Source organism: Momordica charantia (assembly GCF_013281855.1).
Source record: "Momordica charantia cultivar OHB3-1 chromosome 4 unlocalized genomic scaffold, Mcharantia_2.0 BLBB01000004.1, whole genome shotgun sequence".
NCBI lineage: Eukaryota > Viridiplantae > Streptophyta > Magnoliopsida > Cucurbitales > Cucurbitaceae > Momordica > Momordica charantia.
The window spans coordinates 12218342-12290430 of NW_028275162.1; the positions used below are offsets into that span (position 1 = coordinate 12218342).

Sequence of the window (72089 nt, forward strand, 5' to 3'; positions counted from 1 at the left end):
AGTTGCTGGAATTTATAGCTGTGCAGAATTGGTTAGGTAGGTCCTAAAACGATGGTGAATCACCCATTTCCAACTCTTTTGACTGACCAAATCGTGCTCAAACTGATAGTGGAACACTTCTTCTACACGTATGCATCGGTTGGAACCACCAAAACGCATTGGAAGACGCGTTTCATTAAGGGCAAAGTTGGAAGAAAACCAGTTTTTCTGCAGGCTTCCCAGGCGCCTGGCGCCTCCCATGATACTTTTTCGTCTTTTTGCTTCTTTTGATTAATTTGCACTCCCAAATGGTCCTAAAATGTCATAAATACAATATAAGCCATCCACAAACCATAGTATATGAATTTTGCATGAATTGGAACTCAAACGATCGAGAAAAATCCGAAACAAAGCTGAAACATAGTAAAAACAGCATCTAAAACCTTCTTTTTACGCATGTAAACAAGCATAATCACACCCCCAAACATAACTTTTTGCTTGTCCTCAAGCAAAACTTAGCAACTTTAATCAGCTTTCTAACACATGGACAATGAAAAGCAAAAGCAACCGAGATGTTCAATCATAAATTGTCTCAAGGAAAAGATGTCAAAGCCTACCATTCTATTGCCTTTGTAAACTTAGTCACTATAAACCAAGTTTGAAATGATAAAAACTTTTTCTTTCAAAATCTTTTTTTCTCTTTCAAAACAGAAAACGTTTTCAAATACCCCTAAGGAATCTGCACACTCCCTTCTTACACTAAGACTTTTACATCTGAAAGACCGGCTACTAGCCCCTGAGGTTTCCACACACTAACATCGGTTTCAACCACAGCTACTCGTAGAAAGACTTTGAAACTAACAGCTAGGTCATAAAACGACGACAATGAGAAACACGAAGTCACTTATCACCATCCTTACTGCTATTTTCAAAGTCAACACCCAACCTAAAACTAAATGGGTGTCTATAGTAGGACTCGGAAATCATAACTACATTTTCTTTAACTCTCATTGTTTTTACCACTCTTTTCTTTCTAACACAAGTCTTTTCCCCACTCTTATTTTCTCTCAACAAGACTCTTTTTACTCTTTTGCAAAATTTTTTTTTTTGTTTTGTGTTTTTTTTTTTCCTTTTCAACACTTTCTTTTTTTTAATAGCATTTGTTTTTCCAACTGACTCTTTTTCAAAAGAAAATAGCATGATTTTTCAAATATAAATAACACTTTATCTTTCTGAAACAACGACTCACACAACGACTGTCCCCCCCAAACTTAAGAGAGACAGTGTTCTCACTGGGAAAAGACTTTTGCATCGGATGAAAAAGGCTTAACAATAAAAAGGACAAGGACTTCCTATATAGGGGCAAAGAAAAAGCTTAAAGTTTGTAAAGATCAAAAAGACATAAAAGAAAATGAGTTTATCACATAAACAAAGGAAATAGCTCCAAGCTTAGTCAGGCATAGAACAGAAAACTCAACAATCTCTTATAATCATCATCGACATGAAATCACATGCACAGCACAGATGCTTCAAAATAGGCATGTGAAAAGCTAAACTAAGGTTAAGTGAAGGCATACTTTAAGTGATCAGAAGATAAACGATACTAATTTATTCATGCTTCAACTGAGCTCGAAACATAATCAATAAAAAAAAAAAAAAACATGCGTAGTAATGCTAGAATATGCAAACTACGTCATTAACCAAAATAAGAAAACACAAAAAATAGCAAAGAAGGAACCTCCCCTTCATGAAGTCAGAGGTTGTGGACTAGGATCAGTGTCAGTACTGGGAGATGGATGACCAAGGATAGCAGCTAACGCTGGAGGCCATGAAGGTAAAACCGCAAAATCCAATTAAGCCCTTAAGTTGTAGATATGTTGCACGACTTCTCGAACCTGATCTCGCAGCTGGTGGTTCTCCTCTCGAAGACGACGGATCTACGATGTAGGAGACATCCCAGTACCTTCCCTTCTTTGTAACGCATGGGCGATAATACGCCGAATATTCTTCTCTTCCACAATTGGGGCATCTCTCTTAATTTGATCCTCAGGGAGCTGTACACCTTGTCGCAAGCATAAAGAAGTGACCAAACGTGGGTGATAAAGCTTACCACGTGTCCGGTGGGCACACTCATGGATACTGGTATTGATCAATTCTCCATAATTCACATCTATGCCCTTTAGCATGGCATAAACCAGCAATGCCCTATCCTGAGTGACATGCTCATCATGCTCCGTTGGCAGAATTCTGTTTTTAACTATGTATAACCATCCTGCAGCAGCTAGGGAAACATCCTCGGGTTTTAGTCGTACCTTGCCATGAGTAGTCAAATCCCAAGTGGCAGAGGGCTTCCCAACACATTCTAAAGCCTCATCAAGCTGTTCCAGAGTCGGAGTCACTAACATCTTATTGCCCACAGCATCTCTGATATTCTCAATGTTGAAGGTGTAGTTGATCTGAGTGGCATCAAACCGTATTTCCTTCCCGCGCACTATGGCTATGTGTGACTGGGGATGGACTGCAGCATAGAATTCTCTGACTAACTCCAAAGCCTCACATTGTATGGGCTGAATGAGTGGTCTCCATTCTTTGTCTCTGGCGGTCTCCCTCCAATCATCAGGCACATCTCCTAGGGTGAGATCAAATCCCAATTCTGTCATAATCTTACGGGATTTCATTAATGAAGTTCGAGTGGCTAAATTTGCTGCGTTCCATTTCGTCTCGACCTCCTCTCCCTCAGACAAGTCCAGTTCAATTGTATCAACTGGCCCAGGTGCCACTACCTTCTTCTTAGCTTCAGCTGCTTTAGCTTTCGCAGCTCTCGTTTTAGGTTCATTCACGGGCACTGCTGGCTTCTTAGCCTGAACTGCACGACGTTTTGAACTCTTTCTCTCCGCCTCTTGTATTGAAACATTTCCCTTATCGTCTGCGTGTCCTCAGGATCTTCTTCGCTGGTAGGTTCTTGAGTACTATTCTCCGCAACCTTGGATCTACCTGTATCACACCCAAGCGGGTTAACTTTATTAGAAGGAATAGTGTGAGCATCCCTTACCCCTGGTAGAGTGGCCATCGGTGTGACATACTCATCCGTTGCCAACGGAGTAGATCCAGTTGCCCCAGTAGGCAACTCTTGGTGACTACAAAATGCTCCTTCTGTAGGTGTATCCAATGGGGAAGGTTCCTGAGTATCTATTCTCACCACTTCGTTCTCGGTATCCTCTGTTTCTGGCATATTTGAACAATGTCCTCGTGAAACCAGTAGAAAATCATCATTACCATCTTCCGGTGTAATAATCAATGGAGATGAATAAAACTGCTCCTCGTCCCTGTTCTCCATAGATGAATCCTTAGGCGTCAGACGCCTACTACTCCCATCTTCCTCAATTTCTGGGTCTATCATCACCTCCTTGCCCTTCCTCTTTTGCCCTATCGAAACCCCGGGCTCTAGCCTATGGCTGTGGCTCTTCTCTTGCTCTCCTCCATGCTCATCTCCTGCATCCATTGGCATATTGGTTGGGGTTGGCATCCTAGGAGGCTCTAAGGGTTTTAGTTGTCCCATGTTGAAAGTACTCGATATGTTAGGGTTCAATTGGGGTGCTTGAGGTCCTCTTTCTAGGAATGTAAGTTGAGCTGGTGGGGAAACTCTAGGTGAAATCATACCATAATTATGTGGAGGTACCCAATGACCCATTCCATAATAAGGTGGAAGGCTAGGAAATAGAGTAGATGGGTTTGGCATTCCATAAGGATGAACACTAGCTGGAATTTGCATTTGAGACAAGGGAAAATGATAGGAAGGAACCGGGTTAAACATAAACGGTTGGTACATACCCGGATTGATCATTGGAGGAAGTTGTTGAGGATTTTCAGCCCTAAACTCACTGTTTTGAGGTATATTAAAGGTGGGTAGTTGCTGAAAATTAACATAACCATGTGGGCTCATTATAGGATGTTGTGTAGGAGCTTGGGATGGAGGACATTCAAATGTTTGAAGCGGGTTTCCTCCCCTAACAGCAGCTAGCCTAGAATCTGAACCCATGTGGTGTTGGAAGTTCTCCAATGGTGGAAAAGGAATGCTTGTGGCATTTGGAGCTTGAGTGGAAGAGGTAGGAAGTGAAGTATGTTGAGAAGAGGAAGCCATAGATGTAAGCAAATGCTGGAAATTTCTTCTTCTCCTTGGTGGTGGCTGAAAATCGAAAACAAGGGTGATGAAGGGAGTGGGTTTTTGCCGAAAAAACAAGGGGAAGAAGAGAGTTGTGTGGGTTTTGGTGGAGTTGTAAAGCTTAGGCAACGGGTCTATTTAAAGCTTTCCCCAAACAAAATCCTAAATGGAAAGGGATTGACATTTAAGTTCAACCAAGTTTCCTAAACCTAAAAGGAAAAGAAAACAAATTTGAATACAAAATAGGATTAGGGAAACAAAATTTGAGTTTGAAGAGAAGTTCTTAAAGCTAAATCATAGAGGATTAATGTTTGACCCAAAATAAAGCCCATGCTATCGAAAATTAAAACCCAAACCGTGAAGGAAAACGAAATTCGAACTGCTGGAAAACAGGGCAGGCGCCAGGCGCCTGCGTGATTTATTTTCGCAAAGGGCAGGCGCCAGGCGCCTGCGTAAAATTTTTTCAATGTTTTTTTTTTTTTTTTTTTTCATTCTTTCTTTTTGTTTTTCAACGTTTTCCAAAAACATTCTTAATAAGCAAAACTTTTTATAATTAGACAAAAAGAATGTAAGATACAAAAATTTCCTTCCTTTACTTTTGTTCTTTCCAAACGGATAAGAAGGAAAAACATTTTTCGCAAACATTTATTGACCTGAAAGTTGAATAGAGGTTTTTCCTCTATCCACTGGTTCTCCAAAATACGGCTTAAGTCTCTGCCCATTTACTTTAAAAACATTTCCTTTAGAGTCAACTAGATCCACTGCCCCATATGGGTAGACTTTAAAAATTTGAAAGGGACCAGACCATCTAGACTTAAGTTTTCCAGGGAAAAGTTTCAACCTAGAGTTGAATAACAGAACCAGATCACCTTCTTGAAGATTGTTCGGCCGAAGACGCCTATCATGCCATTGTTTAGTTTTTTCCTTAAACAACTTAGCATTCTCATAAGAAATGTGCCTGTGTTCTTCTAATTCCAACAATTGTAACTTCCTCGCTTCACCTGCAGCCAACAAATCAAAATTTAATTTCTTAGTAGCCCAAAATGCTTTATATTCTAGCTCAAGAGGCAAATGACATGCTTTTCCAAAGATTAGCCTATAGGGGGACATGCCGAGGGGAGTCTTAAATGCTGTCCTATATGCCCAAAGTGAATCATCAAGCTTAAAAGACCAATCCATACGGTTAAGATTTACAGTTTTTTCTAAAATGTTTTTTATCTCCCTATTAGATATTTCGGCTAACCCATTCGACTGAGGATGATATGCTGTTGCAACCCTATGACGCACATTGTATTTAGTCAGCAACTTTTGCATAGACCTATTCACAAAATGAGCCCCCCCATCGCTTATCAGACAACGCGGGGTTCCATAACGCGTAAAAATGTGCTTTTGCAGAAAACGAATAACAACTTTGGAATCATTGGTAGCAGTTGCAATGGCTTCTATCCATTTCGAAACATAATCTACTGCTAACAATATATAAAGCTTACCATTAGAAGATGGAAATGGACCCATAAAATCTATACCCCACACATCAAATATTTCAATCTCCAGGATCGGGGTTTGAGGCATTTCGTGGCGTTTAGATATATTACCTGTCCGTTGGCATTTGTCACAAACCTGGGCAAACTTATGTGCATCTTTGAACAGAGTGGGCCAAAAGAACCCACTTTGCAAAACTTTGGCTGCGGTTTTGTGTCCTGCAAAATGTCCTCCATATGGAGACATATGACAAGCGTCTAATATCGTCTCGTGCTCTTCTTCTGCGACACACCTGCGTAAGATATTGTCAGGTCCTAGCTTATATAAAAAAGGCTCATCCCAACGATAACATCGAACTTCATTTAGAAATTTCTTTACCTGTTGCTTGTTGAACTCATAAGGAACTATTCGACTTACCAAATAATTTGCTATATCGGCATACCACGGAACTGAATCAACTCGCAAGAGTTGCTCGTCAATAAACTGTTCACGTATAACAGTTCCATCATCACAGAGCGGGGATTCCAATCTAGACAGGTGATCAGCAACTTGGTTTTCAGTACCCTTCCTGTCCCTAACTTCAATATCAAACTCTTGAAGTAGCAAAATCCACCGTATCAAACGTGGTTTAGCATCTTTTTTAGCAAATAAATATTTTAAAGCAGAATGGTCAGTAAAAACAATGACTTTTGTGCCTATCAAGTAAGACCTAAACTTATCAAAGGCGAACACAACTGCTAACAGTTCCTTTTCAGTAGTAGTGTAATTGAGTTGTGCACCGGTCAGAGTCTTACTAGCATAATACACAGGATGCAAGATCTTGTTTTTACGTTGTTCTAACATAGCTCCTATTGCATAATCACTAGCATCACACATGAGCTCAAAAGGTAAATCCCAATTAGGTTCGATAATTATAGGAGCTGAACTTAGAGCAACTTTCAACATTTCAAATGATTTTAAACAGTCATCATAAAAAACAAATGGTCTATCATGTTCTAACAATTGACACAAGGGTTTAGAAATTTTAGCAAAGTCTTTTATAAAGCGGCGGTAAAATCCCCCATGCCCTAAAAAACTTCTAATCCCTTTGACATTTGTAGGAGGAGATAGCTTTGAAATGATGTCTATCTTAGCGTGGTCTACCTCTATTCCTTGCTTGGAAATTTTGTGACCCAAAACAATACCCTCTTGTACCATGAAATGACACTTCTCCCAATTTAGGACTAGGTTTGTTTGTTCACATCTCTCCAATACTCTCTCCAAATTAACTAAACAAGCGTCGAAAGAATTTCCAAAAACAGAAAAGTCATCCATAAAAACTTCTAGAATATTTTCTACCATGTCAGAGAAGATGGCCATCATACACCTCTGAAAAGTCGCGGGTGCATTGCATAGTCCAAAGGGCATTCGCCTAAAAGCGAACGTACCATACGGACACGTAAATGTTGTCTTCTCTTGGTCTTCTGGAGCAATAGTAATTTGATTATAACCCGAATATCCATCTAAAAAACAATAGAAATCCTTACCTGCCAGACGGTCGAGCATCTGGTCAATAAACGGGAGAGGAAAAAGGTCTTTCTTTGTTACCTTGTTGAGTTTGCGATAGTCAATGCAAACTCTCCACCCACTCACAGTTCGGGTTGAGATGAGCTCATTCTCCTCGTTGGCCACCACGGTTATACCCCCTTTCTTTGGTACACACTGTACTGGGCTTACCCAGCTGCTGTCGGATATTGGGTATATAACACCGGCGTCAAGCCATTTGAGAATTTCTTTCCTTACAACCTCTTTCATCTTCGGGTTCAACCGCCTTTGACTCTCAATAGAGTTCTTAGCATCTTCTTCCAATAGAATTTTGTGCATGCAAAAGGCCGGGCTTATCCCTCGGATATCTGCTATCGTCCATCCAATGGCCTTTTTGTGCTTCTCCAAAATCTGCAATAAAGAATATTCATTAGTAGGTGATAAATTGGAAGCTATAATAACTGGTAAAGTGTCGTTATCCCCTAGATACGCATATTTCAAATGCGACGGCAATGGCTTCTGCTCCAACGTGGGTGGTTCCACTATGGACGGAAGTAACGACTTGCATTCTTCTTTTTGTATTTTTTCAATAGGATTAGCCACATCTTCTGGTCCTTCTGCTATCTTATCAAGCTCTTCTTCAATCTCTGTAACTAATAAGTCATAAAACTCATCAAACATAACAGGATTCAAGCTATTTATAGCAGAGCACTCTTCAAAGTCTCCTGGTAATTTCATGGCATCTAGAACATTAAATTTAACTTCTTCATTATTTACCCTCATTGTAATTTCTCCCTTCCTTACATTAAAAACTGTATCCCCAGTGGCTAGAAATGGTCTTCCCAAAATAATGGGAACGTCTAAGTCTGCCTCGCAATCTAGAATGGTAAAGTCCGCAGGGAAAATGAATTTGTCCACCTGGACTAAAACATCTTCTATCTTTCCCTCAGGTCTTATGATAGATCTATCTGCTAGTTGGAGGGTAACCGTAGTAGGTCTAGCTTCTCCTATGCCTAAAGATTTGAAAACTGATAATGGCATAAGATTAATGCTAGCGCCTAGATCACATAATGCCCTACCTAAGTTTTTTCCTCCTATGGAACATGGAATGGTAAAACTGCCAGGATCATTACATTTCATGGGTAGCGGGCTGCCTACAGCCTCACTACTACATTTTGTCATGGCTACCAGTTCATGCTCTCCTATTTTTTTCTTCCTAGAAATTATATCTTTCAAAAACTTAGCATAATTTGGCATCTGTTCTAGAGCATCTACTAATGGTATATTTATATGCAGTTGTTTTAAAATATCTAAAAATTTTCTAAACTGGGAATCATTATTTTTCTTTACTAATCTTTGTGGAAACGGGGGAGTAGGGGTAAAAGAAGGCTGTACCTGTGGAGGAACACTCGGGGTGTCCTCATTACCTTTTCTAATATTCTCTTTTTCTGGTGTTGTTGGATTTTCTGGTATCTTTACAATTGGTTCAGTGGACGGAATCTGTACATCTGTCGTTGGCATTGTTGGTCCATCATATGCCAGTCCACTCCTGAGGGTGACAGCTTTGCACTGTTCTTTCCCTTCTCGTTTTGGTAATTCAGTATGGCCTGGAAAAGAACCTTGTGGTCTATTCTTCAATTCATTGGCAAGTTGTCCCAATTGGATCTCAAAATTCCTCATTGATGCCGCTTGGGATTGTATCACTGCGTCGGTTCGGGCCATGTACTCCTTCATCATATTCTCAAGATTTGAGTTGTTATTGTGAACTGGTGGAGTCTGTGTTCTCTGATTGTACTGCTGTTGCGGTGGTGGGATGTATTGTTGTGTAGGTGGAACATAGGGCTGCTTGTTCTGTTGGCTCTGCCCTTGATTAAAACCGCTCGAACCTCCTTGACCTCCCCATGAGAAATTAGGGTGGTGCCTCCAACCTGGGTTGTAGGTGTTCGAATATGGGTTAAAGTTCCTATTGTTCCCATGTCCTACATAAAAAACGGAAGCAGGGTTATGTGGACAATTATGATAGATATGGTTTTCACTGCAAAATGAACAAATGAGATCGTTGACTTGGCAAACAGGGGCAGGAGTGCAATAATCCGACTGCACAGGTTGTATCGGCGTGGCTAATGGATTTTTTATTCCCAATGCCATCTCTTTCAGCCTCTGGTTCATTGTAACCATCTCTTTTTGCATCGAGGTCGCAATGTCCAGAGCCAAAACTCCAGCTGGATCTTGCTTCTTTGGTGCTGCCCTAGATCTTTGCGAACACCATAGTTCGTTATGTGAAGCTAAGTCATTTAGGATGTCAACTATCTCGTTGAATGTCTTCTTTGTAAAGGCTCCGTTGGCAGCATTGTTTAGCATCATCTTAGTAGGATGATCTAAGCCTCTAAAGAAATGTTCTATCTTGATGCATGCCGGCAAGCCATGGTTCGGACATTTCCTGATTAGTTCTTTAAATCTCTCCCACGCCTCGTGAACAGGTTCACGATCATACTGTCTAAAGGAGATGATCTCCTCTCTGATATCAGCGTGGCGAGTAGGTGGGAAGAATTTTGTTAAGAACTTCTCCACTAACGACCCCCATGTGGTGATGGATCCCGGTGGAAATGCATTGAGCCATGCTCTAGCTTGGTCCTTCAAAGAAAATGGAAAAAGTGTTAGTCTCAGAGCATCGTCTGTTATACCAGGTAATCGAAATGCATTTGCAATTTGAATGAATGATTTCAGATGATCATGTGGATCCTCATGTTCCTGCCCTCCAAAATGTCCAATTGTCTGCAACATTTGGAACATCATTGGTTTAAGCTCAAAGTTTGCTTGGGCTGGAATAGGGTTGACTATCCCTGAATCAAAGTTCTGAAAAGCCGTGGCGGCATATTCTCGCATTGCCACGTCTCTGTTGTCCGCCATCTAGATATGGTTGAATTCATCATTTCTCGCATGATCCCTCATATTACCGTTAACAGCAGGTGGATCAACCGGATCACGAGGTGGAATATCTGCCATTGATGTGCTCGTACTCTCTACCTCACTTTCAGGACTGATTTCACCTTCTCTCTCTTTTTGCTTTTCTAGTTGTTTTCGAAGTCTTTGCTCCTTTCGAGTTTTTCGAAGGGTCTGCTCAATCTCAGGGTCAAGGGGTAGAAGAAAAGATCTTGTGCTCATGCACTTTAACGTACCCTTGTGAGATAAACGACCAAAAATATAGAACAAAAACGGTGGATGGAGATTACACCCAACAACAATTCTCAAAAATAAAAACTAAAAGAATTTGAAAATAATTTTAAAACTTAAGACTCCCCGGCAACGGCGCCAAAAACTTGACTGGGTGTTTATGCTGAACGCACGCACTAAGCGTGGTAACAATTATATAGATGCAAGCGCACACCTGTCAAAGTAATATAAAATGGATGGAGTATCCAAGTATCGATCCTCAAGGACTTCTAAATAATTTCCAAACTCTGAAGTTTTAAAGAATAGTGAATGTTGAAATGAGTGATTCTTGTAAAATGGGAAGTGGTCACAAATAATGGTTTTGGATTTTGGATTTGGACTTGTAATAATAAAACCTAGCCCGATTTACTTCAAGTTAGCCAACAAAGAATCAAGGACATGATAAGGATAATATGCATTTTACTTTAGAAACTAACGACTACGCTTCTCACTTTACTTATGTCTAAGCAAGTTCAAAGTCCTAAGACATTCCCTAATATGTCTATTATGAGATATATCTTAGTTTTAGGATGGAAATAGTCGCAACCTCGGGTTAAGGTCCTATGTCTAGGCTACTTAAGCGGAACCCTTATGTCTAAGGCGCTCCTCTCCTCGGTTTAACCACTCAACAATGCAAATAAGCAACCTTTTCAGTATTGACTTGTTAAGACTTACAGTGGCCTTCTCTAAATCCTAACTTTTTGGGAAAACATGTTGAGCAATGAATGGAAAGTAAAAACACTACTTCTTAGCAACCCTTTTTAGACATAAAAGGCTAACTATCCATAACCGGGCTAGAGACGGGAATTTAGAAAGACATATTGAAGAAAATACAGCAAGTAAAATGGTTGAATGTGGAATGCATGTGTGAAAAACAAACGTTAACTAACGGAGAGTTTTTATCGGGATTGAGAGCTTCGCCCTTCTCTTTCAAGCAAGGGAGAGTGTCACGTGCTCTTTCCTCCAAAAACACAACTCTCTTAACTAAAAATAAAGTAAAGGCAAAGAGAAGATAAGCAAAGTGCTAGATTTTTATATATTTGAATAAGTAGAAAATAACTAAGTACAAATGGAAACAAAACAAAGCTCAATAAAAGAATGTAAAGTACTCGGGATTTAAAAACCAAAAGCAACTAATGAAAGCAACTCAAAAGTACTTAGAAAGCAACAAAGAAACACTAAAAATGATCAAGAGAAGGAAGCAAGGCTTGATGAATTTGGTGGAGAAGTTGCTGGAATTTATAGCTGTGCAGAATTGGTTAGGTAGGTCCTAAAACGATGGTGAATCACCCATTTCCAACTCTTTTGACTGACCAAATCGTGCTCAAACTGATAGTGGAACACTTCTTCTACACGTATGCATCGGTTGGAACCACCAAAACGCATTGGAAGACGCGTTTCATTAAGGGCAAAGTTGGAAGAAAACCAGTTTTTCTGCAGGCTTCCCAGGCGCCTGGCGCCTCCCATGATACTTTTTCGTCTTTTTGCTTCTTTTGATTAATTTGCACTCCCAAATGGTCCTAAAATGTCATAAATACAATATAAGCCATCCACAAACCATAGTATATGAATTTTGCATGAATTGGAACTCAAACGATCGAGAAAAATCCGAAACAAAGCTGAAACATAGTAAAAACAGCATCTAAAACCTTCTTTTTACGCATGTAAACAAGCGTAATCAGTATCTTGGGGCTAAATGTCAAGAGCCGTCATGCCTCGAGAAGTTAAACGGGGAGTAGCACAGGGGGGTGTGGAGGGAGGTTTAGTACTGTGGTACAAGGGCTAGTGAATCATTGGTTGTAGTCTTGGTAGTTCCGACGCATGGTTGTTGTATGTAAATGCCAAGTTATTGTTCGCTATCTCTCGTTGTCTATTTAATTGCCTTGCTATCGTTTTATTTTATATGCCATAACTGTGAGCATGACTTTTGTGTTAGTTAGGAAGTGCTACTTACGGGGTACCTTACGTACTCACCCCTCTTTTTATCATTATTTGTTTCAGGTGTGAACAGGGTCGACTGCGGTGATGACGTGGTGAGGGCTTGACCGAGGAGGGATCACTAGTCGAGTTAGTGAGGATAGAGGGAAGGGTCGTTTGGTACGAGTAGCGTTGGGATTTATGTTATTGCTAGGTGTGGACCGAGGAGAAATTTTGTATTCTTTAGAACTACTTTATTTTGTTATGGATGTTGCTGCTAAACGCGTCACTGTTGTCGTTGGAGTTTAGGTGTGCGGTTGTTTTATTTATTTAAGAATTTTAGCCACTGAGGCGGATATGAGATGTCTTTGTTTTTAAATTGCCCACGGAGAGCGAAATTTTGACAGTTTATAAATTGATATTTCTGGTGGAACGTGTGGGAGTCGAAGCTTTATTTCATTTGAATTATTTCCCAGGGAGTTGATTATCTCGTGTTTAGAGTTAAGGCTAGCTGGGTGAATTATTTAGCGTTGCCTAGGATGGTATATAACATCTTGGGGCGTTACACATATACTTTTTGTTGTAAACATATCTCTCAAAGCAATTGTTATAACAAACCAAAGTTAGTTGTAAAGATAAAATTAAAGTACCCATAAACATATAATTTCAGTCTATAGCGGAATTATTGAATCGGCATTGAATTTTTGTTCGAAACTAAATTAGTTTAGAGTGGTAAATATCTTTGCAGAACCTCTCTACGAGATCTTCCTTGCTATGCTCGAATAACGAACAAAAGTTAGTGGGAATCTCCTTGAAATAAACAACTGAATTACACAGAATATGAGAGAATTGATATACAATGAGTGTGATTTTGGCTTATCCCAAGTGTTGGGAAATTAGTGGAGCCAAACACTAAAAATGAAAAAGGCATTACAAGTTGTTGGGCCAAGAAATCATAAGTCCAACTATTGTTACTTTACCAAGTTAGTTTCCTATAAGTGTTTTTTCTCTTTTCATTTAACTTAGCCGTGTTGGAACATATTTTGGAGATGGCGACATTTTGGTTATTTGGAAAAAGAGAAATTGTGGTGGCAGTGATGCTTTTGGCAGAGAAGGAAAAAAAAAGAACTTGGGTTGTAGTGCATCGTCGGCAACTGTTCTCGTGAGTATTTGGTAAGGATTTTCATTATTGTATTTCTTAGGATTGTATTTGTTGTAGTTCCTAGAAGCTAGTTGGCTTTTGTCGAGGCCTCTAGATTTGAGAGATTGTATTGCCCATTGTATTTATCTCAATATCATAGTAGAACCCATTGTCACGGAAGACTGGACGTAGCCCATAGTTGGGGTGAACCAGTATAAAATCTGTTGTGTCATTTTATCTTGTGTTTTATAGTTTTTCGTCCTATTTGCATATTTTTGTTGTGTTTGGATATTTCTTTGGAAGGGGAAATTATACAGGACAGTTAATTTCCCAACAAGTGGTATCATAGCGTAGGTTGCAGAGTCATGGGAGACAAATATCAAGCACACCATTACTATGAACGGGTTATAAAGTTCAGTGGATAGAATTTCAGTTTTTGGAAGATGCAAGTAAAGGATCTTCTTACGTGCAACAAGATACACAAAACTTTGGGGGAGAAACCAGCGGATATGACAGATAAAGCTTGGAATGAGTTGGATGAGCAGTCTCGTGGCGAAAGAGACGACTGCAAAAAATAATTGTTGAAGGCCTTGCAAGACAGGTATGAAAAACCTTCTGCCAATACAAAAATACTTCTATCGATGAAGTATTTTAATATCCACATGGAGGAGGGAACCTCGGTGAATTCCTACATTAATGAACTCACCAATATCTTGAACAAATTAGAAGGGATGGATGTCAAGGTTGAGGAGGCGGTGAAAGCTATGAGGCTGACGTCTTTATCTGACAGTTGGGAGACGATGAAGACCGCGGTGTCGAATTCGCTAGGAGAAAATAGCTTGAAATTTTTAGCTATTTGTGATGCCACCTTATGTGAGGAAGCCCCGAGAAAATTAGGAAAAATGTCTGCAATTACTTCAGCGGCAGAAAATGAGGTTGAATCACTTTGGTAGCTCGGTTGAAGGGGAAAGGCAAGATGAAGTACAACAGGAAGCAGCAAAATAGGAATAATAGGGGTAGTGGGAGTTCTAGTGGAGAAATTGAATGTTTTTACTGCCACAAGAAGGGTCACTTCAAGAAACACTGCATGAAGCTTAAGGAGGATCAAGAAAATGAGGACACTTTAAATTACTTGTCAGCGGAGGTGTTAGCTTGTATTGAAGGTAACACAACACCTGTAGACCGATCATCGAGTGGGTAGTGAACAGTGTAGCATCGGTGCATGTATCTTCAAACATGAGTTGGTTCACATCTCTCACTACAGGTAATCATGGCATAGTGAGAAGAGGGAATGAGAGACTCTCCAAGGTCAGAGGAATTAGAGAGGTGCATTTGAGGACTGACAGTGAGACTGAGTTAATACTACATGATGTCAGGTATGTACCCAGTTTCAGGATGAATTTGTTATCAGCGGGGAAGTTGGATGACAAAGGCTATAGAAGTAAGTTTGCAAATAACATATGGAAACCCAAAAGGGGATCCGAGGTAGTGGTTGTTGGCCACAGAAAAGCTTTAGTGTATGTGTCGAGGTTTGGTGTTGCCATAGGATTAGAGAGACGAATTATGCACATGGCTGCAGATAGTTTAGGGGGAGACTTGAAAGAACTAGCAGCATTGACAGTCAGAACAGATAAGAAGAATTTGCCATCAGTTCAAGTACAATAGTTGGGAAGTAGAGGAAAGGGAAAGGGAAATAGCTCATTGAGGCGTTCAACAGACTGTCAGTTTCGAGCACCAGTTGTCAGACGGATTAGCGAGTTGATGAAGTCACGTAGGGGAAAGAGTGCATTGAAAAAGACTACAGTTGGTGCTGAGGTCGAGGGTGGTGTCTCTAGAGTGGTAACGGACTTGAGTAGGAGTGCCAAGTCATTAGTGAAAAAGCTTTCCTTCAAGAGTCGTTGGGTACGAGTAAAGAAGGAAGTGACAGGGACCACTTAGTTCAAGTGGGAGGACGTGGCTCTGTCTCTTACGTCTGCGTGACAAGACCACGTGGGATTGCTCAGTCTTAGAGCAATCATAGATGGAGCCTTGGTTGGTGCTAAGAAGAAGTTTGAAACTGTTGGTGCAGTGGGAGTTGAGCATTGGTTGGTGTCAAGAGAACGTTGCTCAGTTGGGAGTTGTTGATGCATTCAGAATTGAGTTATGATGGATACTGTTGTCACAGTAGGAGACATAATTGTTTTTGTCTCCAAGTTGGAGATTATTGGGAAATTAGTGGAGCCAAACACAAAAAATGAAAAGGGCATTACAAGTTGTTGGGCCTTAGGCCCAACTATTGTTACTTTACAAAGTTAGTTTGCGATAAGTGTTTTTTCTCTTTTCGTTTAACCTAGGCATAAAGTGTTGGAGCATATTTTGGAGGTGGTGGCATTTTGGTTATTTGGAAAAAGAGAAATTGTGGCGGCAGTGATGCTTTTGGCAGAGAAGGGAAAAAAAGAACTTGGGTTGTAGTGCATCGTCGGCAACCGTTCTCGTGAGTATTTGGTAAGGTTTTTCATTATTGTATATCCTAGGATTGTATTGTTGTAGTTCCTAGAAGCTAGTTGGCTTTTGTCGAGACCTCTAGATTTGAGAGATTGTATTACCCATTGTATTTTTACCAATATCATAGTAGAACCCGTTGTCACGGAAGACTGGACGTAGCCCATAGTTGGGATGAACCAGTATAAATTCTCTGTGTCGTTTCTGTGCGTTTCCCTATATTTATCTTATTGTGTGGTTGATTGTATTTTTCATTGACGAATTTTGGAAGGGGAAAATATTATTGGTAAGTAAATTTTCCCAATACCAAGGGTTCTAGGAGTTTGACATAAATTTTTTTTAATATCTTATGTTAAAAATATTTATATTATTTGATTCACATAAATATTTTATCTTAATAAGATATTATTATTTTTCTTTTAATGTATCAAATACATTAATTATGATTGCATTTTTAGCCCAATTAAATATTTTAATATCTCAAATTAAAATTGCATATTATCTTATCCTCATTCAAATAATCATTTTAAGTGTATATCTTATATATTAACAATATATTAATTTTTGTTTAAATGTATCCGTTGATGCAGAAATTTGGCCTTCTAGGTTTCTGCCAAATTCGCACCAATCTTCAAGAATAAAAGGGATCGACGAGACCTGCAAAATAGAAGAGCACTAAAGACTGGTGTCGCTCTTGCCACATAGACTCCGATGTTTAAGTCTGAATCGAAGCAGTCGAGCATGGAGAGTGTGGTAGTTCAACGTAGCAAAGAGTATAGATTTGTAGCCTACTTAAACTATGAATATTTTTCTTCTATTTATAGAGGGAAAAACGTAATATCACTAGGATATCTTATCTGCATCTAGGGAGAATCTTGAGGCCATTAGGATATCTTCTCATTTTGAATATAGGATATCTTATCCTGAATTTTAAGGCCATCAAGATATCTTCCCCTTTTGAATTCCTTAAATATAGGGAATTTGAATTGTAGAAAATATGGATTTTCTCATCCATAACAATTGCCCCCGCTCTCAAAATTGAAAATAATAAGTTTTGGAAAATGTCAGACGTCTACTTTGAGAGTATTTTGTCCTTCATGAGCTGGCCACTTTTATAGAACAGCCCCACACCAGTCTATTGAGCTCTGTCATGCAGTTAATTTTAACTTTTTAGTTTTTTTTGTTGGCCTTGGGATATAATTTTTAGCTGGGCAAGCGGTACCACCTTTGGGTTTCTAACCTATTTAACTTTTGCCCAATACACTAGGATTTACTCTTGGGTTTCTAACCTATTTGACTTTCGCCAATGATTTTATACCCTGAGTTTAGTTGACACACTACAACAAATTTGCCTTTTCATGACGGGCATTACTCGTCATTAACGAGTAACCATGTCGGTCAGTGACCGATATTTATTCGAGTGTCCTTGTTTCTTTTTCAATGACAGACAATTTAAATGTTGGGCATTGCCCGTCATGTAAATCTTCTTTTCCTTGACGGCGTCATCGAAGGATAACAATGATGGGCGATGACAGACATCTTTACGAGGGTTCTTGCTTCATTTGATTTTGCATGGCGGTTTTTGCCCGTCATTATATGTGCGACATTGTTTGTACGTAATTGTATCTACTTCTCGGATATGCATCGTGGAATGGTTATATTTCATGACAGACATTGACGTCATTATTTCGTGAATAATTTAATTAAAAAAAAACAGTTGGATGCCGAGACGTGGCTAGCCAACTATATTTCCTTCAGATGTATCATAATATTTAAATATTGCAATTAAAATTAGCTAATTAATATGCAACTAAAACTTTTAACATGTTCATCAAATGCAATATCTATTCTAAAACTTAACTCTAAAACTAGCCGTAGACTCAAAACACACAAATAATAAAAAGTACAAATTTCAACCTGACCTCTCCACTTTAGAATATATAACTCAAAACTAATCAACCATATATCTCCTTCCAACCTAATCCCACAAAATAATATCTCAATATTATAACAACTCAAAAAATAATATGTAACTAAAACTAACTATTTCAACATCATGATCTATTCGAAAAACTAAACTCGAAAAGTAACCTTTAGATTCAAAACACAAACAATAAAAAAAAAGTACTAATTTCAACATGACCTCCCCCACTTTAAAATAGAACTCAAAACTAACTAACCAATATATCTCATTCCAACTTATTCATACAAAATAATATCTCAATATTATTGAAACTCAAAACATAATATGCAACTAAAACTAATTTCAACACCATGATCTATTCTAAAACATAACTAAAAAACTAACCTTAAACACAAAACACAATTATTTAAGAGTTGATCAAACAAGTACAAATTTGAACATGACCTCTATACTTAGAATAACTCAAAATTAACTTGGAAAGCAATAATATACTACATTCAGCAACAATCAAACAGTTCTATATTAACACCCTTCCACACAGAAATAAATGGGGCCGCCCACCCCTCCAACAAAACTACATTCAGCATAACAATCCAAACTTCTATATGTTATAAACAAGACAAAGTATTTCAAATTTACTAAGTACTACTACAGAAGGTAACCTGAACCAAATACTTACATCAAATAAACAAAAGTAATGAATCCATAGGTACTACAAAAATCGTCCAACAAATGGGGTAAGAATATCCTTTTCTCTCCCACTTTAGGGACCAACTCTGACCTAATATTCAATTCGACCAAATCTAGACGAGCTTGTAATCCATCATTTGTTTTTCGAGGAATATCAAGTAATGTGCAAATAAGATTTGAACATACATTATTCTCAATGTGCGTCACATCTAAATAATGTCGCAATTGAAGATGTTTCGAGTAGTCTAACTAAAAAAAAAAGTAAACTTCTTTTTTCCAATAACTATTTGAAAGATCTCCATCATTTTTTTTCCTTTTTTTCTTCCCTTTTTCCTTTCTTACCAAATGAATATTGGAGTCCACTTGTTTTTCCAAGAATTTCTGCTCCACTTAATGATTCAGGAGCGAGTCCCAATTCTTGTTTACCATTAAATGCTTTCTTCTGCTTCTTATATGGATGATTATGAGGTAAGAATTTTCAATGCCCGAGATACACCATCTTCCTCCCTTTTGGCAAATAAATGGATGGAGTTTTCTCCCCCAAATTGGACATGCATGAAATCCTTTTACCACACAACCATAAAAATTGTCATACGCAGGAAAATCAGTAATTGTCCAAAGTAAAATAGATTTGAGTGTGAAACACCGTTATGATGTGCATCAAAACAGTCAGCTCCATCATTCCAAAGCTTTTTTAAGTCATCAACTAATGAAGCTAAAAAAACATCTACGTCATTTCCTGGTTGCTTGGGGCCAGATATTAATGCAGTCAACATCAGAAATTTTTGCTTCATGTACAACCATTGGGGTGGATTGTACGCCACCAACATAATTGGCCAACAACTATATTTACTATTAGGTTCACCATGTGGATTGACCCCATCTGTTGAAAGAGCAAGACGAAGGGTTCTAGGCTCTATACCAAACTCTGGCCACAATTTGTCTACTTCTTTCCACGAAATTGAGTCCGCTGGATGTCGTATATATTCATCACTTACTCTTTTTTTGGCATGTCAAGTCAACAAACTCGATATTTCCTTGATTTGAAACATTCGTTCAAATCTCGGAATTGGAGAGAAGTACCACATGATTTTTGCTGGAACATTTTTCATTGCTTCCTTTGAATCTTTACGAAGCTTCCATCTTGATGTTCGACAAATGGGGCATTCATCTGCATCCGAGAGTTCTTTTTCTAAACAAGTAACAATCTTTCCGACAAGCATGAATCTTCTCATACTTCATTCTAAGAATACACAAAGTTTTTTTTGCTTGATACATAGAATTTGGAATTTCATTAGGACTTGGTAACATGTCACGAACTAATGCCAACAACTAAGTGAAACTTCTATCGCTCCATCCAAATTTCACTTTCAAGTTATATAACTTCAACAATGCAGATATTTTGGTAAAGTTCTTACAACTTAAATATAATGGTGATCCATCACCCAGTAGCTCCTAAAAATTTTGTGGATTTTCATCAAAGTAATCATATGCAGCCTCAAACATCCCTATTGTGTCATCAAAATCGTCATCCTCAACTTCTTCTTGTGCACTATCAGACATATTTTCAATGTTTCTCTTAATCAGTAGTTGTAGCAGAAATTGCTTACCGCAAGTGTACGGGTCAAGTTTTAATAAAGGTGGTAAGTAATTACTGATATCGTCCACTGGATTGGGTTTCTAGTCACTCAAGTACTACGGATATTAATGTCCAATTTTATCTAGAGAAACAATCAGGAATTTCTTTTGACACACAAGAGATAAAATAACAAAGTGCATAAAAAGACTCTAAGAAAACTCTTATGGAGAACGGGTCCTAGGGAAATGATTTCACCAATTGAACCTACAAGCGAACAAGTTAAACATGCTGAGATTGAATATGCAATTAATCTATAAGTCAAGAAATCAAGAATCATAAAAGTCTCTCCTGAGCACAATTAATTCTCCACTTATTAAGAAACCAATATCCCTATCTAGTTTCATTAACAAGCAGGGCCTTAAGTCTTAATCTTTTAACAACCTCTAAGATAATTCTAAATCTCCCGATCTTAGAACTACCCCAGTCATGCATTCAGGTTCCAACCTAAACCGCTTCTCCCGAGCATAAGATTCAGATTTAGCAACAATTAATCCGTGATCAAGAGATTAAAAGCATTAATCAAATAAATGCATAAATAGATTAAAAACAAATCAATCAAGACAAATGTTAATAAATCCAACTCGTAAATCCAACGGCTACGTCAATCCCTAGAACAAGAAGATGAGCTACTCATGTTCACGAAAATACAATAAAATCCAACAAAGAATTTCATAATAAATTTAGAAAAGATAAGGGAAAGGAGAGAAACTAAAGCCGTAGTGTTGATTGACCGTCCCCGACTCAATCTCCACGATCACGAGCCCTCGAAAATCGTCTCCTCATCCTTCTTGCCTCAAACGTCAAGTGAATCCTCTCCAAAATCCATTACCCCCATGTGAGAATCCCCCAAAAGTGCCTAAAACGGCGCACTCATCTTTCTCTTATGTTAGGGCATCGCTCAGCGCCATGGCGCCATTAGTGAGCGCTATGGCGTCGTCCAAGATTTGTTACAGACGTGTAAGTTCGCAGTGCCATGGCACTGTGTACTAGCACTGTGGCGCTGCTTCTTCGGGATTTTGCTACCAATTCTGACCTGCAGGCGCACCATGACGCTAAATGATGGCGCTGCGGCATTGATGTGGTTTCATCTAGCTCCTTTTTTTCGCTCTAGTTTCCCTCAATTGATTGCTTATGCTTCAATTCCTTCTAATAGCTTGATCCTATAAAAACATCAGTTATGCACGTAAATAAGCCAGAAATGACCGAAAATTTTTAAATAATTTCTACCTGAATATCATGAAATGTGGTGTATAAAGTATACTATCAAAATACCCCCAAACTTAGCTTTTTGCTTGTCCTCAAGCAAACAAAACTAGTTAATGACCACTAAAGCCAAGCAGACAACTGACACCTAAAGCACGCTCACCCCTGAACATTTCGCAACTCAATATGCTGACTCCCTTTTCTAAACGCTTTAAACCTTTCAAGCTCCAAAAAAAAATCAGTAAGTCAATCATACATCCTACGAGATCATTCCAGATGACAATCAAGAGGTTAAGTAGTGAACGAAATATTTTGAAAAAAATAAAACTCAAGCATCTCATCAACTTCTTGAAATCAAAAGCAAAGACTCAACACTTTCATAAGATTTCACTCAAATCTCTCAACATATTTTCAAGGTGTTTTGACTCTCAGAATCAGAACAAAGCACATTATTATCATAAGCTTGCAAGTGAATCAAATCTTCCCTCTCAAATATGAATTGAATGCAAAAAATCAAAGGGACTTTGATAAAGGTTGTAATGGGGCTTAGGTAAAGGTGAGATGAAAGGAATTTTAGAGGCCCAAAGTAAAGACAAAAGAGATATTAGGTTGCATGCTAACTACATGACGTGCTGAAGCCAATGAACCATGAATACAATGCACCATCGAACACTAACACACCTAAGGAAACACAAGAATTATTGCTCCTTGGAAGATAATTCTCCAAATGTTTTTCTCAACATTACTCAACGAAGAAGAGAGAATACGCTTATGAAACTTTTTTTTTTTCATTTTCTTTTCAATCAGACTCTTTTCTCTTTTTCACTGTATATAATTTTTTCTTTTTTTTCTTTTTCCCTTTTTTTCACAAGTTTTTCGCTTACAAAGTTGGCTTGAATCGAGACAAATTGAAACATGCAACTTTTCCTTCCTTGTCTTGACACTGGTAAGGAAAGAAATAGGGAGGATAATATCCGAAACAGACCTCAGGGTTAATAAACGTGTTCAATCCAAGAAAAATAATAGAAAATTAGGCTCAGATATGGCTCGCTAAAGGAAAATATAGCAAGGTAGGCTCTTTAGAAGTCTCAAATTGTGGGTAAACATAAATTGCCCTTATCATCTTAAAACACCAATTCAAACAAGTGGTCACAAAATGCATTCACTAACAAGTTCTAGAATAAATATGCCAAGTTCGATCACACCCAATAATGAAAATTTAGCAACATGTAATGGATTGCTCTAAGGCTAAAAAGCTCACTGGGTATGTAAATAGTGTCAAGTCAATGGCAATTTTCATTCAATAATCCGACGAGAAACCATCATAAAATTTTCAAGAAGGAAAACAACAACATTCACACTTAACTCTTTCATGCATAAGGAAACCACTCAAAAAAATGCATTCGTAACCCACCAAAATTTCAAGGATATTAATCAGAATTCAAGATTTCAACAAGGAGATCAGCATATATGAATCATAGTAAACCTATCATCCAAAAATAATTATTACAGACCAGATTCCACTACCCCCAAACTTAAATGTTACATTGTCCCAATGTAAAGAAAAAACAATGCAATCAAATTAAAAATAACAATCCGAACAAAATATGAGGGAGTAGAAGGAAACTGTCCTGAATGATGACGTAGAGTCACTGGTCCTCGTCCTTAGTGGATGAATCATGAAATTGTGGAAGTGGAGGAAGAGGTTCCGATAATTGTTGAGCCTAAAAGCATTGAACAAGATAGTCAAATTGCAGCCTCTGGTTCACCTGAAAATGATGGAACTGGCATGAAAGATGGCGAACTTCCTCCTCAAGTGGTCGGGGAGCGCGCTGTTGTGGTGGTGGGTCGACATGGACTTCCAGTTGTTCTTCCGCAGGGCCTTCAATCTCCATAAGGGGCTCCCACCCACGGATAGACAAAATGTAATTCTTGTCCATCACACTTTTGGGACCCAGCAATGTCTCCGTGGGGTCGCAAACAACACCAACCTTCTTACAGAGGCCGGTTATCAATATGGGATGGGGAAGGCCACCGGTTGTGGTACCGCGTCTTGCATGCTTAATGCTCTGCTTGATAATCCGCCCAACATCAATAGACTTACCGGTAACAATGGCGTATAGCAATATGGCCCGTTCTTTGGTGACGTCGCTCATGTGGGTCACTAGGAGTAGCTTTGAACAAATAAAATTGTGTCAAACCTTGTGAACACTCAGATCTGCAGATTTGAAGGTAATGGCTTCACCGTGCCGTATTTTCCATTCAGAATTCTGGCGGCATAAACTACGAAGGATCTGATCCATGTCAAGCTCCTTACTAGCATACCGATTATAGTCGTCCTGATCAAAATTGGGAAGCTAAAAAAATTCATTGATAGAGATACGGTCGAAAGCCACGCTCCTTCCCTGGACAAAAGAAATATTAGACCCCTCCTGGATATTAGCATAAACTTCACGAACAAGGGAGACCACGGCGACATTGGGCTGCTCAACAAAATTGACCCACCTTCTAGAAACAATATTCTCATACATGATCTGTTGGTGGACCTCATCAGGTACTAGGCCCCGTTCCTGAATAAGACTTTTATGGGCCGCTACAGTAGAGAACCAAGTGGATGCCTCATTAATAATTTTTTTTTCTATCATATGAGCTAGAAGAGGAGGCACCACGTGCTCGTTTTGGAGCCATAACAGTACAAAGACAACAATACAACAAAAACGCTCTAGGAAAGTACTGACGCTTCAAAACGTTTCAACCCAAGTGCGATAATCTCAATAAATACAAGAATAGCCAAATACCAGTGTATATATCGGCCCAAAACAACAAAATCTTACTTGGTTGGGAAGAACGTGTGGATTTGACAAAAACCCACAACTTGAATGCCCCAAAATCGCTAAAAAAAACACGCAATCCTGAAATAGAAGGTAGAAACCGTGAATCGAGGATGAAATTGGCCTAAGACGGACGAAAATCGAAGAAAAATCGAGAAAAAATGGAAGGAAAGCGGCGGAAGAGCGCTGCGGCGCTTAGGGTTTTCGAAAATGGCTGGAAAGGGTGGGGCGAAATCTGGGTTTAAAAACCCAGAAATCGCTACAGCGCCATGGCGCTCTGCTCTCGGGAAATTCTGTTGGGCCAGATGCTGCAGAGCGCTGTGGCGCCCTTGAATGCGCCATGGCGCTTCCACCCGTCCAGCATGCGTAATATTTTTTTTGTTTTGTTTTGTTTTACTACACAAAGAAAAAAAACAAAAAAAAAAAGAATAAAAGAAGTTAGTAAGAACCTAACAATAGAGAAAAAAACAAAACAAAACAAAATAAAAAAAATAAAATTAAACTCAAAGGGAAGAAATATATGGGTTGCCTCCCAAAGAGCGCTTTATTTAACGTCTGTAGCTAGACGGTGTAATTATCGATCAATTTGGCTCATCCAAAAGAATTTTATAAAAACTTCTCTCTTCCGTACAAAAGTAATGTTTGAGTCGTTGCCCATTGACTTTGAAAGATCTTCCATCACTTGCTCGTAATTCAATGGCACCATGTGGAAAAACAGGCTTTATGGTAAAAGAACCTGATCATCAAGATTTTAGATTGCCAGGAAATAAACGTAATCGAGAATTAAATAAAAAAACCTGTTGCCCGGGTTCAAAAGATCGATGTTGAATCCTCTTATCATGCCACTTTGTTGTTCTTTGTTTGTAAAGCTTGGCATTTTCATAAGCCTGACAACGAAATTCTTCCATCTCATTAAGTTGTAAAAGGCGTTGCTCCCCAGCTTTTTGAAGATCAAAATTTAATTTCTTGATGGCCCAATAAGCTCTGTGTTCCAATTCCACCGGAAGGTGACAAGCTTTCCCAAACACCAACCGATATGGTGACATACCAATTGAAGTTTTGAAAGCTGTTCTGTAAGCCCATAGTGCATCTTCCAACTTCAAATCCCAATCCTTTCTATTTGCTTTGACTGTTTTCTCCAAAATCTGCTTGATTTCCGTGTTAGAAGTTTCAACTTGACCATTAGTTTGAGGATGATAAGCTAAAGAAATTTTATGTTTAACTCCATACCTGGTGAGCATCGAATTAAAAAATTTATTACAGAAATGCGAGCCTTCATCACTAATAAACGCACGTGGAGTGCCAAATCTAGTAAAAATATTCTTATGCAAAAATTGTAACACTACACGTGCATCATTCTTTTTCGTGGCCACAGCTTCAACCCATTTAGAAACATAGTCAACAGCCAATAAAATATAAAGATACCCATGCGAAGAAGGAAAGGGACCCATGAAATCAATACCCCACACATCAAATAATTCTACCTCTAAAATAGCAGTTAAGGGCATTTCGTGACGGCGAGAAATATTACCTGTTCTTTGGCACCTGTCACAAGTCTTTGCAAAAGTATAACAATCCTTAAAGATGGTAGGCCACTAAAAACCTGATTGAAATACCTTAGCAGCAGTACGAGTAGGTCCAAAGTGACTGCCATAAGGTGAGAAGTGACATTCATGCAAAATACTATTGATTTCCTCAGTTGGTACGCACCTTCGAATGATTTCGTCAGAACAAATTTTGAAAAGTAGAGGTTCGTCCCACAGGTAATGTTTTACATCATGCAAGAATTTTTTTCTTTGATGAGAGTTGAGATCTGGTGGTAATACTCCTCCTGCAAGAAAATTAACAAAGTCAGCAAACCAACGAATACTAGACTCTACCTGATACAATTTCTCATCAAGAAAATCTTCTGTGATGAGGAATGTTTTGGGATTGTCCTGTTCAATCCTCGACAGGTGATCAGCTACCACATTTTCACAACCTCTCCTATCCTTAATCTCAAAATCAAACTCCTGCAAAAAAAGAATCCATCGAATCAGGCGAGGTTTTGCATCTTTCTTATTAAATAAATATCGAAGAGCTGAATGGTCAGTATGCACAGTCACTTGAGTGCCTAACAAATATGGCCTAAATTTATCAAAAGCAAAAACTACAGCAAGCATCTCATTTTCTGTGGTTGTGTAATTTTGTTGTGAACTGTCAAAGGTCCTGCTTGCATAATAAATTGCTCTGAAAATTTTATCTCGTCTCTGGCCCAAAACTGCTCCTACTGCAAAGTCACTAGCATCACACATAATCTCAAAAGGTTAACTCCAATCAGGAACTACAATAACAGGTGCAGAAGTCAGTTTCTCTTTTAACATATTAAATGCTAACAAACAATCATCAGTAAAAAGAAAAGGAGCATCTTTTTCAAGAAAATTACATAGAGGTTTTACAACTTTTGAAAAATCTTTAATAAAGCACCTGTAAAATCCTGCATGTCCTAAAAAACTCCTAATTCCTTTTACATTCATTGGGGGATGAAGTTGTTCAATCGCTGAGATTTTAGCCCTTTCAACTTCCAATCCCTTCTCAGAAACCTTACGCCACAAAACTATCCCTTCTGTGACCATAAAATGGCACTTTTCCCAATTCAGAACAAGGTTAGTTTCTTGACAACGCTGCAAAACACGAGAAAGATTATGGAGGCAAGTGTCAAATGAAGATCCAAAAACAGAAAAATCATCCATAAAAACCTCCATGATGTCCTCAACCATATCAGCAAAAAGAGCCATCATGCATCGCTGAAATGTAGTAGGGGCGTTACACAACCCAAATGGCATTCGTCTAAAGGCAAAGGTACCATAAGGACATGTGAATGTCGTCTTCTCTTGGTCCTCAGGAGCAATCGCGATCTGATTAGAACCTGAATAACCATCAAGAAAACAATAGTAAGGATAACCTGCTAATCTATCAAGCATCTGATTGATAAAAGGGAGAGGGAAGTGATATTTTCTGGTGGCCTTATTTAATTTTCTGTAATCAATGCACACGCGCCACCGAGTCACCGTCCTAGTAGGGATGAATTCGTTTTTGTCCTTTTTTATTACCGTCATCCCTCCTTTCTTTGGCATAACCTGCATAGGACTCACCCAAGAACTATCAGATATAGCATAAATAACCCCTGCCTTAAGGAGTTTTAAAACTTCGGCTTTTACCACATCCTTCATAGCTTGGTTTAGTCTCCTTTAATGGTCGACTGATGGTCGAAAAATATCCTCCATTAAAATTTTATGCATAACTATCGAACGACTAATACCTTTTATATCAGCAATAGACCATCCTAAAGCAAATTTATGAGTGCGCAAAATTCTTAACAATTTTTCCTCTTCTACTTGGCTCAAAGAAGCAGATATAATAACAGGGAAAGTAGAAGGCTCACTAAGAAAAGCATATCGAAGATGACCAGGTAATTGTTTCAATTCAAGCACAGGAGCTTTCACAGGTTCATCAATGTTTTCATTAAGCTCCATCACATCAACTTTAATATTTTTATCATGAATAATTGGTAATCAATTAAGAGCATCATGATAAAAAGAAACCTCCTGATCTAATTCCCCTATTTCCTCAATATCAGAACCAAGCATGCATTTTTCAAGGGCATCAACAAATAAAACAAAAGATCTTATTTCAGCCACAGTGGCATCAACAACATCTATCATATCGCATGTACTTACCTCCTTGGGATATTTCATGGCACGAGATATGTCGAACACAACGACCTCCTCATTAACTCTCAAAGTCAACTTACCCAATTGCACGTCTATCATAGCACGTCCAGTCACTAGGAAAGGTCGTCCCAAAATTTTAGGAATCTTTGAATCTTCTTCCATGTCCAAGACCACAAAATCTGTAGGGAAAATGAATTTGTCAACTTTGACGAGAACATCTTCAATGACACCTCAGGGATAAGTGATAGATCGATCAGCTAGCTGCAAGGATATTGTAGTTGGTTGCACCTCTCCAAGACCAAGTTTCCTGAAAATAGACAAAGGCATCAAATTAATACTAGCACCAAGATCACATAAAGCCTTATTAAATGATGAACTACCAATAGTACAAGGAATAGTAAAACTCCCTGGATCTTTCAATTTATGTGGTAGTTTTCGCTGAAGGATTGCACTGCCCTCCTCAGTGAGATTCACCGTTTCATAAGCCTCTAATTTTCTTTTCCCAGTCATAATGTCCTTCATAAATCTCACATAATTTGGCATTTGTTCCAACGCATCTGCAAAAGGAATATTAATGTGAAGTTTCTTAAAAATTTCTAAAAATTTAGCAAATTGAGCATTAATCTTTTTCTTTTGGAAACGCTGAGGATAAGGTAAAGAGTTAGGAAGACTAGAAGCAATAGAACTAGTAGGCTTGTCAGCCTGTAGAGTAGGAGTGGCCTCCTTTACAACTTCCTCCTTATTTTCCCGTTCCTCAGTTGTGATGACTGGTTCTTCCATTTTTTTCTTTTCAGGCTCCTGGAGCTCCTTTCCGCTTCTCAAAGTGACAGCTTTGCAATGTTCTCGTGGGTTAACTTCCGTGTCACTTGGAAACTTCCCTTTCTGCATAATGTTCAATGTGGATGCCATTTGCCCTATCTGCACCTCCATGTTCTTGATGGCAGTTGTGTTTCCTTCCAATTTAACTTCCATCCCTTCTACCTAATTTTCAATCCGACTAGCTCGACTTCTAGACTCATTGATGAAAGCCCCAAGTAGATCCTCAAGGGAGGATTTCTTTTCAACTGACTGCGATGTAAAACCTGGTGGAGGTTGCAAAACATTCCTGTTGTTAGCATAAGAAAAATTTTCATGATTCCTCAACCCTGGATGATAGTGTGTTAGCAGTGAGCTTTGTTGTTGATTTCCCTTGCAGCCAAAATTTCTATTATTGACATATTGAGCTTGCTCGATGGTTGGCTCATAGTAAGAATATGTATCTGCTCCTGCCACCAACTCTTTTGAATGAGAAGTTTCTGGTCCTGAAAGTTTAGAGACAGCATTAGTCAAAGCTTGAACTTGAGCTTTTAGGGAACTTACCTCATCGATCTCATACATTCCAGCAACTCTTTTGGCATTCGATCGCTCACTAGGCCATTGGAAACTATTGGCTGTCATGTCCTCCAATAATATGTAAGCATTCTCAGGTGTTTTGGATAATAAAGTGCCTCCAGCTCTAGCATCCAGTATAGTCGTTGTTTGTCCATTCAATCCATTGTAAAACATCTGAATCTGCAGCCACTCCGGATAACCATGCTGTGACATTTCCATAGAAGCTCCTTATATCTCTCCCAGGCCTCAAACAATTGCTCATAATCATATTGCCTGAATGATTCGATCTCTGTTCTAAGTTGAGCTGTCTTGGCAGGTGGGAAAAATTTTGTGAGAAACACATGAACCATCTCTTGCCAAGAATTAACACTGCCTGGTTGCAAAGATTTCAACCAATCCCTTACCTTATCCTGCAAGGAAAAAGGAAAAAGGCGTAAGCGAATAGCATCATCAGTTACTCCATTCATCTTCACAGTACCACAAACATCTAAAAACATTGTCAAATGATTGTTTGGATCCTCTGTGACACCACCTCTAAATGTATTTTCTTGAACCATCTCGATGAGGCCAGGTTTCAATTCAAAATTGTTGGCATTAATAGGCAAATTGTTTATGCCAACATGATCGGGGAAGTTCGGCCAACAGTAATCTCTAATGGTCCTTTGGTTATTTCGTTCTAATTGGGGTGGTTCTACAGGTTGAACAATCGGTACAGGTGGTGGTGGATCCATCTCTGCAGTCGTCTTCTTTTTCTCCTTTCGATTTCTTTTACAGGTTTTCTCAATTTCAGAATCAAAAGGGACTAAACTGCGTCTTTGTCCTTGCGCATACAAATCAACTCCCTAAAACAAAAAAAAAAACAAATAAAGATACAAAAATTAAAAACAACTCTAAAGTAAGATTAAAAAGATTCTCCATAGTATCAAGTGAAAGTAAATAATTGCCAATCCCCGGCAACGGCGCCAAAAACTTGTAGCATAAATTGCTTACCGCAAGTGTACGGGTAAAGTTTTAATAAAGGTGGTAAGTAATTACCGATATCGTCCACTGGATTGGGTTTCTAGTCACTCAAGTACTACGGATATTAATGTCCAATTTTATCTAGAGAAACAATCAGGAATTTCTTTTGACACACAAAAGATAAAATAACAAAGTGAATAAAAAGACTCTAAGAAAACTCTTATGGAGAGCGGGTCCTAGGGAAATGATTTCACCAATTGAACCTACAAGCGGACAAATTAAACATGCCGAGATTGAATATGCAATTAATCTATATGTCAAGAAATCAAGAATCATAAAAGTCTCTCCCGAGCACAATTAATTCTCCCACTTATTAAGAAACCAATATCCCTATCTAGTTTCATTAACGAGCAGGGCCTTAAGTCTTAATCTTTTAACAACCTCTAAGATAATTCTAAATCTCCCGATCTTAGAACTACCCCAGTCATGCATTCAGGTTCCAACCTAAACCACCTCTCCCGAGCATAAGATTCAGATTTAGCAACAATTAATCCGTGATCAAGAGATTAAAAGCATTAAGCAAATAAATGCATAAATAGATTAAAAACAAATCAATCAAGACAAATGTTAATAAATCCAACTCATGAATCCAACGGCTACGTCAATCCCTAGAACAAGAAGATTAGCTACTCATGTTCACGAAAATACAAAAAAATCCAACAAAGAATTTCATAATAAATCTAGAAAAGATAAGGGAAAAGAGAGAAACTAAAGCCATAGTGTCGATTGACCGTCCCCGACTCAATCTCAATGATCACGAGCCCTCGAAAATCGTCTCATCAGCCTTCTTGCCTCAAACCTCAAGCCAATACTCTCCAAAATCCATTACGCCCATGTGAGAATCCCCCAAAAGTGCCTAAAACGGTGCACTCATCTTTCTCTTAAGTTAAGGCATCGCTACAGCGCCATGGCGCCATCCCAGATTTGTGACGGACGTGCAAGTTCACAGCGCCATGGCGCTACAATACAGCGATGCGGCACTGTCATCGCGGAAGAAGACCCAAGTTTCGTTTGCGGGGCACCACGGCGTTGTGTACTAGCGTTGTGGCGCTGCTTCTTCCAGATTTTGCTACCAATTCTGGCCTGCAGGCGCGCCATGGCGCTAAATGATGGCACTGTGGCGCTGATGTGGTTTCATCAAGCTCCTCTTTTTCGCTCTAGTTTCCCTCAATTGATCGCTTATGCTTCAATTCCTTCTAATAGCTTGATACTATAAAAACATTAGTTATGCACGTAAATAAGCCACAAATGACCGAAAATTGTTAAATAATTTCTACTTGAATATCATGAAATGTGGTGTATAAAGTATACTATCAAAATACCCCCAAACTTAGCTTTTTGCTTGTCCTCAAGCAAACAAAACTAGTTAATGACCACTAAAGCCAAGCAGACCACTAATGTATATTGATGCATTATATATAAGTATATATTAATTTTGGACAGAGATTCAAAATTAATATTATAAATTATGAGAGAAATATTTGAATAGGATTCAAATAATTAATATGAATTGGATTCATATTAAAACTATAGGTTAAAAATTAATGCACATAAGATGTACATTAAATCTATAGGTTATACAAGAGAGAATATGGTTTAATTAAATATGAGGTATGTAATTAAATGTTAAATAATTAATTGTTAATTATTTAATAATATATTTAATTAATTAGATTAGTAATTATTCATTAAAATTATTAATTATTTAACATATTAATTATATTAATTTTAATTAATTAATGTTATTAATTATTAACTTCTATGCATTTTAGCAAGGGAATGGGGAGTTTAATGACGTGGGGTAGCTCCCCACGTTATTTTTGTTTTGTTTGAATGCATAACGGTTCTGCTGGAAGAATAGAATAAGAAACACCCAAGAACTCCCAACATTTTTTCTCTCTCAAGGGTAAAACTCTCTCAATTCTCCCTTACGTTCCAACTCGATTGTTCCCACAATCATGTTCTGGATACCCAGGGGATAACACAGAAGGTCTATTGGTGGTGTTCGGCAAATCGTTCAATAACAGTTATTCAAACGTAAGTTTTCCCCAGTATTTCATTTTTGCACATTTGGTTTTGTTTCTCAAAATTGATGAACGATGATCATCGCTTCCGCTGCAGGATTCATATCCCATCAATTGGTATCAGAGCAGCATCGATGTTCTCATTTTTTGGGAGCAAAACCAGTGTTCTTGGTGGGTGCTTTCTTATTTTCGAAATATGGGTTTGCAGATTGGAAACTTTCCTGTTTTTGGCATGTAGATAGCAATTTTCTTCTTGATTTAATGATGTAAGGGTCTAATGTTTTGGGCATTGAGTTTCTGTATCGAGTCTATAAGTCCGGGTCGCTCAGAAGCTGTTTGTGGAGTCAGATTGGGCGAATAGTTGTAGAGACAGCACACAGCGCCATGGCGCTTCATTGTACCGCCACGGCGTTGTGCAGCGTCATGGTGCCGAGGCGCTGCTGCTGTAGTTTTTTGCTGCAGCAGTGCCGTCGCGCTCCCCTTAGGTGCCGAGGCATTGTCTCGGGTGTTTTTTTGAGGTGATTTCGTTGCTCCAGTTCACGGTTCGAAGGCGGTTGCAGGCATTTTCTTTTTTTTTTTTGTTTTATTTTGCTTTCTTAGGGTGCCAAAATCCGATCCAACTTTGTTATTTAATTATTTTATGCATTATGAATGTATTTTTTAATTAAATGTATATTGCATATTGTACGCCATATAGCTTTAAAACACCACCATAGGTTACATGCATAATATGTATGTTTGATATATAGTATGTATGTATAATCATGCATAATAATGTTATAAATGTTATAATGTATGAATGCATGTTTTATTTTCATGATTAATATAAGTGTTGTATTACTTAGTTGAAAGTAAATGTGCATTGAGCATGACATCACTTTAGTTAATATAATTGTTATATTAATGTATGTCGTCAATGCATGTCTATAGTTTTAATTTCTTTAATTTTATGTGTTATAAAATTTAGTAGATAGAAATTAAAATCTATAATATAATGTTGCATGCAAACTAGGGTATAAGTTAATTAATTTTAAAGGGGTTTAAAATTAATTAGACCTTAGTTTATATCTTCTAATATGATTAGAGAACCCTGTCTAAGCAAGATTCTGTCTAAGGTTGAGGCACTTAAGCTGACCGTAAGGGAACACCTCTACCTGGGAACCGACCTGATGATTGAATTAGTCAATATTTTATATACATGCAATAATGTCGTTAGTTTATTAAAATGTTTAATAAACTAAAACATTAATGTACAACTACCAATATAAATAGTTATATTGGGCCGACTAAAAATTCACTTAGTTAATTTCACTTAGCCGGGATTTATCTAAGTAATCTACCCTAGTCTTAGAATATTAAGTGGGAGCAAAAGGGAACATGTAATACATCACGTATATGTTTGATATACAAGGTATATATAACATATTTGTCTCTCATTCTCACGTTCTCCTTTATATTCACATTTTTAGTTCCATGCTCGGCCTAGTGTCGCCCTGGGCGCAGCCTCCCTATGGAAAGTGTTTGCATGGTTTAATATCGAGGTGAATGGAGATAGTATTCATAGTAAGTGGGAGAAGGACGTGTGACAACACATCCTGTGGTTTCCGTCATTGGTTTGCATCATGAGATTTCATACATGACCTACATGTCGTCCTAGTGCGACTATCCCTACAGAGGGTTCATTGTACGAAATAAAAACCAAGGCAAACTCCATAAATTGATAAAGGTCTCTTAGGTTTTGCTCCAATATTTTCCTTCCCTACAGCAGGATTATTGGGGCGGACCTCTGAGGTCTGAAAATTGTGGGTCACACTTACGGGGAGTTGTTAAGTTAGTTAGCAATTTCCTGACTAAATAATCGATGACTAAAGTTTATAGAAATAAGAGTTATTTTGGTGTAAAATTTAGTTGAGAACGTCTCAATTCAGTTAAGGAGTAGCTGTCTGACTTTCGGTAGTTGTTGCCCTAAATCACTGAAGCGTCGTTGCAAAACAATTTTGTTAGGATGCTTAATTACTTTTGCTAAAATATGATTGGGTTTAAAGGATAATGCATGAAACTAATATAGGTTTGTTTTTACTTTCAGCATGTCTACTTCTATTATTGCACTCTTAGCCGCGGAAAAACTTAACGACAAGAATTACAAACAATGGAAATCGAATCTAAACACTATACTCGTGATAGATGATCTTAGGTTCGTCTTGCAAGATAATTGTCCTCAAGGTCCTGTGCCTAATGCCACTGTGGCGGTGCGCAACGTCTATGACAGATTGATCTAGGCCAATGACAAGACTAAGGTCTACATCTTGGCGAGCATATCTGATGTGCTTGCTAAGAAGCACGAGGACATGGTCACCGCTAAGGAGATCATAGACTCGCTGCAAAGCATGTTTGGACAACCATCCTCACAGACTCGACATGAAGCCCTAAAGTTCATCTACAATTCCCTCATGAAGGAGGGCTCATCTGTGCGAGAACACGTTCTCAACCTGATGGTCCATTTCAATGTGGCGGAGTCGAACGGGGCCGCCAAAGACGAGCAGACTCTGGTCAGCTTTATTCTGGAATCTCTTCCGAAGAGTTTCTTGCAATTCCGCAGCAATGCGGTTATGAATAAGCTGGAATACACTTTTACCACACTCTTAAATGAGCTACAGACTTACCAGTCTCTTATGAACAATAAGGGACACGAAGGGGAGACAAACGTTGCCACCTCGAAGAGTTCCACCAGGGTTCGACCTCTGGAGTTAAGTCTATGCCATCTTATTCTGGAAGTAAGACTTTGAAGAAAAAGAATGCCACTGGTAAGAGGCCTAGACCTGACCCCACTACTGCCACTATCAAGAAAGGCAAGGCCAAGGGTGCAGAGAAAGGAAAATGTTTCGATTGCGATATAGACATGCATTGGAAGCGTAACTGCCTGAAATACCTTGCTGAAAAGAAGAAAGCCAACGAAGGTAAATATGATTTACTTGTTTTGGAAACATGTTTAGTGAATAACGATGACTCCACCTAGATATTGGATTGAGGAGCCACTAATCACGTTTGTTCTTTGTTTCAAGGAATTAGTTCCTCGAGCCAGTTTGGCGCCGAAGAGATGACTCTCAAGGTGGGAACGGGAGAGGTCGTCTCAGCTGTGGCGGTGGGGGAGCTGAAGTTGTTTACAAACAAGAATATGTATATATTATTAGATAATGTGTACATAGTTCCTAAAATTAAAAGGAACTTAATTTGTTAGAACATTTGTATTCCATTTCTTTTAATTTAAATGAAGCATTCATTTCAAGAAATGGTGTTAATATTTGTTTTGCTTTGCTTGAAAACAACTTGTATGTGCTAATACAAACCATAACTAAAGCAGTTTTAAATACCGAGTTGTTTAAAAATGCTAATACTCGAAATCAAAGGGAAAAAGTTTCTCACAAAGAAAATACCTATCTTTGGCACTTAAGATTAGGTCACATTAATCTCAATAGGATTGTGAGGTTGGTTAAGAATGACATTCTAAGTGAGTTAGAAGATGATTCTTTACCACCATGTGAATCTTGTCTTGAAGGCAAGATGACTAAACGACCTTTTACTGGAAAAGGTTATAGAGCCAAAGAGCCCTTATAACTTATATTTCAGACCTTTGTGGTCTGATGAATATTAAAACTCGAGGAGGGTATGAATACTTCATCTCTTTTATGGATGATGATTCAAGGTATGGTTATTTATACCTAATGCAACATAAGTCTGAAGCCCTTGAAAAGTTCAAAGAGTACAAGACTGAAGTTGAAAATCAATTAGGTAAAACCATTAAACACTTTGATCCGATTGGGGTGGAGAGTATATGGACTTGAGATTTCCAGACTATATGATAGAACATGGAATCACGTTCCAACTCTCAGCTTCTGGTAGACCTCAACAAAACAGTGTATCAGAAAGATGAAACAGAACCCTGTTGGACATGGTTCGATCAATGATGAGCTATGCTCAGTTGCCAAACTCGTTTTGGGGTTACGCAGTGGAGACTACGGTTTACATTTTGAACGTAGTTCCATCGAAGAGTATTTCTGAAACACCCTTTGAGCTATGGAAGGGTCGTAAAATAGTTTGTCACTTCCGTATTTGAGGATGCCCGGCACACGTGCTCATGACTAACCCAAAGAAACTGGAACCTCGTTCAAAAATATGCCTATTCATAGGTTACCCTAAATAGACGAGAGGTGGTCTTTTCTTCGATCCACAAGAAAACAGAGTGTTTGTATCGATAAACGCCACATTCTTGGAAGAATACCACGTTCAAGATCATAAACCACGAAGTAAGGTAGTGATAAATGAGATTTCTGAAGAGGCTACAAATACGTCAACAAAAGTTGTTGATCAAGCTGGTACTTTAACAAGAGTTGTTGATGAAGCCAGCACATCACGTTAGTCACATCCACCTCAAGAATTGATGATGCCTCGACGTAGTGGGAGGATTGTATCACAACTTAACCGCTACGTGGGTTTAACTGAAACCCAAGTTGTCATACCTGATGACGACGTACAAACCTACAAGGCGAGGCTTGTGGCGAAAGGCTACACACAAAGGGAAGGGGTGGACTATAAAGAAACTTTCTCCCCTGTAGCTATGCTCAAGTCTATAAGAATACTTTTGTCCATTGCCACATATTATGACTATGAGATTTGGCAAACGGACGTCAAGACTGCCTTTCTGAATGGCAATCTTGAAGAAAGTATTTATGTCTCAACCCGAGGGATTCATAGCTCAAGGTAAAGAGCAAAAGGTTTGTAAGCTTAAACGGTCCATATACGGATTGAAACAAGCATCTCGATCTTGGAACATAAGGTTTGATACTGTGATCAAATCTTATGGTTTTGACCAAAAGGTTGATGAGTCTTGTGTATACAAGAAGATCGTCAACAACACTGTAGCCTTCTTAGTGTTGTATGTGGATGATATCCTACTCATTGGGAAGGACGTAGGATACCTCACTGACATAAACAAATTGTTAGCTGCTGAGTTCTAAATGAAGGATTTGGAAGAAGCTCAGTATGTTATTGGCATTCAAATTCTAAGGGATCGCAAGAACAAAACGCTAGCCCTGTCTCAAGCAACTTATATGGACAAGATGCTTGTTTGATATTCGATGCAGAATTCGAAGAAAGGCTTATTGCCCTTTAAGCATGGAATTCATCCATCTAAGGACCAATGTCCTAAGATGCCTCAAGAAGTTGAGAATATGAGACGTATACCCTATGCTTAAGCAATGGGTAGCCTGATGTACGTCATGCTGTGCACTAGGCCTGACATTTGCTATGCAGTAGGGATAGTCAGTAGGTATCAATCTGGTATCAATCCAACCCATGATATGATCACTAGACTGCTGTTAAGGGAATCCTCAAGTATCTAAGAAGAGCGAGGGATTACAAGCTCATGTATGGCGCTAAGGATTTGATCCTTACATGATACACTGACTATGACTTTCAAATTGATAAGGATTCAAGGAAATCCATGTCTGAGTCAGTATTCACTCTTAACGGAGGAGCGGTAGTTTGGCGAAGCATCAAACAAGGATACATAGCAGACTCCATGATGGAGGCTGAGTATGTTGCAGCTTGTGAAACAGCAAAAGAAGCAGTTTGGCTAAGGAAGTTCCTAACAGATTTGGAATCATTCCAAACATGAATTTGCCCATCACACTTTATTGTGATAACAGTGATGCTGTGGCAAATTTTAAAGAACCTCAAAGCCACAAGAGAGGCAAACACATCAAAAGGAAGTACCGCCTTATACGGGAGATAGTGCAACGAGGAGATGTGATCGTCACAAAAATCGCTTCGGAGCACAATATTGCTAATCCTTTTAAGAAGGCGCTGACGGCTAAAGTGTTTGAGGGCCATCTAGAAAGTCTAGGTCTACGAGCATTGTACGATTAGTGTAACGCCCCGAGTCCCTCAGGTTAGTTAGTCTTGAATCAAGAGATTTTTCATTTAATTTTTAAATTAATTGTTAATTAAATTTATACATATTTATCGGGCTCTAAACTCCAATACAATTTATATTTACCGGACTTCGTGTAGTGGGTCTTGTTTTAAGATGGAATGGATTTCTTTTCTCCTGGGCTTGGACTTGTTGGGCCTTTATTGGGTTAAGTTGGTTTTAAAACAAAGGAAAAGTGGAAAAAGAAAACAAAAAGAACTTCATCTTCTTCTTCTCTCCTCCCTTGTTGCCCTAGCCGTCACCCCCCCTCTTTTTCTTCTTGTTCACCGGCGACCACATCCGTAGCAGCAGCAGCGGCGGCGCGACTTCGACCCGAACAGCATCGGCAGCGCGATTTCCTCCGGCGACGTGTTCTCCAGCGAACGACCCAACGTCCTCCACGTACCCCGGCGGTCTGCAACGAACCAGCACCGCTCCGTGCACCGTTCCTCGCTGCGGCGCACGGCGAACGGGTCAGATTCGCGGCGAACCTCGACGACCTGCTGCTACGATCGATGAACAGCAACTCCAGCGGCGGGATTTGTGCGTTACAGCAGCGTTAAGGACGTTTGGCAGTGACTCACATCCGTTAGAAGCTCGATTTAGGCTACCCACACCTTGGCGAGCTAGATCTAGGTGACCCACACCTATACGAAGTCAGTTTTGGTGGTAATGAGTCATTTGAACCCTTTTTGAATTGATTTCGAAGGCTAAATAGTGTACGTAACTAGCTGTATTTTTCTGTTTTAGTGCTTAGGTGTGAGGTCGACGCAAAACTTAAGGGCGCGATTGTGAGTAAGTAGACAAGGGGCGTGTAAGTGCGTTAATGTATGTTAAATGGTCTCTAATGTGCTGGTTTTGTGGCGTTTAATATTAATTTTGTCACGTCATTGTGCTAAATAACTCTCGTTGTGTTAATCGGTATACTTGAAGTAGTGTTGGATATGTGCCGGTGAAAATGGTGAGGTTTCTGCTTTGCTAAATTGCTGAGTATTGCTGTGGAAATGTTTGTTGTCTGAATATGCATGAGTTGTTCGGCGTGCCTTATGTGTTATTATACTTAGTAATGCTTATTGAATATTGATGCTGGATATTAAGTGTTTTTGGTGAACTATGTCGGACTCCAATGGTTTAAAATTTGTGTGGTTATGCTTTGTTGCGACGAAACTCATTGTAGAGCCATTGTTAAGAAAAGTTATATTGTGAGAGCATGATTGGTTTATTAGAATGTTGTTTATGTTGTGGAAGTGTAACGCCCCAAGATTTCATATAAACATCATAGGCAGCGCTAAATAATTCTTCTGGCTAACCTTAACTCTAAACACGAGATAAGCAACCTCCTGGAAAATAATTTAGATGAAATAAAGCTTCGACTTCCATGCGTTCTAACAGAAATATAAATGTCATAAACTGTCAGAACTCCGCCCTCCGTGCGCAATTTAAAAGAAAACAACAAGATCTCAAATTCCCCTCAGTGGCAAAAATTATGAAATAGTAAAAACAACCGTGCACCTCAACTCCAATGACAACAACGACGCGTTTACCCACAACATCCATAACAATTAAAGTAGTTCTAAATAATACAAAATTTCCTCCGCGGTTCACACATAGCAATAACATATGTCTCAAGGCTACTCGTACCCAACTACCCTTCCCCCTATCCTCACTAACTAAACTAGTGATCCTTCCTCGGTCAAGCCCTCTCCACATCATCATCGCGGTCGACCCCGTTCACACCTGAAACATATAAAGGTACAAAGGGGGGGTGAGTACATAAGGTACTCCGTAAGTAGCACTTCCTAACTAGCACAAAATAAATTATGCTGACAGCCACAACATAAAGAACTAACAATAGCGAGGCAATCAAATAAGCAGTGAGAGATAGCGAACAATTAACTTGACATTTAGAACAAAACAAGAGCAAGGCAACCAAATAAGCAGAGAGGGATAGCGAACAATTAACTTGACATTTAGAACAAAACAAGAGCAAGGCAACCAAATAAGCAGAGAGAGATAGCGAACAAATAACTTGACATTTACATACAACAACTAAGCGTCGAAACTACCAATACCACAACCCATGAATCGCTAGCCCTTGTTTCATAGTACTAAACCTTCTTCAACACCCCCCTTTATCACTCCCCGCTTAACTTCTCGAGGCATGACGGCTCTTGACATTTATTCCCAAGTCACCGTACCTCCTCCTTCTCCAGTACTTCATGTCCGACCTTGCCATTTATTCCCAAGGCCAAACACCACTACTTCGCAAGCTCCACTCTTCTTTAATCCCTCAAGCCTAACTCCTCGAGTCGTATTGACCCTTGACATTTATCCCCAAGGCCTCAATACTCCTCTCCAGAAACTTGACGTTCGGCCTTGCCATTTATTCCCAAGGCCTGAACTGTGCACCGGTCCTTGTCGTTTATTCCTAAGGTACCGATGACTTCCCAGCGTATTGGTCATTGACATTTATCCCCAAGACCCCAATACACGTTTACAGAAATTTGACGTCTGGCCTTATCATTTATCCCCAAGGCCACTACTCAAGGCTTTGAACCTCCAAGCGATTTATATGCATCTTTCAGGTCAGAACACCCATGGTTAACGGACTATCAACCCGTCCCTTTACCCTTCACCCTTCACCACTTCACTAACCCTTCCATGACCACCTACAAGTAAACCTCCCACATTCTAAATCACTGCACCGTTTACAAACATGCTTTTCCACGTAATAAACAAAATTCATCCAACAGCTCACAACCAGACAATATGAATTAAATTATCGGTATAACGAAGCTAGCATTTCATCTACATCCCATTTGCATAACGTCATCAGCCAATTACTTCTAACTACAACAGTTCAGAATCTACTAGTCACCTACAACAACAAGAATAGGAAGCATGTTTCCTCAAAATTGTTCAATAATAGAAATACGGCAACAAGATCGCTAGAATTCACAAATCAAACCAACAATCCTTACATGCTCATTTAAATTATTTTAACAAGAAAAACAAACAAAAAAAAACAGCATCAAGAACATTCCGTTAACGCTAAATAACGCACGCACTCGCCCCCTAGTGCTACTTACTCAACCACGTGTTTAAGTTTGCGTCGGCCTCACACCTAAGCATAAAAACAGAAAAAATACAGCAATTTAATGTACCATTCAGCCTTCAAAAAAAACATCTTTAAGAGGGTTCAAAGAGGCTTGTTACCGCAAAACGACTTCGTATAGGTGTGGGTAAATTAGATCTAGCTTGCCAAGACGTGGGTAGCGTAAATCGGGTTTCAAACGGATGTAGATAATCGCCGAACACCACCAATACGCTGCTGTCCACGTTTTTGCAGCAGCGAAAAACGTCCAATACTATCTCCAACGGCTTCGTTTCAATGTCCCTTGCTACAAAACAACCCCACTTAGGTGTGGGTATTCTAAATCGATTTCGTTTGGGTGTGGGTACTCCAAATCTAACTTCGAACAAAGGTGGGTCAAAGAAAAGTCACCGGGTTTCACGGATCCAAGTTGTTCGAGGTCGTTAGGCTTGTTGAATCGGAGAAAGGACGCCGCGAACACAGCCCTGCGTGTATCGATGCCGCCTGCAGCTGCCCGAACGTCACGCGCCGCCGCTGATCGTCGCACACCGCCGCCCGTCACGCGCCGCTGCTGTTCGACGCTGCACCTGCTGCCGCCGCCGCTGTTGCCGCTGTGTCCACCGGAGATGGCCGCCGTCGGTGCTGCTGTGTCGGAGAGGGAAAGTCCGAGTGGAGGGGGGTGGCCGACGGCTTCAACAAGAGAGGAAAAGAGGAAAAGGAGAAGAGGAACGAGAACAAGTGGCTAGGGTTCCCTTTTCTTGTTTGAAACTCTTAACTCCTTTGGGCTTGGGTTCTTTTCCTTATGTTTAAGGCCCACTTACCCAACCCTTCCTTGTTAAAACAAACCAATAATAGAGTTTCGTAATTGGCCCAAGGATCCAAAACAAGTGTCGCATAATGGAAATCCGTACTAAATGTAACTTGATAAATTAACTACACGCTACTAACTCACCACTAAAACTGTAACAATACACACTGGTCGAGATGTCACACTTAAATTAAATAAGATCACTGATGAATCAATTAAAAATAACAATGAAATAAATCAATAAGTCAATAAATAAAAATCCATTTTGTTATAAAAATTTCCAGAACTCGGGGCAAGCTAATCTGAGTAACGCGAGGCGTTACAGGAAGCATGCTGAATGGTATTTGTGAGTTGAAAGATGCAGGGGTAATGGCTTAAGAAAGTATATAGTAAGACTCTGGTGAGAGTTGGATTCTTGGAGGAAATGAATGAGTGAGTGTCAGGGCCTCGGGTATAAATGGTCGGGGGCTGATACGTCACTAATTGAGTATCGAGGCCTCGGGTAAAAACGGTCGAGGGTCGATACGAGGAGTCCTTTGGAAGGAAGGCTATTGGGGCCTTGGGTAAAAATGGTCAAGGGCCAATAGATGGTGAAGTCATCGGGGCCTCGGTTAAAAATGGTCGAGGGCCGATGCAGCAGTTTCGGGGCTCTGGGTAAAAATGGTCAGGGGCCGACTCTACTCGAAGGAGTTAACTGTGGAAGGCTAGGATAGCTGTGATAAGCGTAGAGGTACTTGAGATGTTCGGGAGACTAGAGGTTGGTAGTTAACGTGTTCCTGGTTGTGGTTGTCACCAAATTTTATGGAATGTGTCTATGTTTGAATGCATAATGTGATGAAAGGCATGACTATGAATGTTTCATGATTTAGTTGAGCATGATGTGTGTGTTTTGTTGGTGAGGGCTACTTACGGAGTATATTTTATATACTCACCCCCCCCCCTCTACAATGATTGTTTCAGGTGAAGGACTCGTGGGCGACCATGGTGATGAGACGGAGGAGACATGACGAGCGAGGACCATAGGCTGCTTAGTCACTCTTGCTTAGCTTAAGTTATTAGTTAAGACCTTATGTTATGGTCAATAAACTATTTGTTCGTATTTGAATAATTGGGAGGTTCCCACTTGTTATTGATTTTATTTCATGATAGGTGTCTATCTTAGTTCTCTACCATTCATTGAGTTTTGCCTAGTTTGAATAATAAAATTGCCCCGTGAGGTTGTCCACGGATGTTGTTGATTGATATTCTATGAAATTGATTTATTGTTGAATTGACCAGAGGTGAAACTTGATTTTATATAATTGTTGCATAGGGAGTTGGCATCATGCGTTTGGGGTTAAGTTTAATCGATTGGGTAGTTAACGTGACCTAGAAGTGTGGGGGAAATTCTGGATCGTTACAATTAGTCTAGGACAAGTGGGAGAAATGTAATGGGTGTAGTATTGTCGTAGTTTATTGTATTTTCCCATTACTTTATGATAATGTACACCCCACTTTAGTTTAGTTCAAGTGGGAGTTTGTTGGGTGTGTTGCCCCGAACTCGTGGTTTGTATTTATGTAAAACAAACGAATATTCAATAAAATTTTATTCAATCAATTGATGTTAAATTCATAGCATTGCATTGTCCAAAATCCAATAAACTAAACCTCCAAGGCTATTATCATGTAATCGGGACAGTATGTATATTGGGTACATATTTGATATACACATGATATACTGGGTATCTATTTAATATATCCTTGATATACAAGTGGATAATGTCCCGGGAATAACCTAAAGGGTCTATAATATACGGATAAGGCTGGGTACATTATCCTGGCACCACTATGGATACGACCCACTTTTTAAATGCTACAGACGACTTGATCCAGGTCGTTCGTGTGGAGACATACGAGTGGCAGTATCCTATACAATGAGTTTCTATAAGACCGGACTGCGAAATAGCCAATCTTTAGATGTACCACTGTTAACTAACAAATTGTTATTTCTTAGGATGACCAGGCAACTCATTCTCAATCTTGAGTGAGTTATGGACTCCTACCCATGAGGGCTCGTTCTTTGATCTGTATGGGTGAGAGTGGCTCCATTCGCCGACTCAATATTCCTACCATTTTGGGGACGAGACTGAGTGGGGAGCTGGGAACATAACTTCACAAGATGGAATTCACTCCTCCCCGACTTTAAGGAGTAGATAAGTGTTCTTTTAAATGCTGACTTTGAGACTTGAACAAGGGGCCCCACCCACCCTCTCACTAGCTCGAGAGGGACTTCCGATTATTGGTCGAACCATAACTCGGTTGTTCATTAGAGGAGCAGTCGTATTTAAGGAGTAAGATGTAAGTCAAGGGTAAAACGGTAATTTGACCCAACTTGAGTTACGAGCACTCATGAAGAATTGACTTGTCATTAGTGGTCGTATATCCATGGACACGAAAACATTATGCAATGAGAAGAGTGCAGCTGTGGATCTTAGTGGAGTGACCCATAGTGAACGAATGTTGATTAACTCGGTCAATGAGTTTGACCGATTAATCTCGTATCGTTGGAGCTTCTGATTTGTAGGTCCATTAGGTCCCCTTGCGAGCGCTTAACGGGTAAAACGAGGATCAATAATTATGAAATAATTTGAAATGTTCAATTTATGTACGGGAATATATATAATGTATATCAATGCATTATATATAAGTATATATTAATTTTGGATAGAGATTCAAAATTAATACTATACATTATGAGAGAAATATTTGAATAGGATTCAAATAATTAATATGAATTGGATTCATATTAAAACTATAGGTTAAAAATTAATGCACATAAGATGTACATTAAATCTATAGGTTATACAAGAGAGAATACGGTTTAATTAAATATGAGATATTTAATTAATTGTTAATTATTTGATAATATATTTAATTAATTAATTATTAATTAGATTAATAATTATTAATTAAAATTTATTAATTATTAATTTGGTTGATAATTATTTAATATATTAATTTTAATTAATTAATGTTATTAATTATTAACTCCCCTGCATTTTAGCAGGGGAGTGGGGAGTTTAATGACGTGGGGTATTTTTGTTTTGTTTGAATGCACAATGGTTCTGTTGGAAGAACAGAACAAGAAACACCCAAGAACTCCTAGCATTTTTTTCTCTCTCAAGGCTAAAACTCTCTCAATTGTCCCTTGCGTTCTATCTTGATTGTTCCCACAAGTGTGTTCTCGATACCCAAAGGATAGCACTGAAGGTCTATTGGTGGTGTTCGGGAAATCGTTGAAGAACAGTTCTTCAAATGTAAGTTTTCCCCAGTATTTCATTTTTCCACATTTGGTTTTGTTTCTCAAAATTGATGAACGATGATCATCACGTCCGCTATGGGATTCACATCCCATTAGAACCATCTATACAATTCGATTTAAGGGGCTAGAGACTCATTTGTCCGTATGCTTGGGTTGTCACGTATCATTTGGTCTCTTAACGTAGACTTTAGATCGGATCTATCTCTTTAATTTTTCTATCTTGTCTTTACTTTCATGATTCTAAAATAAATAATAAAAAAATTATCCACTATTCTTTGTTACTTCCGTGTGCCTTTTGTCTATCATTCTTTTCATGAAATTCAGAATTACAAAAATTGCTTTAAATGTTAGATTTATGACCTTCAATCATACCAAATATTTTGATGATAACAAAACTTTATTTATGAATTACTTTAGTGTTTCAAGGGGCTATTACAAGGAGCTTGGAAAAATGAATCCAACACCTTTTGAATCACTTGAATCGGTGTTCAAACAAATGTGTTATTACCAAAACAACTTTGGATAGAAAAAGAGCACAACTGACCAGTGATATGGCATCTAACAGCCACATTATGGCTAACATGACAATGATGTGGTATTAATGTATCGTCAACGATTTTGATGACGTGGTGGACAACATGGACGAATCACATGGCAACATGTTGCATACTAAAGTACGAAGGAATCAACATTTACCAAGTTTATCTTTATTTCCACCAATATCTCAATCTTCACATTGACTCTTAATATCCATAATTTCAATTAATCTCCACAACTTACTCTACAAACTCCAAAATACTTTTTATTATTTTCCTTATATTTCCTCTTAATCTCCATCACTCGTCCTTTGTTGCGCTAGATCCAATGGCCAAAATTCATTATTGAAATTCTATATAAAGTCACCAACTTCATTCTCCTCCACACCAACTCATCAAGCAAAACATAGCTTTCTCTAATTCATTTTTTGCTCTCCACGTCTCTACATTCTCATTCTCTCATGACAGAAATTTGTCAATTTTTGTTAGTGTGGTAGAAACATTAGAGTGTGAGCTTAGTCTTTGTTTTTTAGGGAAGTTTTTGTAATTTACCTTTGTGAGGTATTTCCTATTTATTATTATTTTAACTCTATTTGAAATTTTCTATTAAAGTGTGGGTGTACCTTGGGAGTGTGAGAGTGGTTTGATCTTCAACCAGTAAAAAAGATAGTAGTTGTTTGTTCATGAACCAGTAAAAAGAATCGTGAGGTTTCTCATTAGCTTAGGACAAAAAGAGAGTCGATCGGTTTGGTTCTCATCCGTAAAAGCGCCAACTAAGTAAAATACCTAAGAAGAAGTCTTGGGGAGTGGACTAGAAATTTTCGAACCACTATACAATTCCCTAACATTATTTATGCATCCCATACTTTGCTTACTTTATAAATTTAAATTTCATTTGATATTTTGCTCCTCTTGCATTTTAATTTTAAAATCTAAAAGTTGTTAAGCAACCATATACACCAATTCCTCCCGTGTATCCTTTATTCTTGCATTCTATTCAAATATTTGCTTAATTTTGTTCTTCACTACAAAAGCTTTCTAACAAGCAAAATTCCACTTTAAACCGAGCCCTCTAGTAAAAGTTACAATTTTGTTATTGAACCATTAACTTGAAAGAAGTCTGCAAATTTTCAATACCGAAGCCCGCACTCTGAAAATATTTATTTATTTATTTTTATTTTTATTTTTTGCTTAGAACTATGTTTTAATGATATTGAAGTTACATTTTCAAAGTGACAAAAATCACAAATTTTCATCTAGTAATCTCAAAGCTATTAGTAAACACTATTTTCTTAAAAAATCTCGCACCACACCAGAGATCACTATGATAACTTCGATTTAGCCTGTAATTCAATCCTTGTTAAATTAGAAAGCCTTTTTAAGAACTTTGAAAGGGCTTTCCAGGCATACCAATATCGTAGTCATTCAAGGTGTGGAGTAGAAATTATCCCTATTTGAAAGATAAGTGCCCAGAGGAAGAACATTCCTTATTTTGAATTAAACATATTTGGGAATATATTTTTCCAATCAAATCTACCCCAAAATTAATTTCTTTTTGACAATAATTTATTTTATTAGTGCTTTAACATTTTGAGTTTATTTGTCGACCTAGTTGCCGAAGTTGGAGACCTCCAAGAAGGAGGAAAATCGTCAGCCCTTATTCATAGCTACGAGAGAACTCTTTTGCAACCACAACATTTATGTTTTAAGTGCATCCCCTCCAAATGACCTCCAAACCTCGCCGGCGTAAGTGTTATATACTCGTTGTATTTTGAGTTGCCATTGGTTTCACCCCAATCTGAGCTTTGTGTACCTCGCCCTTGTCTAAAAAAATACCCTTGCCGCAAGCTTTCATTATTTGTCGGTTATTTATTGTGTGTGTGGATTTGTATAGTTTAAGGTTTAATTTTTGTTTTATCTTATTTTCTTCATTATCTTTTGTTTATTTTAAGCCTGCTTTCGATTTGCATATTGTTGTTATTCTACAAATTGAAAGAATAAGGCTCAAGGTTAGTCTTCTTTACTTGTTTTCTTGCTTTGATTGTTAGCCGCCAAATAGCATTAGGCTTTAGGCTATTGTCTTTATTGCTTGTCCTACTTATTATACTTGTAGTTTTAGTTTGCCACAAGCAATCGAGCTTGTTGTTCAAGGTAAGTGCATTCATACATGATGAACCTTGTTTTTCACGGTTAAGAGGTAGTTTTTATGCATGTTTTGATGTATAAATGAGTCATTCCTTCCATAGTTTGCATAATTTGATTGGAAGTATATTGGAACAATTTGTGGGAAAACACAGGAGAAACGTATGTTTTATTCAAAATTCAGGACGAAAAACACTTGACGCTTTTTTTTTTGGACTTTTAGTGAAATGCACGGTTTGACATAAGGGCGTCAAGGACATTTCCAAAATTACTTCCCCCAATACAAGGGCGTCAAGAGCTCGAAAACTTCAACAAGCCTTACTACTTCGTGTCCAAGCGTTCGTGAACTCGACACGAGAATTAAAAGGAAGATGTGCAAGAAGTTGGAACTATGCACTTCAAATTGGTGCAAGTTATGCATTTTTAAGTGTTTTTAAGGCAAGTCAAAGTCTACTTGGTCAAGGTCAAAGTCAACTCCATCAAGACAAGTCAAAGTCAACTCATTCAATTCAAAAACCAAGTCGAACACTCACATCCCTCATTATGGACGAGATTGCACTTATTTTGGTTGACTTTCCATGTTCTTAACCTTTCATTTGCTTGTCTTTTTATTTCTTGTAAGTTATGTCTTTTCATTTACAAGTCTTTTCATTTCTTGTAAGTTACAAGTCTTTTCATTTGCTTAAGACTTTTCATATGGCTTGCTAGGATGGCTATATATAACCTTGAGATGTCTTGTTGTAAACACAATTTGAAGTTGAATGAAAAGTGAGTTTTCTCATTAGCTTGGTTGAGAGATTTATCTCCCATTTCTTGTGCAATTTCTTGTGTCTTTAGAATTTGCATGTTAGGATCATTCAAGCGGTGTTGATCATACCCCTTGTGGAGTGATTCGAATCACGAGTTTAGAAACAAGTTTTCTCTACTCTTGATATTGATCATCAAGGTAATCCGTTCTAAAACTTTTCCTTGGGTTGATTCCATACTTGTTTTCGGGGTTTTTGGGATTGAGTTCTATGGGTCTTGTTCGTTAGCAAGGTTCTTAGATCCAACTCTCAAGGGTTTCTTAACATTTTGGTATCAGAGCATTAGGCTCTTTGATCGGATATATGTTTCCTTGCATTTATCTCTTTGAATTCCTTATTCATTTGCTTATGTTTTATTATATCTAAGCATATTAGCATTCTGTCTAAAATTACAAAATAAAAAAAAAAGTATCAATTTCGTTCATCTTTTCCAATTTTCGTTCTCTGCATTATTATAGATCTGGGTCTTATCTACAAATCTGTCTTCTTTGAAGTCTTCTAATTCGACTTGCTTAGTGGTGAAATTCGTGAACTTTGCTGATTGATTCCAAAAAAAAAAAAAGAAAAAAAAACTGAACGTGAAAGCATTTATTGTTAGCATTATTGTGCTTTTGCTGATCCATAACTGATAAAAAAAAATAAATAAATAAAGAGGAAAAAGCATAGAAGACCCCATTTGTCATTACTTCTTTGTGTAGCCTTGCATTGAAATCTCATGCTACTTTCTTGTTGCTCAATTCCCAACCATCTTTATCTTTAACTCTACTTTCTTTTCTTTCTAGCTTCCATTATAATTCTGTCCATTATTTTTTTTTCTTAACTTGTTTCTTTGTTGTTATTCGGGTTACTCCTAAAATCACACCCTTGTTTGAGTTCTTATGTGCTGTCTAAACCACTTGAAATGCACATAGCTTTTAACTTTGCTAGACTCACTTACCGATTTGTTTGAAGTGCATAAGAGTGTACTAAGTTGTGAGGGAGAGATTGTAAGGGAGCGATACATTATTTTGAGTGTTGAGGGTTAAGCACGAGTGAACTTCACTAATGAGTGAATTAGTGGGGGAGTGCTTGTGAGATCCATTTTTTTCTTTGTTACTTTAACTTTGTTTTGCAGCCATGTTTCACACTGAACGTTCACAGAAATCACGGTTCCACAATAGCCGGCGATATCATGATAATCACCATGGCGATGATCCATATACGAAGGAATTGGTCGGGATTCGCAAAAACATAAATGACCTCAATGAATTGTGCCAAGAGTTCAAAATGCTATACGAAGACATGAAGAGGCATGCTACAAAATCGGTTCAAAAAGAGGACGATTGTCCGCCTCAAGAGGAAAATCATCAACAAATTTCAAATGAGGCAGAGAATCAAGATGCCATTGATGCGAATGTTCAAACTATTCTGCATGCCCAACAAGAAGATTTTAATATTGATGTTGTTATTTATGATGCTGAAGAAGATGTGCATGTTGAGGTTTTGACGCCTGATGAGTACACAACCACAGAGGAGGTACTTATTGAGAAAGCGATCGAGATTACAAATATTGTGCAAATTGGGGAGAGTAAGAAAAGCATGCAACTGCAAAATGAAGACCTCAGCAACACTCAGAAGCCACATTCACTCATTGCTTCAATGCCCTTGTATTGGGGATTTAAACCAGGAATTTGGAACAAAACTGCAAGGTTTTTCTTTACTACAAGCAATTACAAGTTTACCATACAAATTTATTATCTTATCAACATGTTTGAACGAGCTCAAGATGCCGAGTACAAGGTTGCATTGCAAGGAGATCTTATAGATTCGAGGACGAATCCTTCTGAAGAAGGGGAGGATGATATGAACCAAGGAGCTCTCTTTGTCATGCCTCATGGACCAATTACAAGATCAAGAGCTCGAAAACTTCAACAAGCCTTACTACTTCGTGTCCAAGCGTTCGTGAACTCGACACGAGAATTAAAAGGAAGATGTGCAAGAAGTTGGAACTATGCACTTCAATTTGGTGCAAGTTATGCATTTTTAAGTGTTTTTAAGGCAAGTCAAAGTCTACTTGGTCAAGGTCAAAGTCAACTCCATCAAGACAAGTCAAAGTCAACTCATTCAATTCAAAAACCAAGTCAAACACTCACATCCCTCATTATGGACGAGATTGCACTTATTTTGGTTGACTTTCCATGTTCTTAACCTTTCATTTGCTTGTCTTTTTATTTCTTGTAAGTTATGTCTTTTCATTTACAAGTCTTTTCATTTCTTGTAAGTTACAAGTCTTTTCATTTGCTTAAGACTTTTCATATGGCTTGCTAGGATGGCTATATATAACCTTGAGATGTCTTGTTGTAAACACAATTTGAAGTTGAATGAAAAGTGAGTTTTCTCATTAGCTTGGTTGAGAGATTTATCTCCCATTTCTTGTGCAATTTCTTGTGTCTTTAGAATTTGCATGTTAGGATCATTCAAGCGGTGTTGATCATACCCCTTGTGGAGTGATTCGAATCACGAGTTTAGAAACAAGTTTTCTCTACTCTTGATATTGATCATCAAGGTAATCCGTTCTAAAACTTTTCCTTGGGTTGATTCCATACTTGTTTTCGGGGTTTTTGGGATTGAGTTCTATGGGTCTTGTTCGTTAGCAAGGTTCTTAGATCCAACTCTCAAGGGTTTCTTAACAAAAAGCAGTTTGTGATATGAGTAGAACTCAATTTCCAGCATAACTCAAAAAGCGTTGGACACAATTTTCCCCTTCGTGATATTTCATCTAAAACTAAGTTAGGGAGCAGAGAGGTTGTCTTTAAATAGAAGCTTGACATTTTTAAAGTCAAAACCATGACTTTCACAACTATTTTTACCAATAAACCTGATTGCAAATTTAAATTTTGTATAACATTTAGTTTGAATCAAAAGTCTGTGAGTATACGAACTTAGAATATCTTTTTCCTATATTACTTATGGGTGTGTGCGCTTCCACGCAACCTTTTGCTGATTAGGGTAGAGGCGCAACAATACACTCAACACCATTTATGAATATCATTAGTGTTATTGTTATCATTTTGTATTAAAAAGATCTTACCCCCAAAAAGAGAGTCCCAAGAGAAATCCGAGTGAACGAGTGAAGTAAGGAATATATCTATTTCTCGATTTTATTAACTTTTGTTTGTGTAGTTATGGATACAAGAGGAAACTCGCAAGATTCGAAAGGAGAAGGAGAAAGTCTTAAGTTAGTTATGAGAGACATAGAGAAGCCAAAATTTAAACATTTTCAATATTTACTCGAAGTCCTAGTTAAGAACATAACTGAATCTCTACAAATATTGAACAATCATGTTTAAGGGCTTAAGAGACCACATAAAGTGCAACAAGTAAGAACACCGACTTTATCAAGATAACTATCCGAAGAATCTCAAGAGGAAAGAGTAAGTACTTTAGGAGAATATTATATATGCTAATCACGATGCTTATGACGTAGGTCATCCAAGGAAAGCACACCATGGCCGAGGAAGATGAGTTTGACTTGTCATAGTAAAAAGCTTATTTTCTGAGCATGTTTGAATATAAAAACAATCATGTTCCTCTCATATTTTATTAGAAGTGTTCACATATTGTTAAAGATGGAGAAAAGCTTAAAATTTCATGATAAAATGCAAAGTGGAACGTTTTGTGATAAAAGTAAATATTTTGTGGTCAAACATGGCAGAAACTCACAATTTTCCATTTTGCATGAAAGAAGTCGCTAGTGCTTTTTTTTTTTTTTTATACTTTTTCCTTTTACCATTTATTGCCTTTTCAACCCTAGTTTTTATTAAATTCATTTGAACCGTAGTTTTTATGAAACTCATTTGTTACGCTTTGTTTTAGTTAATTTCAAGATCTATTTCATTTTGTATTTTGGTTTATTTAATTTCTTTAAGACTTTCTAGTGAGTTTTAACTCCTTTCAAGCTCGAAATAGTCGAATGTTAAGCTACGACTTGTTGTACCTTTGTTATTCCATAAATTCAATCAATTGAATGTATTTTTCTTATTTCTTTGAGCATTTTTGTTTTCTAATTACGCACTAATTTAGTTTTCAACTTCTCCGTGGAATGCCTAAGGAAAATCAATTTAATTTTAACAGGAACAATAAAAACCCAGGTAATGCCTGACGCTTTCTTGGTTACCTCCTCAACATATTCATTTCTCAAGCAATTTCTTAGGTTAGAGTTAATATGGGATATGAGTAAGACATAAACGCATAAACCACGGTCCTAAATATAAGCCCTCTTAGGCCCTCTGACCCATAAAAGTAAATGAGTTGATAATGACACTATAAGATTGTAACCACGGATAGACATTTTGACTGTAGGTTACCCTAGGCCTTGAAACAACCAAAAGTGGTTCATGATAAGAGTATAACTCAATTTCCAGAAAGTGTCAAGTAGCTCCTAGCGCTATTTTTGTGTAGTGTGTCATTTTGTCTGAAATTAAGGTAAGAAGTAGAGGGGATGTATTTATTAAGTAGCTTGATATTTACAAAACCAAATCACGACTTTATCAACCATTTCTACCATTAAACTTTAATTACAGTTTGAAACATTTAACCGAATTCATTTTGAATAAAAAAATCCCTGAGGATACGATCTTGGAATTACTCGTGGCACTCTCACCCATACATATCAAAAGACAATCACTCATAATCAGGAGTCTATAACTTGCTCGGGATTAAGATTGAGTTACGTATGGTCACCCTATGAAACATTAATTCGTTAATCAACAATGTTACAAAGTGAAATTAATTATTTCGCAGTCCGGTCTTATTCAGACTCATTTTTTATGATACTCCCACTCACATGTCTCCACATGAATGATTTGGATCAAATCGTTTATAACGATTACAAAGTAGGCTATATCCATAGTGTCACAAGGATAAAGTTGTTCACAATATAAGCCACAAGTTTAGGACTTTTTTAAGAAAAGTTGCATCGGCAAGCTTTTTCTCTAATGTTCGATGTTCTTCTTTCTTTTCTTCTAGCTGCTCCTTCGAGACTAAATCTCCATCTCGGCCTCCTTAACTTTGGCCTTCAGCCACCTTGTTTTCTTGCAAGCCTTCTAGGCATAGCTTTCACCAGCTTTAAACTCAGCATTAACAGCCTCTTAAGGAACCTTCGTCTACTTCAGCTCTGTCTGAGCTCCTATAACCTCCTTCAGCACGACATTGGAAACCTCGCACTCACGTTCGCACCATTGGTCTTGCCTTTGTAACTTGACACTAACTAGAGCTACTGTCTATCAAACATTGATGTGGAGTTGAAACAAAAAATAAATCAAATCGGCCAAAGATAAAAGAAAATTTCACTAAGTATGGAGGAAGATTTATTTACCATGATGGTGTGTTTGACGTAGCGTTAAAGGTAATCACCAGGGTTATAAAAACCCTTTCTGTACACTAACTTGACCTCTCAAAGTTGGCACGCCAGGCATTGAGTGTCCCCTCACGTATCTTTCCCTTATCAAATCAAAGGTAAAAAGTATGTAAAATTCACAAACACTAATCCCCACACGTCAATCTCACTACTGCGCTTTGTAGAGCCTTTTTGTGTAGCCTTTCGCCATAGGCCTCACCTTATAAGTTTGTACCTTTCCTTCAGCGTCTCGTTTTCTTTTATAGATTCATTTACACCCTGTGGGTTTTACCCCCTCGAGTTGGTCTACAAGTTCCCAAACGGAATTATAAACTCCATTTTCAGGTCCATGGTTTTGACCCATTTGTCCTTGTCCACACCTTCCATTGCCTATTTGTAAATTAATGGATCCTCGACGCCGTCATCGAGTATGACAACTTGGGTTTCAGTTAAATCTACATAACGGTCGGATTGTGACGTAATCTTCCCACTACGTTAAGGCACCCTCAACTCTTGAGGTGGATGTGACTGACGTGATGTGCTGGCTTGATCAACAACTCTTGTTGGAAGTGCCAGCTTGATCAACAACTCTTGTTGACCTGTTTATAGCTTCTTCGAAAATCTCGTTTATCACTACCTTACTTCGTGGTTTATGATCTCGAACATGGTCTTATTCTAAGAAGGTGGCATTTGTAGATACAAACACTTTCTTTTCTTGAGGATTAAAGAATAGACACCTCTCGTCTCTTTAGGGTAACTTACGAATAGGCATACTTTTGAACAAAGCTTCAGTTTCTTTGGGTTAGTCACGAGCACGTGTGCCAGAAATCCCCAAATGTGGAAGTGACGTAAACTAGCTTTACGACCATTCCATAGTTCAAAGGATGTTTCAGAAACACTCTTTGATGGAACTACATTCGAAATATAAACTACAGTCTCCATTTCGTAATCCCAAAACGAGTTCAGCAACTGAGCATAGCTCATCATTGATCGAACCATGTCTAACAGGGTTCTGTTTCTCCTTTCTAATTCATCGTTCTGTTAAGGTGTACCAGGAGCTAAGAGTTGGGACGTGATTCCATTTTCAATCATATAGTCATTGAATCTCAAGTCCATATACTATCCACCCTGATTAGATTAAAGTGTTTTAATGGTTTTACCTAATTGATTTTCAACTTCAGTCTTGTACTCCTTGAACTTTTCAATGGCTTGAGACTTGTGTTGCATTAGGTATAGATAACCATACCTTGAATAGTCATATATAAAAGATATGAAGTATTTATACCCTCATCGAGCTTTAACATTCATCGAACCACAAAGGTCTGAATGTATAAGTTCTAAGGGCTCTTTGTCTGTATAACCTTTTCCAGTAAAAGGTCTTTTAGTCATCTTACCTTCAAGACAAGATTCACAAGGTGGTAAAGAGTCGTCCTCTAACTCGCTTAGAAGGTCATTCTTAACCAACCTCCCAATCCTATTGAGATTAATGGGACCCAATCTTGAGTGCCAAAGATAGATATTTTCTTTGGGGATATTTTTTTACCTTTTTGTTTGAGTTTTAGCATTTTTAAACAACTCAATATTTAAAATTGCCTTAGTTACGGTTGGTCTTAGCACATACAAGTTGTTTTCTAACTTGGCATAACAAATGTTAACACCATTTATGGAAATGAACACTTCAATAAAAGAAAATGAAATAAAGTACAATTTTTCAAATAGACAAGAAGTAGAAACCAAGTTCCTCTTAATTGTAGGAGCGACATATATATTATCTAATAAAATATATGATTTCTTGTTTAAAAACAACTTAAGCTCTCCTATAACCACAACTGAGACGACTTCTCCCTGTAACGCCTTGGCGTTTAGAATAGTGCGAACACAGATCTTTCGAGGACAAAAGTTTTTTTTAGGTGAGTATTTTGTAATGCCCCGCGTTCTCTGTCTTGTTTAATTTAAGATTATAGTCGTGCCTTTTGATTTCTTCCTTTTTCGTTAAGTGAAATTCTTGGAACTTCTTATTTTGCAGTTTTTAATTTTGGATAAATTAGAATCAAGTTTAATTTCATTAGATTAAGATAAGTTAAGTTTTTGAATCTTTATAAGAGATTTTAATTAAATTATAATTCAAGGTTTTGGAAATTTAATTTTTATTTTTTGGATTTTAAATTAAGTTAATATCCTAATTTATTTTTTCCCAAACCCTTTTTGAAGTGTTTTTTATTTGTAGAAAGGGATTAAGAAAATCCCTACTCTTTTATAAGGATTTAGCCTATTCTTCCATGGTTTGGTTTTTTTGGGCCCATTACTCTTTGGTAAAAAGAAAACAAGAAGAAAAGAAAAGAATAAAGAAAAAAAAGGAAAACAAATCAAAACCCTAGCCTCTATCTTATTCTTCTTCTCTTTCTTCCTCCTCCCTACCCTTGGAGTCGCCCGACCCCTCCCTCGTTTTAAGCCACCTATCCGACGACGCTCACTCCGATAAAGGTGTAGCATTCCGACAGCGCTCCAGTAGAACCTGAGCCGATCTTCAGCAGCACACGGTGCACCATCTCGACGGTAACAGACCCATGACGCGACGCATCTTCCATGGGAGTTTCCTCAATGCGGCAGTGATCCGAAGTTGCTCCTCCCCTTGCGTGTAGATCTACAGTGCCCTCATGCAGTTCAGCGGCGGCACGTCTTGGTTCTCCGATGACAATAGCACACATAGCTGCGGCGCATTCCTAACCGACTCGGTAGTGGCATGCGGCCTTCTCCGACGTGATTCCTCCACGAATGCTGGTGGCACGTGTCCTCCTTGCACCACCAATGCTCCCTTTACGTCCGGCTCCTCCGACAACCCTGAACCCAACGATCGCAGCACGTCTCCCACGACCAGCACGTGATCAATAGCAGATTTGTGATGTTTTCTTCGTTCCAGCAAAGTGCGATGCTTACCCACACCCATTCGAAGATCGATTTGTGATACTCATCCCTATTTGAACTCAAATTGGCGTTACCTATTACTTTTCGGCATTAGACTAGGAAGCCTAAGGCCATTCAAACATGGTTTTCATAGCCCGAACCTCCTCGACGTCGACCCACTCCTAACCCAAGAGGTTTTAGTGTGAGTTAGTAGGTAACGACTCACCTAAACTTAGTTTTGGTTTAATTTAAGTGTTTCCAATTGAATTCTAGCAGAAGTGTAATTTGGTTTGTTTTAGGAACTTTTCGGCAAAGCTTAGTAGCGTGCTAGGGACCCTTGTTGTAAGTAGTTCTTACTTGAGGGGATTGTTTGTTGTATGTTGTAATGAACCGACTGCTTGTTCGTGTGCCCATGAGTGTCGTTTGCATGATTGTGCGAGATGGATGTGACCTTATAAATGACGTTGATGATATACTTACTGAGTAAGACTTGGAAATACATGTAGTTGTGGGATGTATTGTATTTTGAGCTGTAGATATGTTGGATGTGATATTGGTTGACTATGTGGATTGATGTTATGTTCTGGATGGGCTGTAATTTGAATGTCGTGTTATGATTTGTTGTATCTGGAGCATGCTGGTTTTGTTGTGCGGCGTGTATTTTGAAATGAAATATTGAAATTTTGTTGGTACGATGTATGTTGGCTTTCTTTCAGAACTCAAAGCATGTTTAATGTTGAGAGAAGGATATTCATATTATAAACAGAACATTGATTCTTATGTTGTATACTGAATTCGTTGTGAGTTGAACGCTGCATAGGTCATGACTTAGAAGCATGTAGGACTCTGGTGAGAATTTATGTTTTGTTGTGAATTGAATGGGTGAGTACTGGTAAGGTTTGTCGATAACCTCCAAAATAATTACTGATTTTACTAAATTTAACTTGTAGAAGTAGCGAGACTAGGTTGAATCCCAAGGGAACCAATGGAATTAATTTCTCAAAGTTAAAAAATGGTGGGGGGTTTTGTAATTAAATTTTGAAATTTAAAAAAGATAAACTAAAAAGAAACGAAAGTGAGTCTTACCAAATTTGCAATCCAAAGGTGTGATTTTCATCCAATTGTAATCTTGATCATAGGCTTTACACAAAATTGGTTTCTTGATTCAAGAACTTAGTCTACTTACTCGGAACAACCATGGTCAGTTTTAATTCTCCCAATTTAATTAATTTAAACCAAGCATCAAAATTAAATCTTATTAATTAATCAACTGGGCACGATAGCGTTCCATATTAATCAAAGAATACCATTAAGGATAATGAGAATGACTAAACCAAAATTAATTAATTTGAGATAGTTGCAAGTTAATTGATTTTGTCCCTTTGTTTCCGTAGAGTCTATTATGCCAGCTATGTAAACATGAAAAAGTCATAAATACACACACATAAGCCAACCCCTTGCTACTTATTTCAATCATTCATGACAATTACGGATCACAAACTTAAATAGAACAATTAATATGAATTAAGGCGTCAATGTAATTGATATTAATTGTTCATAAATAATAAGAACAAGAAACAAAGACTACTTGAAAAAGAAGAAATCTCTATCTAACTTGAGCCTCCCAAGCTTACAATCTGTCTTGAATCACCCTTAAGTTGGAAGAATTAAAGCCTAGCCACTTATGGTAGAGGGAGAGAACTTGAATTTTAGAGAATAGAGTTTTTCTTTGGAACTTGGATGATGGATCTCCCAATAAGACTTATCTATTTATAGAGATTAATTTTATCCTCTTTTAAAGAGGTATTATCTGTAATAAGGAATTCCTAACTAATTGGGAAGACCTTATTTAAAATAAAACAAATTCAATAAAAGAGCTCCTCATCAATTAAGGATTATGTTTCCTACTTTGATTATATCTCTTTATTTACAAAATATCCTAAAAATCCATAATTCTCAAATTGAAGCGTCCAGCCATAATAATTGTGTCTGTATTTTATCCGTTGGACTCTCCCCAATTTGGTGAAGTCCGCATTATCCTCTAAAATTGCACTTTTAAATTATTATTCTTGAATATCTTCAATCTGCCACAAAATTATAAATTATAATTAAATTCAAATATTTAAACATAATAACTTGATAAAATGTAAAATACATATATAAAATAAATAAAATATGGGTGCATTTTTCATCCTATCAAATTCCCCCACACCTAATTCATGCTCGTCCTCGAGCATATCTTAACTCGACATACCGACTCCTCTCTCTACTCCTTTTAATATTTCTCAATATTCAAAATAATGGTAAAGTTAATCATACATCAACGAGATGAATCCTAATGACAATCAAGTGAATAAGCATTGATAAGTTATAATTTATAAAAACTCAAGTATCTCGTTAACTCATTAAAATTAAAATGCAAAAGACTTGACACCTTCACGAAGTTTCACTCAATTCTCTCAAAGTGTTTTTAGGGTGCTTTACTCTCAAAAACAAAATTTAGCATGTTATTACCATAGGCTTGCAAATTAATCAAATTTCCTCACTTAAAGATGAACTGAATGAAAAATAAAATCAAAGAGACTTTAATATTGGTTGTAATGGGGCTTAGATAAGGGTGTGGTGAAAGGAAATTTAAGAGTTTACCATCAAGACAACTTAGCTATTTACTTGCATGATATTGAAACAAACATACTACTTGTAGCTTGTATTATCTTCTCACATCTTCTTCAGGTACTAAGAACCTTGGAGAAGTAGTATTAATTGATTGCTTCTTGGAAAATATTTCTCCAAATGTCCTCTCTTTCATTAAGGGAATGAGGTGACTTCCTTTCATGATGTGACTTTTTTCTCTCTCTCTCTCTCTCTTTTTTTTTTGGTAGTACATGGTTTGGATAATGGCTTGAACTGTAAGAATGTAATATCATGCAATGTTTTTTTTTTTAAATTGTTGTCTTGACAGAGGTAGAAATATTGAAGATAATAAATGAAAAAGGCCCAAGGATTAAGTATTATGTGCAGAGCAAGGAAAAAAAATGGAAAATTAAGCTCAAATGTGGCTTTTAAAGGAACATGTAAAAGGGTTGGCCCTTTAAAAGTCTGAAATTTGGGTAAGTTTAAATTGCCCTTGTCATATTAAAACATCACTTCAAATATATGATCACAAAGTATTCATAAGAAAGTTCTAGAATAATCATGCTAAGTTTGATCACACTCATCAAGAAAAATAAATAGAGCAAGATGTAATGTTTACTCAAAGGCTCAAAAGCTCACTTGGGTGTGTAAGTTGCATCAAGTCCAGTGCATTTTTCAATCAACAAAACAATGAGATACTATAATATAATTTTGAAAGAAAATTACTAATCATACTCATTAACTTTCATGCATAAAAAATTAACATACAAAGTATTCAAGGGTATTGATAAAAATACATCATGGTGTCAAAAGGATAAAACAGCATATACGAATCAAGACATACTGAGTCTAAAGCACGAAAAATATGTAATAGTTTTTGAATGATGACAAACATCTCCCTACACCTAAACTATACGATGTCCTTAACGTATAACTATGTAAATTGCTCACAAAGGGGAAAAAAACTTCCCCGAGTTTAGAGCTACTTGGACAGAATAGTTTATGATGTTGCTAGTGGTAAAATTGAAAGAATGCTCTAAAGTTGGACTTCTTCTTTTAATAACTAAACAAAAACCAAATAAACCAAGTGAGAGAAAATAGAAAGACAAAACTACAAATAAAAATAACATAAAATAAAGAAAACATTTGGGTTGCCTCCCAATAGCGCAACTATTTAACGTCTCTTTGCTTGACGGTGTGCATAAATATTTCAATCATCCGAAGTCTAACTGCACAATTCAAGGTGTCATTTTATTAATTGAAGCAGAAATTTCAGTATTTAATGGTTATGTCAACCCTTTGGCACCAATATCATCATCAATTTCGTTTAGACTAGACTTTTGATCTAGCTCTTGCTCGTGATCAATGTTTTCATATGTATTAATATCCTGCACGACTAGATCAATCATATTATTTCGATAGAGATAATGTTTATCATTTATAATATCAAAAGTATTAAATCTTTCAATCTCTCCATCAGACTTCAAGAGGAGAACGTTTTCATCTTCATTGATCTTTGTATTGGTTGTTTCTATGGATGGCTGTTTTGGACCTTCGTATTTCTCTGGTAGCTTTATTTCCAAGACAGCTGATAAATTATTACTTACCTCTATTTTCTCTTTTTCCTCGTTTTCTTCTTTTGAATTAGTCAACCTACAAGGAAAAGGAGATAATGGAGTGTAAGATGAAAAAGATAGAGGAGGATTGAATTTTATCCCACATTCTTTAGGAGAAATTTCCTCATTTTTTTCATTATGCTCATTCTACTTAATAATTGTTTCCGGAGGAATATCATCTTCATTCCTCAACGTAAGCATGCTAACGTTCTCCACTTGATTATCCCTTCCAGAATCTTCCAATTTACTAATTGGTGTAGCCAATTGAGTATTTTGGTTCTCCAAACTCCACCATTCTGCTTTTGTTTCTTTTTGAAATTGAAGAGCATTTGTTTCCATTCTTTGTTTGAAATCTCATCTTTCCTGTTGAGTTTGGAGATTACTGTTAGCAATACTCTTAACAAGATCTTCTAAAGACGTAGTTGAGTCTTGTGTGGGAGGTGGAGGTGGTCTAATGAAATTTTGATTTCCATAGGTCAAATTTGGGTGATCTCTTCATCCATAATTGTAGTGATTAGAATAGGGGTTATAGTGAAGTAGTCTAGGAAATCTACCTACAACATTGGGTTCTTAAATGAAATATTGTTGAGATTGTACCCGTAGGATATCCTTGAAGTGAGTACATACCATGTCCCGTCTCTGTTTGAGATTGCCCTACAGCCAATTGACGAACAAAAACAGTTAAATCATAAATTTGACTTTTAAGTTTACTTACCTCATTTACTTGCCTAATTGCTCCACTTGCTCTTGTCCAAAATTGTCCATAATTCGCCATCATGTTAAAAAAATAATAAACAGTTAAATAAAACAAAAAGAAACTAATAATTGATTCCCCGACAATGGCGCAAATTTTGGTAAAGGTTGTCGACACGATCCAAAATTATTACTGATTTTCCTAAATTTAACTTGTAGAAGTAGTGAGACCAGGTCGAATCCCAAGGGAACCAATGAAATTAATTTCTCAAAGTTAAAAAATGTGGTTGGGGGGGGGGGATTTGTAATTAAATTTTGAAATTTAAAAATGATAAACTAAAAGGAAAACAAAAGTGAGTCTTACCACACTTCTAATCCAAAGGTGTGATTTTCATCCAATTGTAATATTGATCATAGGCTTTACACAAAATTGGTTTCTTGATTCAATAACTTAGTCTACTTACTCGGAACAGCCATGGTAAGTTTTAATTCTCCCAATTTAATTAATTTAGACCAAGCATCAAAATTAAATCTTATTAATTAATCAATTAGCACCGTAGCGTTCCATATTAGTCAAAGAATAGCATTAAGGATAATGAAAATGACTAATCCAAAATTAATTAATTTGAGATAGCTGCAAGTTAATTAATTTTGTCTCTTTGTTTCCGTATAGTCTATTATGCCAGCTATGTAAACATGGAAAAGCCATAAATACACACACATAAGCCAACCCCTTGCTACTTATTTCAATCATTCATGACAATTACGGATCACAAACTCCATCAATTTATTTAATATTAACTGTTCATAAATAATAAGAACAATAAATAAATAATACTTGAAAAAGAAGAAATCTCTATCTAACTTGAGCCTCCCAAGCTTACAATCGGACTTGAATCACCCTTAAGTTGGAAGAATTAAAGCCTAGCTACTCATGGTAGAGGGAGAGAACTTGATTTTGGAGAATAGAGTTTTTCTTTGGAAGTTGGATGATCGTTCTCCCAATAAGGCTTCTCTATTAATAGAGATTAATTTTATCCTCTTTTAAAGAGTAATTATCTCTATTAAATAATTCCTAGCTAATTGGGAAGACCTTATTTAAAATAAAATAAATTAAATAAAAGAGCTCCTAATCAATTAAGGATTATGTTTCCTACTTTGATTATATCTCTTTATTTACAAAATATCATAAAAATCCATAATTCTCAAATTGAAGCGTCCAGTCATAATAATTGTGTCTGTATTTTATCCGTTAGGCTCTCCACAATTTGGTGAAGTCCACATTATCCTCTAAAATTGCGCTTTTAAATTATTATTCTTGAATATCTTCAATCTGCCACAAAATTATAAATTATAATTAAATTCAAATATTTAAACGTAATAAATTGATAAAATGTAAAATAAATATATAAAATATGGGTGCATTTTTCATCTTATCAAGTATCAGGGCTAGGGGGCTGATACGTCACTAGTTGGGTATCGAGGTTCCGGGTACAAAGGTCGGCGGTCGATACGCCAATTTTGGATAAAGATGAGTGTTGATGGCTTAGCTATGCGTGGTTAGAGGTTGGCACAGTGAGTCTTAGTGGAAGTCAAGTATTGGGCCCTTCAGAGGAAAGGACAAAAGCCAATATGTTGCAAAGTAATCGATGCCTTAGCTATGTGTGGTTAGGGGTCGGTGCAACTGTTCGAGGCCTTGGCTATGCGTGGTCAAGGTTCGAACGCCAAGTGTCGTAGATAAATGTCAATGTCTTGGCTATGCGTGGTCAGGGGTCGGTACGACTCGAAGGAATAAGTCTTCGAGGTAAAAGAAAGAGAACTACTTAGTGTAGAGAAGTGTCAATGCCTTGGCTATGAGTGGTTAGGGCCGGTACGACTCGAAGGAGTAAGTCTTTGAGAAACATGAAAGCAAACTAATGAGTTGTGATGTGTGGCTTGGGTTTGGCACGTAGGGTGCATGTGTAGTCAAGCATATGCATAAATAGTTTCTTTTCATTTAAAGCATTACATTAATGATAAGCATGATGTTTTGTTTTTATGATAAGCATGTTATTTGTGCGTGATCCTTCAGGTATCTACTGCTTACTAGGTACCGTGGTTGTACTCATACCTTATTTTTCTCACCAGATTTTGTAGGTAATAGGATTACTGTTTGGAATGGTGATGGTAAGGAGGAGGCTTCACCAGAAAAACCATTAGCTGTGTTGCTTGCACTTAATTTCTTTCAGTTAGGATAGTTGCAGTTTTTCCATCTTGTAGTTGAGTTGTTAGTAGTTGGTTCTGTTTGGTTTGATGATCAAAGGATATTTTAAGGTTGTCAATTCATTATTCTTTGTAGAACATTAATTTTGTTAGCTACTTGAACTATGTGACTGTAACGTACTTAGGATACTTATGAATACATTTGTTTAAGTTGAACTTGAGTTAGCTTTTGATTCGTTGCCATTCGAGATGTTAATATTCGTTTAGTGGATGGTTTATGGTTAATAAAGGTTTATTCGAGAAGTTTGGATAAGGTGAAATTGGTATTAAATGGATTATTTGTAAAGGATTTGAGTTTTGGTTAAATCTTTAGTGTTGTTGTTTTGTTTTGTTCAAGCTCTCGTGAGTGTTGAAATTAGAGTAAAGCAGAGGAAGCGTTGTGGTTTTATTGTTTTTAGTCTTGTTGTTAAAGTTAGTTATCTTGCTAAAGTGGAATTTTTAGGTAGTTTTAGTAATGATCCTCATTTGGAAATGTTGAAAATCTTGGGGCGTTACACTCCCGTTCCGACCTTAAGAGTCATCTCTCCGGCTTCAAGCTGCCTCCAGAAACTAATTCCCTTAATTGAAAAATAGACATGGTTAGTGGCTCCTGAATCAAGTATCCAAACAGAATAGTCATTCTTCGTTAAACAAGTTTCTAAAACAAGTAAATCATATTTACCTTCCTTGGCTTTTTCTTCTTCTCAGCCAGGTATTTTGGGCAATTGTGCTTCCAATGCCTATCCACGTTGCAGTGGAAACATTTTCCTTTGTCTGCAACTTGGGCCTTGCCTTTCTTGGCAGCAACAGCAGCGGAGTCGGGTTTAGACCCCTTACCAACAGCCTTCTTCTTCTTGAAAGTCTTAATTTTAGAAGAAGAGGGTGCAGACTTGGTTCCAGAGGTCGAATCTCAGAGGAACCTTTTCGAGGTGGCAACCTTTGCCTTCCCTTCCTGTCCCTTATTTTTCATAAGTTACTGGTAGGTCTGCAACTCGTTTAAAAGCGTGGTAAGAGTGTACTCTAGCTTATTCATGACCGCATTACTGCAAAATTGCAAGAAACTCTTCGAAAAAGATTCCATAATAAAGCTGACTTGACTCTGATAGTCAATGACAACCCCGTTCGTCTCTGCCACATTTAAGTGGATCATCAGGTTGAGAACGTGTGCTCCCACTGATGAGTCCTCCTACATGCGGTAGTTGTAAATGAACTTAAGGGCTTTATGTCGAGCCTGTGAGGACGGTTGTCCAAACATACTCTGCAGCGAGTCAATGATCTCCTTGGCGGTGACCATGTTCTCGTGCTTGTTAGCAAGCAAATTATATATGCTCACCAAGATGTAGACTTTGGCCTTATCATTGGCCTTGATCCACCGATCATTGGCGTTGCACACCATCGCAGTGGCATTTGGTGTAAGAGCATGAAGACAATCCTCTTTCAAGACGAACCTAAGATCATCTATCACTAGTATAATGTTTAGGTTCAATTTCCACTGTTTGTAGTTCTCGCCATTAAGTTTTTCAACAGCTAAGAGTGCAATTATAGAAGTAAACATGCTAAAAATAAAAACAAACCTATATTAGTTTTATGCATTATCCTTTAAACCCAATCAAGTTTTAGCAAAAGTAATTAAGCACCCAAACAAAATTGTTTTGCAACGATACTTCAGTGATTTAGAGCAATAGCCACCGTAGGGCAGACAACTACTCCTTCACTGAATTGAGACGTTCTTAACTAAATCTTACACTAGAATAACTCTTATCCCTATAATCTTTAGTCACCGTTTATTTGGTTAGGAAATTTCTAACTAGGTTAACAACTCCCCGTAAGTGTGACCCACCATTTTTAGACATTAGAGGTTCGCTCCAATAATCCCGCCATAGGGAAGGAAAATATTGGTTCAAGACCTAAGAAACCCTTATCCATTTCTGGAGTTTCCCTTGGTTTTGATTCCATACAATGGACCCTCCGTAGGGGATATCGCTCCAGGACGACACGCAGGTCATGAATGAAATCTCACAGCGCAAACTAATGACGGAGACCATAGGATGTGTTGTCACACATCCTTCTCCCACTGACTATGAATACTATCTCCATTCATCTCTATATTGAACCATGCAAACACCTTCCGTAGGGAGGCTGCACCCAGGGCGACACGAGGTCGAGCATGGAACTTACAGTGTGAACATTAAGGAGAAGCGTGAGAGAAAAAATTATGTTATATATATCGTGTATATCAAAAATATATGTCGTATATTACATATTCTCTTTTGCTCCCACTTAGTATTCTAAGACTATGGTATATTACTTGGGTAAATCCTGACTAAGTGAATTTTTAGTCGGCCCAATATAACTACTTATATTGGTAGGTGTACATTGATGTTTTAGTTTATCGAACGTTTCAATAAACTAATGAAATTATTCCATGTATATAAAATATTAACTAATTCAACCCCCAAGTTGGTTCCCAGGTAGAGGTGTTCCTGGTTGTTAGGGTTGACTTTTTACTGCACAAATGTGTGTCAGTAGACATGTTTGACCACGAATTTGAACTCTTTCCCATCATTATTTGCCAAAAAGAATTACATATTCTTAAAGTAGAATATGCATAGAACATTTATGGATAAATTGCAATATACGGTAGCTTAGGAAAAATATGAGAAAAATGTGGTTCAAGTTTGAAAAAAATCACAGAATCTGTTTTGCAGGGAAATTGCACCTGGGAAGTCAACATTTGTCAAAACATGTGTTTCACTTAATGAAGGGCAAGATGGTCATTTTCAATATGTTTGAATCAAGCTAAAACTGTGAGTCCATGTTTGTTAGGTGAATCTCAACTCATTTCCACCTAAAACGATCTGGAGTTCAACCAACTGAAGAGCCTATAAAAGGGAGTCACTGCCCCAGCAGCAAATCATCTCTTCCAAGCTCGTTTTTAGCTTCATTTACTTCCTTCTTCATTGTAGTTTTTGTTCATATGCTTTAGATTTATGTTTTAGTTGTTATTTCCTTGTTGTTTCATACTTCTGCTTACCGTATTGCTTTTAATTCAAGATCTACCGTTTGTTCTTCATTTATTATGTTCTTTTAAAGTTCTTCAGCGAGTTTACACTCCTCTCACGCTTGAAAGGGAAGAAGGTTAAGCTAGAACCCCTTATACGACTTATTTATTCGTTTAAATTCAATGAAAAATAATTCTGTTATGTTTTCGTGCATTTTCTTTCTTTTAATTATGCATTAAATTAGTTGTCAACCTCTTTGTGGAATGTCTTAACCAAAATGATTTGATTTTCAACACGCTCGGGATTTTGCTCAGATTGCGTCTGGCGCATTATTGGGTTGGTTTCTTAAAACTTATCTTTACGTCCTTTTTCCATTTGGTCAGTGGGATTTTGATTCATCACTAAAGCCCAACTCTTAGAATGATGGATTAGGTAAAATAATAGGCAACCAATATGGGATGTGACTTAGACATAAGCACATAAAACATGGTCCTAAACATAGGCCCTCTGACCCATAATGCAAATGAGTTGATAAGTATTCTCTAGGATTGTAATCACACATAGAAATATGATTGTAGGTTACCCTAGCCTCTGCAGCAATCAAAAGCGGTAATGAACGAGTAGAACTCAAATTCCCAAGAAAAGCCAGATTGTGCCTAGCGTATTTTCCCAACAGTGTGTATCTTTCATATTTTGCATCAAAACTAAGGTACGAAGCAAGGAGGATGAGTTCTATAAAATTTCTTGACATTTGAAACCCCAAATAACAACTTTTGTCACTATTTTCTTCATAAACCACAATTGCATATTTGAACCATTCACTTCTTTAAAAGTGTTTTGAAAAGCAACATGTCCCTGAGGATTCGACCTTGGATTACTCCCAAGTATTACTTGTGATCGTGTGCGCTTGCACGAGTCTCTAATCATTTTAAGGGTAGAGAAAGTCCCAACACCGGTTAGCTTAAATACCTCAACCTAGACAGAACATTCCTTATACAGGGTTCTCTTATAGGTAATATTTTATATTTAGAATTTTATTATTTCATTTTAAACCTAGTCAAAACAAAATAAAAGACTACCTCGTATTCATGTTAGAAGATATAACCTAAGGTCTAATTAATTTTAAACCCTTTTTAAAAATTAATTTTAAACCCCTTTAAAATTAATTAACTTAGACCCTATATTTGCATGCAATTCTTTATTATAGATTTTAATTTCTATCTACCAAAATTTTATAACTCTTATAAAATTCAAGAAATTAAACATATAAACATGCATTGATGACATACATTAATATGACAATTATCTTAACTAAAGTAATGTCATACTCAATGCAATTTTATTTTCATCTAATTAATACAACACTTATATTAATCAATTATAAAAATAAAACATGCTATCATACATTATAACTATTATATACATATGGTGCATGATCATCTTAACCTATAGTGGGATTTTAAATCTATATGCTATACTATATGCAACATATAATTCAAAATAAAAATACATTCATAGTGCATTAATATAAATAGCTAAGTAGACTGGTTTTTGGCATCCTATATTATATTTAAATTAATATAAACTAATTTATCTTAATTAAAAAAATATGCCTGCAGAGCCTCGAACACACAAACAGGATCTAATCCAGTAGTTGCAGCACCACGGCACTGCTACAGCACAACGACCCGGCGCTTGCTGGAATTTTGCTGGGTCTACTGCTCTGCTCTATGTTCCAGCACCGAAAAAACTCTAAAATCTTCGAAATCCGGCCTTTCTTCGCAGCAACCATTTTATACGAATGACTAGGACTATACAGACTTCATTTACAACAAAATGCCCAAAACAACGGGCCCTTACATTGATCGAATGAACTAGAATTATAAATCTAAATGCCAAAAATTGAAACCATCTACTAGCAAACCAACATACATTAAATGCATAAAACTAACCCACCAAAAACCAGTACTGTTTTGTCCTAAACGAAATTGAATCACAACTCGACTCTGATACCAATTGATGGGACGAAATCCCTAGCAGAATTGGTTGATTGCTTGTGATTCAACTCGATTAAGAAACAAAATAATACTAGTTTTAAAACACAATCTATTATATTATTAAATGGAGGTTAAGCCTTACGGGAGGAAGAGAACTTTTGTTTGAAGACTGTTGGGAATTCTTCTTCCTCGAACCCGGATTTTAACTTGGCACGAACAAACGTTCCCGAATTCACGATAGAACACCATCACTTAGTAACCTTGCTATGTCTCAAGGAACAAGAACGGATTGTGGGATCCTCCTTGGAAAGAAAAATGAAAGGGGATTGCTTGATTTGCAAGATTATGAGAGAAAGATCTAAAATGTAGTATGGCTTTTCCGAGGGGAAAATCAACCAACCAAAAAACAGATAGATTTCCATGTGTTTTAAAAGCATGAGGGAATAGAGGATTGCCACTCTCCGCCTCACCATTTCCCAGCAAAAATTCTGGGAAGTGGTGCGTTTGTTAATTATGATAAAAACCATAATTAACTAAACAAATATATATATAATATATATTTATCTAATTATATTTAATTTAATAAATAAAATAATTAATTTAATCTTATTTAATTAATTAATCCAATAAACATAATTTAATTAAATCAAATTTAATTAAACTATTTAATATTTGAATCATATTCAAATATACACATCCCTCGTAACTTATAGTATTTAATATTAATCTAATTCATATTAAACTTTAACCTATAGCATTTAATACGAATCTAATTCACATTAAACTTTAACATAGAGTTTTAATATGAATCAAATTCACATTATTCTCTCGTAATATATAGTTTTATAATGTATCATCATACATTATATTAAATTATGTCATACACAATTAACTCAAATTTCCTTTAATTAAATTTGAACAATTCGTATTCCTTCAACGATTTAATGTTTTTAATTAACCTTTACGAGCTAGCAATGAGATGTAATAGACCTATAGATCATAAGCTTCAACGTTACGAGTTTAATTGGTTAAACTCATTAACCACCTTAATCAACATACGTTAACTACGGGTTACTCCAGTAAAAACCTGCAGCCGAACTCTTCTCACCATCGAATATTTCTCTGTCCACGAATATCGACCGTTAATGGCAAGTCAATTCTTCACGAGTGTTAGTAACTACAGATGGGTCATTACCGTTTTACCCCTGTGTTACATCTTACTCCTTAAATACCACTACTCCTCTAATGAACAACCCGATTATTGTTCGACCAATAACCGGAAGTCTCTCTTGAGCCAGTGAAGGGGTGGGGCCCTTTGTTCAAGTCCCGAAGTCAGCATTTAAGAGAACACTCATCTACTCCCCTAAAGTCGGGAAGGAGTGAATTCTATCTTGTGAAGTTATGTTCCCAGCTCCCCACTCGGTCTCGTCCCCAAATGGTAAGAATGTTGAGTCAGCTACTCAGGCCATCTCACTCATAAAGATCAAAGGACGAGCTCTCACGGGCAGGAGTCCATAACTCACTCAGGATTGAGAATGAGTTGTCTAGTCATCCTATGAAATAGCAATTTGCTAGTCAACGGCGTTACATCTAGAGATTGACTATTTCACCATCCAGTCTTATACAAACTCATTATATAGGATACCCTCACTTATATATCTACACATAAACTACCTGGATCGAGTCGTCTGTAACAATTACAAAGCGGGTCGTATCCATAGTGTTGCCAAGATAAGGTACCCAGCCTTGTCCATATACTATAGGCCTTTTAAGTTATTCCCAGGACATTATCCGTATGTATATCGAGGTTATATCAAATATATACCCATTCAACATACTGTCCCGGTTACATGATAATAACCTTGGATGTTTAGTTTACTGTATTTGGACAATGCAATGCTATGAATTCGATAACAAATTGATTGAATATAACTTGAGTATAAATTTATTTTTACAGAATTACAAACTATGAGTTTAGGACAACACACCCAACAATCAGGTAGGCGCCTATGGGGCTGGCGGTGTGGTGCACGCATGTGGCAGGCGGCTGAGCGTGCGCGCACGATCGTAGACGGGTGTGCGATGGGCATGTGTGTCGGCACATTAAGGGACTAGTATGATGGGGCGCGTGCAGGCGAGTGGCAGGGGGCGGACGGGTGGTACGGCATGGGCGAGCGGTAGAGGTGCTTGCGAGGTTAGCAAGGTAGAGGCATGCGGGCTTGTGAGGGCGGATGACATGCGTTGTGAGGTTCGTGCGGCTGAGGCTGGTGTGCGACAGTAGCACTGTGAGGTTAGCGCTATGGGTGGCCGCACGGGCGTGCTGGCGTGGTGCATGAACATGTATATGGCAAAACATGTCCTTGCAATGGGTTCATCTACTGTTGCAATCTCGATAAGACATTTGTGTTGGACCTTGGTGCCTTCCTTCTCTTGCTCGTATATGGAGCTAATTTTTTATTGCACATATTTTTCCATGGCTCATTGAAGATTTTTTGCCCAAGCTCTCTTAATTGGTCCTTGAGGTAATCTTAGTGGTTTTATGATCGCAGCATCTCTTCCTTCTTGAAAAAGATTCATCCTCAAATCAAGATCTTCGGCTATATCAAAAGGAGTTAAGTCAGCAACATTAAAAGTGGCACTAACACCATACTTACCT

The 72089-nt window shown here is 37.6% G+C and overlaps 1 long non-coding RNA gene, 1 other non-coding gene and 2 pseudogenes across 2 annotated transcripts; 1 reads left to right on the forward strand and 3 right to left on the reverse strand.

Moving 5' to 3' along the window:
* The first annotated feature begins 9566 nt into the window (after positions 1 to 9566).
* LOC148211825 (small nucleolar RNA R71) lies at positions 9567 to 9673 on the forward strand. The gene has a single exon (XR_015790645.1). It is a non-coding gene; the product is annotated as a small nucleolar RNA R71 (small nucleolar RNA).
* A 13877-nt stretch (positions 9674 to 23550) lies between these two features.
* LOC148211826 (uncharacterized) lies at positions 23551 to 27701 on the reverse strand (annotated as a pseudogene).
* Positions 27702 to 27740: 39 nt separating this feature from the next.
* On the reverse strand, positions 27741 to 31116 carry LOC148211827 (uncharacterized; annotated as a pseudogene).
* An 8642-nt stretch (positions 31117 to 39758) lies between these two features.
* LOC148211828 (uncharacterized) lies at positions 39759 to 42097 on the reverse strand. Its single transcript, XR_015790518.1, has 3 exons — positions 41499 to 42097; positions 41372 to 41406; positions 39759 to 40019 (listed from the first exon to the last, which is right to left on the reverse strand). It is a non-coding gene; the product is annotated as an uncharacterized LOC148211828 (long non-coding RNA).
* Positions 42098 to 72089: the final 29992 nt, after the last annotated feature.